This window comes from Ornithorhynchus anatinus, chromosome 14 (assembly GCF_004115215.2).
Source record: "Ornithorhynchus anatinus isolate Pmale09 chromosome 14, mOrnAna1.pri.v4, whole genome shotgun sequence".
NCBI lineage: Eukaryota > Metazoa > Chordata > Mammalia > Monotremata > Ornithorhynchidae > Ornithorhynchus > Ornithorhynchus anatinus.
In genome coordinates, this window is record NC_041741.1 from 31782581 (window position 1) to 31854669 (window position 72089).

At 44.7% G+C, this 72089-nt stretch overlaps 1 protein-coding gene across 2 annotated transcripts; it reads right to left on the reverse strand.

The window, feature by feature from the left end:
* Positions 1-5679: 5679 nt before the first annotated feature.
* Positions 5680-58382, reverse strand: POC1B (POC1 centriolar protein B). Of its 2 annotated transcripts, XM_029078846.2 has the most exons (12): positions 58294-58382; positions 53151-53235; positions 39805-39976; positions 38527-38706; positions 35012-35119; positions 34749-34864; positions 33332-33465; positions 31122-31190; positions 30307-30459; positions 27576-27662; positions 10477-10683; positions 5680-6840 (listed from the first exon to the last, which is right to left on the reverse strand). In XM_029078846.2, exons 1-12 carry the CDS (start codon positions 58306-58308, stop codon positions 6736-6738), a joined length of 1431 nt encoding a protein of 476 aa, XP_028934679.1. In that variant the 5' UTR covers positions 58309-58382; the 3' UTR covers positions 5680-6735. The 2 variants fall into 2 exon arrangements, with proteins under 2 accessions (XP_028934679.1, XP_028934680.1); XM_029078847.2 differs by lacking the exon at positions 53151-53235 and having other exon boundaries at positions 58294-58317.
* Positions 58383-72089: the final 13707 nt, after the last annotated feature.

Genomic DNA, 72089 nt, shown 5'->3' on the forward strand with positions numbered 1-72089 from the left:
CAATGAAGCCTTTCAAATGGACCCAGAGACATAGATCATCTCCCCCTTCCTCCCCAACCAAACCCCTTGACCCTGAAAGAAGCTGCCTCTGCTTCGTGATTAAATTGAGAGAGGATGGGGGGGGGGGGGGCGTCTCTCAAGAGTCATTTCCACAGAGGGAATCTTTCAGTCAAGGGCAACAGCCCCTGGGCCTCTTTCTCCAATAAATCTAAGAAACAAGAACAGAGAGCAATGGGGCACGGAGGTCAGAGGAATTGAATAGTTTGCCTTTTCTCTGGCATTTGTTCCAAATAAAAGCCTGCCTATATAAGTGCATCTTGGTTCAAAATGAGCAGATATGGAAGAGAAAACACCAGAGGCCATTTTTTGTTGGTGGCCGTTAAAGGCAAGATTGATCTTTTAGTACAGGAGCTAATAACCACATTAAAAGCTTAAACCCATACCAGTTTTTTTAATTTCAGTACACCTAAGTATGCTGTTGTAGATTTAGATTGGCTGTGTGCTAATTCCACTACTTGTTACTGTTTTTATGCCTGCCTCTCCCACTGAAGTGCCAACTTGTGGGAAGGAAACATACCAGGAAAACTTTAGTGTAAGGTATTGTACTCACTAGGCATTCCATAAATACCATTACTACTGCTGTCTTCGACTTTTGCAAATTACGGTAAAATGCCTCAGCCAAATAGGCGTTATCCAAATTTAGATCAAGGAAGGCTAATGCAAACTTACTTCTAGTGAACCTTAACTATTTCCATAATATTCAGGTTACAGCAGAGCAAGGGAAGGCTGATCATCTTTTTCAAATTTAAGGCTAAATGGTGTTCATTACACAAAAATAAGCTTCCAGTCCAGTAGTTTGACAATGAAATTTATAGCCTAAGCACCAGAAAAAGAAATATTGTAAATAACCACATCACATACTTTACCGAATAATCTTGCGCTCTTGTAACATTATGTCTCAAGCACTTTAAACTACCACTACATGCTCCTGTTCATTTTGAATTATAAAAGAGTTTTATTATCTCTTTAGGGGAACTCAGAGACCCTGTGTACCCTTCTCTTCTTTCTGGACTTCTACCTACAACTGTGGAGGCCGGAACCCTCTGCTTGGGGAAAGCTAAATACACATAAGTGCGTGAATGCTTAAACTTTAAAAGTTGGTCAGTTTACTCTTTATCGAATTAGAAGTGTCGGAAGTGGAGGTGAAAGAGGGACGATTGTGCTACTACTCCAAAGGCTATCCCTAGCCAATAATCAGAAGCCAGGAGAACGGATTTCTCATCCCAGTTCTGCTACTGGTCTGCCCTGTGGCTTTGAGTGGGTCACTTACTCTCTCTGTGCCTCAGTTTCCTAAACTGTCTGCTCTCTCTACCACTTAGATCATAAACCCTGGGTGGGACAGGGACTGTGTTTGATTTGATTCTACTCAATTCTGCCAAAATATGCATTTTCAAACCCATTTTTGCTTGACAATTGGTAGGGAATACTTGTCCAAGGAGGGCCTTTTTGGATACAGTGCGCTGTGATGGTGGAAGAAATGGCTTGTGTGCATAAGTAAAGCATCAAAACAAATCAGTCTAACAATTGTGTTTCCTACAGCGTGGAGTTTTGCGAGAGCACACATTATTACAGAAGCTTACCTTGCATTTACCTCAGTGCTTAGGACAGTGCACGGCATAAACCAAGTGCTTAATAAATACCATATCCAATTAATGAACTATAACCTGTAAAGTTGAACTACTGTATTCATATAGGTCTTTCCCCAGTGGTAAATTCTTTGAGAAATAGATTTGTTTGAATCAAGGATATAATTAGTATATTAAGTATAATTAAATGCAACCCACATCGCCCACAGATAGACATCTGCTTAGTTTTATGTTTTTAAGCAGCAGCATGGCATAGATAGAGCACGGGCCTGGGAGCCAGAAAGTCATGGATTCTAATTCCAGCTCTGCCACTTGTCTGCTGTGTGACCTTGGGCAAGTCACTTAACCTCTCTGGGCCTCAATTACCTCATCTGTAAAATGGGGACTGAGACTGTGAGCCCCTTGTGGGAAAGGGATTGTGTCCAACCCAATCTGCTTGTATCCACCCCAGCTTTTAGTAATAATAATAATAATGATGTTGGTATTTGTTAAGCGCTTACTATGTGCAGAGCACTATTCTAAGCGCTGGGGTAGATGCAGGGTAATCAGGCTGTCCAACGTGAGGCTCACAGTTAATCCCCATTTTACAGATGAGGGAACTGAGGCATAGAAAAGCTAAGTGACTTGCCCAGAGTCACACAGCTGACAAGTGGCAGAGCCGGGAGTCGAACCCATGACCTCTAACTCCCAAGGCCAGGCTCTTTCCACTGAGCCATGCTGCTTCCCTAGTACAGTGCCTGGCACATAGTAAGTGCTAAACAAATGCCACAACTATTAATATTATTATTAATAATTGCTCACATTTCTTCTAGTCTAGCCCTGAGCCATATGAGCCCTCTAGAGTGTAAGCATCTCCCAAGCACTTAGTAGGGTGCTCTTCACACAGTAGGAGTTCAATAAATAACACCGATTTGTACTTAGACATACTATGGAGGGTGAAAAGTGAAATGAAAGACAAAATCATGAAAGCATGAGACAAATGTTCTCATGAGGGAGAACTGCTACCTCAAACATTTGTTTTTTCTCCACTTGAGAACTGAATCTTTAACATTTCATTTTTGGAGATATGAAAGATCTCTCTGACATGAAACAGCAGGCCTTTTCTCAGGCCTATTCTGCCTTTTAGCTGGTCTAAGAGCAGCAGATAGAGGATAAAACAATTTTGAACTTTCACATAATTTTCTCTCATAGCTACTATTAGAGTATGAATAAACAATAGCCCTTTGCAAGCACACCCTTCTGCTAAATGATTCATCTTCCCACAGACCTTGATATTCAATACAGGTGTAGGAATAAACACTGTAAGCCCTCAGGTTCCATCACTAGGGCTTGGAAAGGCTTCAGTGAAATTCTATAGCAAAGGGACTAGTGGTTCCTGCTACTTTCTCTTTGTTCTAATGCTTTATCTCTCTGAAAAGCATAGGGATTTCCTCAGGGATTAAGAGGAGGAAACCATCTGAAATGGAGGTACTATTTCATCAGAAGAGAAAAGCACAAAGGGACCAAAACGTTGACTTTGAAACAGAAGGTCTGTTTCCTGACCCTATGCTGCTTCTCTTTTTTGCAACCAAGAAGTAGGACTTAGCTTTAATTGTTCCCCACGAGCCTACAAATCCCTTGGGCTTCCAAGGCTCTGGCTACTCGACTGCTCAGGACTTATGGAAAAGCAGAAATTGTTGAAGTCTTTTTGGGGAAAGTCAGGACCACACTGCACATCCTGAAGAACGTTTCTCATAATCTGTTAGTATAAAGAGGGCAAAAAACACACACTAGTTCGTGATTCAGCTTAAATTTTAAAAGAGATAAAATGAAGACTTTTCTAATAGTAGACTATTCTGATGTTCTCTATAGATTGTCTTTCAGTGGTATTTGTTAAGCACTGTTAACTAAGTGCTGGGGGAGGTTGGACACAGTCCCTGTCCTACATGGAGCTCACAGTCTAAGTAGGAGGGAGAACATTTCACAGTTGGGCAAAATGAGGCACAGTTGGGTAAAATAGAGAAGTGAAGTGACTTGCCCACGGTCACACAGCAGACAAGTGGAGGAAGCAAACAAGTGGAAGAGCTGGATTTAGAACCCAGGTCCTTCTGACTTCCAGGCCCATGTTCTCTCCGCTAGGTCACACTCCCTTGTATTTGAACAAGACACCACTCGCTGGAAAAATCATCTACTAGATACATCACACTTAATCCTATATAGGAAGCTGCTTCTACTGCAGGCAAAAGCATTATGGTAGAAGGGAAAGGATTTGTGACGAATGACAGCCAATAATACCAGCTATCATATTGCCTGACAACATTTAGATGAAAAAGATAACTCATTGCTTTCTAAAAAATATACAAGCCACTTCCACGTCTGGTGGTGAAATGTTATTTTTGGCTCTTTTATTACTTTGAGTCTTTTTGAAACCAACTTCTCCTTGATGTGCATTATGATGGAGAAGGGCATTTTCATTAATTCATTCGTATTTCCTGAGCACTTACTGAGTGCTAGACAAGGAGGCAGCCAGTTAGTTCTAGGGGTGACAGGACCATGATGGGTTATTACGGTGGAGAGGGATTTAAGGATGCTAGAAGACTCAAACCCTCTCAGGATAGCATCTGGAGAGTTTCCAATACTCCACCAGTCTCTACTACGATTGATTGATTACAATGCATTAAAGTTGGTAAACATGATCCCTGCCTGTAAGGGGCTTACAGTCTAGAGGGGAAGACTGACATTAAGCAAGGGGTCGCCAATAAAAGCAGAGGTGGATGGGCAACCATTGGGATTTCTAGGGAAACTGCTATGTTGCCTGTGGAAAAGAATCAAGAGCCTCATTTTTACATGGCAATCCATTTAGTATCTTCCACTCGTAAAATTACTGGCTAGAATCGAAATGATATATTTTCTATCTTCCAACTCTCACCCCATCCATAGGTTAATCCCCACTTTAGGACAAGAGACATATTTTCATTCTCTTCTTCAATATCGATGAAGATTCAAATGTTACTCAAAGCACAAATTGGAAGTGAATGGGACTCTTACAAGGCAGACCCTATATTTAGACACTGTAGTGAGGTATAGTGGAACAAGCACAGGCCTGGGAGTCAGAGGAACTGGCTTTTATTCCCGGCTCTGCCATGTCTGCGTGGTGACCTGGGACAAGTCACTTAACTTTTCTGTGTCTCAATTACTTTATCTGTAAAAAAGGAACTAAGACTTTGAGTCCCACCTGGGACATAGAATCTGTCCGATCTGATTATCTTTTACCTACTCCAGTGCTTAGTACAGTACCTGGCACATAGTAAGCATTTAACACATACCACAAAAACAATGTGAAGATGAATCAATTATTCACTAATTTTTCCATCTTCAACATTTTGCTGGTTCAAAAAACCTGCTTATATGGATCTGCTTTGCCGATGACAACATTAGCATTACCATAGCATGTCAGCCCAATACCTCCAACTTCACCACCCAAGACTTCTTGGATAATCAGTGGGCTGATTGTGTTCCTTACACCCAACCCCATGGTTACAGGTGAACCTTCTAACAACCCTATCTACCCTTCCACTCTAGTAACCCAGCTCATCCCTTCTCGAAAGCCTAAAGACCCTTCCTCTGAAAAGGGCCGGTGGGGGGGGAATGCTTAGAATGCACCTCTGGTATGCCCATTGTTTCATGGATTGAAGCTAGAGTTGCCTTTTGTCAACTGACTGATTCGCAGTTGGACACTGTAAAAAAATGGAATAGAAAGTGGATGGATGAGGAAATCTTCCTGAAGAAAACATCAGAACCCACAGTGAAAAGAGTGAACTGTAAAAAATTAAGTTCATTCTTTTGCCATCATTTATGTATTAATTGGAAAAACCAAGTCTGCTTCCAAGGATATACATACACCAATTTTAACTTTTGAAGATTATAGAAGTTAGAAAGCCTCATTTCCAGGCTAGCTAGTACAAATGTGAAAAATATACAAATGTGACCAAATAATGGAAGGAAATGGTTATTTTCTCAATAGGAGGGATACACAGAAATTATGTATTACCACTTAATCTTTGCATTCATAAACTTTTAATGATACTTTATAGAAAGCCACTTACACAGCTGCATGAGAAGTCAGTTGGTTGTACAATGGCCACACAGACGAGGAACTGTTAACGATATTTGTTTGTTGTTCCCAAACAAATGATTTCGATTTACTAATGTACCTGTGTCACTGTTACTACAACCTCATCCTTAGAATATGGATATCACACTAAGGTGATCTTTAACAACTCTTTATTACAAATTTCACTGCATTGGTGTGTTCGTATTTCAAAACTTTCAGGAAAAGAATACGCTTTAACAAGTATTCATTTTCTTTCATGGCATCTCCTTTTGGAAAGTGAACACACTCAGTGCGCAAAAGACAATGAAAATAAAAACCTATAGCTTCATCTGACATTTTCACATGTCTGATCATGTGTAACTAAAAATTGCTTACCCTTTAAAAATCTCAGCTAGCTATAGAAATTCTAAGTGACTCAGAGGTTATTTTTATTTTGTAACTGCACTAGGCAGTATTTGAAAAAGGAAGTTTTACTCAGCTAACCACTTGACTTGAGTGAAAAGAAATATGATGGACCAGATCCCTCCAGGTAGTCTAATTCCCTGGAGTTGAGAAGTGAGTGATATCTTTCAGGTCATCAAAAATTGCTCTTAAAAGAAAAACTCTATATTTTAGCCTATGGTCAGAGAACTCATTTATCTCCAGCAAATACCTAATTTACATCTCAAGAGTGGTTTACCCTCTTGGAAATAGCTAGACTGTAAAAGTAACAGGAAACAAAAGGGAAAAAAAAACACTGTACTCTAATTCCCCATATTCTAATACTTCAACATTATAAGCAGAGTTTCTAAACTTTAAATGGTTATATTGGCCTTTGAGTTTTAAAACGTATTGAATGTGTGATTGGTTGCACTTTTCTTTGTGCTCAAGCATTAAAGAAATTCCAAAATGTTAAGAGTACATAGATGTCATGACTAAGTTAAATAATCTTTTACTTCTTCCCCTGAGCATGTATAAATACTAATTCGAAAATCAGAACTCTTCTAAACATCTTCTTTACTCTTCTCCTTTGATCTCAAGTAAAAATTTTTGTTGGATTTCAAGGCAGTCCTTTAGCTTATCTTCAGTCAAAGTCAGTCGCTGCTCCAGGATTGAAACGGTCTGTAAGAAGGAGAGTAATGTTAGCTGCAAACTATTTGATGACCAGAATTACAAAACTGCAGGCACTCGAAAGATTTTTGATACCCCAGAGAAAAACTGAAAATGCTACCAACCATAATCCTCCTGAGTAAGGATCTCTTCCTCCGGCAATGTTTGGGGGTACACAGCGGACTGGCCCCTTCATGCCAAGTCTGCTCCAGCACTTGAACTTGGAAAGGGAGAAGGTGGTCATGCTTCTTTCATTCATTCATTCAATAGTATTTATTGAGCGCTTACTATGTGCAGAGCACTGTACTAAGCGCTTGGAATGAACAAGTCGGCAACAGATAGAGACAGTCCCTGCCGTTTGACGGGCTTACGGTCTAATCGGGGGAGATGGACAGACAAGAACAATGGCAATAAATAGAGTCGAGGGGAAGAACATCTCGTAAAAACAATGGCAACTAAATAGAATCGAGGCGATGTACAATTCATTAACAAAATAAATAGGGTAATGGAAATATATACAGTTGAGCGGACGAGTACAGTGCTGTGGGGATGGGAAGGGAGAGGTGGAGGAGCAGAGGGAAAGGGGGAAAAGAGGGTTTAGCTGCAGAGAGGTAAAGGGGGTTGGCAGAGGGAGTAGAGGGAGAAGAGGAGCTCAGTCTGGGAAGGCCTCTTGGAGGAGATGAGTTTTAAGTAGGGTTTTGAAGAGGAGAAGAGAATCAGTTTGGTGGAGGTGAGGAGGGAGGGCGTTCCGGGACCGCGGGAGGACGTGGCCCGGGGGTCGACGGCGGGATAGGCGAGACCGAGGGACGGCGAGGAGGTGGGCGGCAGAGGAGCGGAGCGTGCGGGGTGGGTGGTAGAAAGAGAGAAGGGAGGAGAGGCAGGAAGGGGCGAGGTGATGTAGAGCCTCGAAGCCTAGAGTGAGGAGTTTTTGTTTGGAGCGGAGGTTGATAGGCAACCACTGGAGTTGTTTAAGAAGGGGAGTGACATGCCCAGATCGTTTCTGCGGGAAGATGAGCCGGGCGGCGGAGTGAAGAATAGACCGGAGCGGGGCGAGAGAGGAGGAAGGGAGGTCAGAGAGAAGGCCGACACAGTAGTCTAGCCGGGATATGACGAGAGCCCGTAGCAGTAAGGTAGCCATTTGGGTGGAGAGGAAAGGGCGGATCTTGGCGATATCGTAGAGGTGAAACGGGCAGGTCTCGGTAACGGATAGGATGTGTGGGGTGAGCGAGAGAGACGAGTCAAGGATGACACCGAGATCGCGGGCCCGAGAGACGGGAAGGATGGTCGTGCCATCCACGGTGATAGAGAAGTCTGGGAGAGGACCGGGTTTGGGAGGGAAGATGAGGAGCTCAGTCTCGCTCATGTTGAGTTTTAGGTGGCGGGCCGACATCCAGGTGGAGACGTCCCAGAGGCGGGAGGAGATGCAAGCCCGAAGGGAGGGGGAGAGGACGGGGCGGAGATGTAGATCTGCGTGTCATCTGCGTAGAGATGGTAGTCAAAGCCGTGAGAGCGAATGAGTTCACCGAGGGAGTGAGTGTAAATGGAGAACAGAAGAGGGCCGAGAACTGACCCTTGAGAAACTCCAACAGTTAAAGGATGGGAGGGGGAGGAGGCGCCAGCGAAGGAGACCGAGAATGATCGGCCAGAGAGGTAAGAGGAGAACCAGGAGAGAACAGAGTCCGTGAAGCCAAGGTGAGATAAGGTATGGAGGAGGAGGGGATGGTCGACGGTGTCAAAGGCAGCAGGGAGGTCAAGGAGGATCAGAATGGAGTAGGAGCCAGTGGATTTGGCAAGAAGGAGGTCACGGGTGACCTTAGAGAGAGCAGTCTCGGTAGAGTGGAGGGGACGGAAGCCAGATCAGAGGGGGTCTAGGAGAGAATGGGAGTTAAGGAATTCTAAGCATCGATTGTAGACGACTCGTTCTAGGATTTTGGAAAGGAAGGGTAGTAGGGAGATAGGGTGATAACTGGAGGGGGAAGTGGGGTCAAGAGCGGGTTTTTTAGGATGGGGGAGACGTGGGCATGTTTGAAGGCAGTGGGGAAGGAGCCATTGGAGATTGAGTGGTTAAAAATAGAAGTTAAGGAAGGGAGGAGGGCAGGGGCGATGGTTTTAATAAGGTGAGAGGGAATGGGGTCCGAGGCGCAGGTGGAGGGGGTGGCACTTGCGAGGAGGGAGGAGATCTCCTCTGAGGATACTGCAGGGAAGGATGGGAAAGTAGGGGAGAGGGTTGGTGGGGGGGAGGGGAGAGGCGGAGGGGTGACTTTGGGGAGCTCAGACCTGATTGTGTTGATTTTCGTGAGGAAATAGGTGGCCAGATATACGTGATGATTTCAAACAGAAATAAAGTTCAAGCTCGCAAGAGATCTTGGGGTCAGAAGACAGTGCACTGTTCACTCTCTGAACACTTATTTTATCCTTAAATTAGCAATATCCTTATTGCCAGTTTTACAAATCTCATCTCTGAGCTCCTTTATATTTTTGCGTAAGTGAGCTTTTTTCTAAGTATCTGTCAACATATGAAATTTACTGAGCACCTACATTCCATGAACTGTGATAAGCACTGAGGAGAATATAAAAGTAGCAAGATACTTGTTCCCTACCCTCAGGGGCTGAGGAAGACAGACAAAAGTTATTCACAGATGGTGAAAGTCGAGGGAAGAAAAAGGATGAAGTAGTAGAACAGGCTCATCAATACGAATCAGCTGAATAACTGAACGTGCAAGTACATAAAATAGATGAAAGTATATCTATGCTTGGAGTGGTGCAACTGGGGTATTCCGAATTGAACTGGGGAAGGTGACTTGGAGAAGGTGGGATTTCAGGAGGGCCTTGAGGATGGAAAGAGTTGTGGTCTGGCAGATTTGGGGGTATGGAGTTCCAGGCTGGAGGGAATAGCGTGAGGGAGGGCATAAATCAAGAATGAAATTCAACTTGAGGTTAGTTAGGAAGGAGCCAAGAGTTTTAGCAGGCGAGTACGGGGGAATAGAGCCAACGTGGAGAGTAGTGAGGGTTGGTGGAGAGTGTAATGAATGATTTAAATGAATTTGTCTTGAATTATTGAAGTTGTTTTTCATCTGAATTTTCAAAGCTTATAATCTCACGGATTCAGAAGCCTTATCCATATAACCATAAGGAAACGCTCTCCTCAAATGACTTCTTGGGCTGGGAAGGAGTCAAAGGAGTGTGACTCTGTCTCCTTCCACTCACAAGGCTGCTCCAGGTTCTCCAGGGATGGGGGTAAGGTGGCACTCCAAAGTGGACCCACCCACAATGGCACTGGGCCCTTAAGGCCACTTTCCACTTTGACACAAGCCAGATTCATAATTTGGGGCAACTCTAGTTCAGTGGAAACAGCCTGGATCCATAGCAAGGCATTCACATGAACTGGAATGAGGCTCCTATTAGTCTAAATAGTCTATTAGTCATTAAAGCGGTATAACCACTGCAATGCATTTTACAGGGACATACCAAAAATAAATAAAAGATTATTTGGGGTAAAAGGCATATACATTCAAAGTATCAATAGTTAATGATTCATTTTTAGAAGCCCAAGAAAAATAACTTTTTACCACTTGGCACTTAGTAAGTCCTTAACAAGTACCATAATCATTATTTAAAAAGTATCTGCATCAGGAGCACACTACTCACCATTGTCAAAACATCTAGTTGTTCTAAAATTTGTTCCAAAGCACTGTTCAGAGCTGGTGGGATACCGTTCTGATTTTCCCCGGGGGCTAAAACTGGTTCAGGGTGGTCTTCTGCTTCTCTGGGTGAGATTACTGGGATCACAGGGTTCTGGAAATCTACACTGATGTCCTGAGATCCAACCGGTGAAGCCCCGTCACAAGTTGTCATCTTTAACATCAGAGAAAAAGGGTAAAACATTTTAGATATTCCAGAGTCGCTGGGAAATTCACCATCAGTAATGTTGAATAAAATTTTATTTGAATAAAAGTATAATAATAATCCTTCACATATCTGAAACACCGTAAAGTGACTCTTTAGCTTTCTTTTCTCCAGTTTCTCTTTTCTCAAGAATTCTATTTTCTAATCTTCAATCTACCACAAGTTCTATACTTTATTACTTATGAAGCTATTATCTTTTCAAACAATAAATTCTACAGGAAAGTGGCCTACGTTTTTAAAAGGTCGTGTGCTAATTAGACAACTAAGAGATGGATGCTTTTTTATAAGGAAGCCTACAAATTATCCTGTAGTTCATTTCCTCAATGCATCACAGCAACTTTTCTAAGATGACAACTTGATGGCAGGTTGAATTAAAGTGGCTTCTTCTACTTAGGAAACAAGGGCAGTCTTGACGGAATTCGTTTCTAGAGGGACAGAACTATACTTTCATGTTCTACCGAGTATCTAGTCCATCATGATTCCCAGTAAAAAGAAACTGCTTGATGATAACGATATTTATGAGAATGGCACTGCACCTTTCTAGAGCCTGTTTGCTTCTGGCCAGCCCCAAATATAGTGCATTCTTTCTATTAACCAGGTTACAGTCAACTCTTGATAATCAATTTCAATTACCCAGAAACTGGATAACTGATATTCACTGATAGTACAAATCCTCATTTGGCCAACAGGTATGGAACTGTACTCAAAACCTATAAACCAGAGTTACTGACAAATAGCCAAAATGTCTGAGTTTCAGCGGTTTGATTTTTCCCCTACTTATACCGTTGCAGATTCTAATGAGTGGTGAGATGGCTAAAAGGCAGGAAACCAGAAGAAGAAAGAGGAAATGAAAGAACCTGAAGATCTACACATTAATTAAAACCCTGAAATAACGGGATTTATTTATTGCAATTTGTTCAAGATTGCTCCTGAATGCCAAAGAACATTCACTTTTAAAAAAATGCTAAAAGACCAGATAGATTTCCTTTTGTTTTATTTTTTTCATTCTGAATCGAAGCTTTTACATACAAATCCCTTTATCACTGATTTTTCTATCAACAGACCCGAAAATACCAAGTAGTTATAAGTGGCTTTACTACAAATGATTTAATGTTTTTTGATCTTTTAAAAGGGCAGTGACCATATTTCCTCCAAGTTTGAGAATAACTCCCCCTTCTAGCATGGAGACATTTACTTTATTTGAAAAAACACACAAGAGCCTGGTGTGTGTGTGTACACACGTATATACTTAATGGTATTTGTTAAGCCCATACTTTGCACCAGACAATGTACTAAGTGTGGAGTAGATAATTGGGTCAGATGTGTCTGCTAATTCTGTTATTGTACATTTCCAAGTGTTCAGTACAGTGCTCTACACATAGTAAGTGCTCAATGTGACTGTCATAGTCCCTGTCCCATATAGGGCTCAAAGTCTTAATCCCCATTTTACAAATGAGGAAACTGAGGTACAGAGAAGTGAAATGTCTTGTCCAAGGTCACACAGAAGACAAGTATCAAAGTTGGGATTAGATCACAGATCCACTGACTCCCAAACCCATGCGCTTTCTACTAGGCTTCAAAACCTTCAAAACCATTTCTTTATTGATGCAACCATTCAGCAATTCAATTTTCGACATAGACCAATTAAAGTAAATACAGCATCTAAATGTTTAAAACTATTAAATATAGAGACTAGGTGTCAGAAACTATTTTATTCCGAGCAGGCAGAAGAAATACATTAAAAAGGCTGAAGAATAAGCTATCGGTACGATTGGCAAAAAGCTATTTAGAACATATCTGTTTTCATTTATAATTCTAAGTGGAAAGAAAGATTAGGCTAACATGGATTTAGATTATTTTTTAAATCAGCAAAATAGCACAGGAGAAAGAGGCAAGGGTCAAAGTCATTAAAGGCTCTGAATTTCCAAAAGGTGAGAAATTCCCCACCAAGCACCACTAAATATAACCACTCAGGAAGGATAACATTCAAACACTTTCATAAATTTCGAAAATACTTTCACAGACACCAACTGCTAAAAATAATAATATGAAAGAAAGGAATGCAATATAGGCCAGTGTTCAATTTATCTGAAAATAGCAGCAAGCAGGAAGCTCTTAAACAGAAGAGATGTCCGACACCACTAAAGTAACTCCCACTATTTACAATCACACAAACTTAGGGATAATTACTTTAGTCTCCATATGCACACATTAACTTCAAATACTCCAGAGTCATAGAATTGATATTGGATCAGGCCATTATTCCAGCGAGGACTCAGTCTTGATTTAAAAACTGTTAAACTTTATCCTGAAATGTACAAAGCAGTTTTCCAAAGTGAAATGATGAATGAGAAGAGAATAAATGAATGAGAAAAGATCAGTGGTCCAGTGAAGAGTGCCATATCGTGGCTGACCTTATTACAAAAGAAATGGAACTGGGTAGCTGGGTAGCTTGAGAAGCAGCATGGCTTAGTGGAAAGAGCACGGGCTTGGGAGTCAGAGGTCGTGGGTTCCAATCCCGGCTCCGCCACTTGTCAGCTGGGTGACTTCGGGCAAGTCACTTCTCTGTGCCTCAGTTATCTAATCTGCAAAAATGGGGATTATGACTGTAATCCTCACCTGGGACAACCTGATAACCTTGTATCCCCACCAGTTCTTAGGACAGTGCTTAGCACACATAGTAAGCGTTTAATAAATACCATCATTATTGTTATTATTATTAAGTCCCCCAATGGATCCATCCACTGAATTATTCCTGAATTCATTCAATTGTATTTATTGAACACTTACGATGTGCACAGCACCGTACTAAGCATGTGGGAGAGTACAATATAACAATAAACAGGCACATTCCCTGCTCACAACAAGCTTACAGCCTAGAGGATCTCCCCACCACCCAGATTTTTAGCTATTGCTTCTTGTGGTAGCAAGAAAGAGTCCTTCTTCACCAAGCCAGCTCCAAGGTATTCTGTTTCCCTCCCTCCCTCCCTCTACATATCTTAGTGGAGAGAACCCCATTCTATCAGAACAGGTTGGTGGTTGGGGGTGGAAGGGCAAGGCAATATTTTAGTTGCAGGGCCCCAACTCGCTTTGATATGACAGTTTAAAGCCACATACAAACTGTGATGAGGAAGGGCCTTGGGGTAGGAGGGTTTATTGGAACCCTAAATGCAGTTTTTCAGCCCAAGAGTTGTTTTTGTCAACAAAACCCTACAAAAACTTTTAATTTCACAGGCCAATCTCCACCCATCCTTCCCTGTAACATGTGACACTAATAAGAGGGGAAAAAAACAGGGGGAAGGTTTTTCCTTATCATAGAGAACTGTGGGAAGATCTCCCTCCTTTTTGCTTGCCTTAACTATCTGGTATACCACTCACCAGAGACCAAACCCTTTCGCTAAAGAAGATGTGCCTTTAGGTACTACGAATCTGCCCTTTCCCACTTGTATTTGCCGGTAACAGAAAGGAAGAGGAATGATTGTAAAACACACACAAAAATTCCTTGAGAGAAAACATTCAAACTCCAGGAAGACAGCAGTTCTGTTAGCCACACAAATCCTTTGCTAAGGTTAATATGATAACAAAAAAACTACTGCAGGAAGGCCAACAGATCCTGACAAATCAACATTAATTCTGTTGAGTAATCAGTGGTACTCAGTGAGTGCTTACAGTGTGCACCGCACTGTACTAGGCATTAGTGTGGCTTAGTTGAAAGAGCATGGGCCTGGCAGTCAGAGGACCTGGGTTCTAATCCTGCCTCTGCCACCTGTCTGTTGTGTGACTTCGGGCAAGTCACTTCACTTCTTTATGCCTCAGTTCCCTCAACTGTAAAATGGGGAGTCAATACCTGTCTCCCTCCTACTTGGACTGTGAGTTCTGTGAGGTACAGGGACTACGTCAGACCTGATTAACCTGTATCTACCCCAGCTTTTAGAACAGTTTCTAGCATGTAGCACTTAATAAATTCTATAATTATTGTTTTTACATACAGTAGAGTTGGCAGACACAAACCTGGGTCAAAAAGAGCTGGCCGGGGGGAGTTTTGGGAAGAAACAGCAAGGAGGACAAGTAGAGATTTTTACGGTCTATCATCAGTTCTCCTGGTTCTTCTTCTCTTGCTCTCAGATCACCTCTTTAACTAAACTCCCGCCTCTCCCTTTTCCTGTGCCCACCAGTGCAGTCCCCAGTCATTAGGCACAGTTCATAGACTGATAATTCTGGGCTAGTATAAAAACTGTGTTTATAAGAATTCAATTCTACTGTCATTTCCAGGGTTTTGCTTTTGTTTGTTTTTTTTAAGTTTGCTTTGACTTTCAAGCTTATTTCTTTAGTGTAAAACCCACTTTCAAGGAAAGCAAGGTTGGGAAACACAATACTAGGTGGTAAAAAGAAGGATAAACAAAACAGCAGCCCAAACACATGATAGAACTAGGGGCAGTTACAAACTTTCCAGCACAACTGCCTGGAAGAATATCAAAATGACTGAGGCTAAAACTAAAAGTAAATAATAATATGTACCTTGGGATCTGTATTTCATGCCTCTTATTTCCCTCAAATTATATATGTGTCTCTATCTATATGTATTTACATAAATTCAAAATATGTATTAGGAGTAAACAGCATTTCAAGATCTACCTAAAATATCCCATCCTAACAGTGAAAGTATTTTCTTGAGTTAAAAAAATAATTTGAAAAGAAAAATACCCCATTTTAATTGCTTTTAAGTGAATGTCAATAAAAAGATTTACTCTATTTCTAAATAAGACATGATTAATCTTTAATGACAAATTAGTCTTTTTAATGAATTCTCATTCATCAGAAATCTCTCTTGTGCTAAGGCATTGGTATCAGAAATGCTTGATGAGAAGCAAATGCGAAGCAGCATGGCTCATTGGAAAGAGCATGGGTTTTGGAGTCAGAGGTCATGGGCTGGAATCCCAGCTCTGCCACTTGTCAGCTGTGTGACTGTGGGCAAGTCACTTAACTTCTCCGTGCCTCAGTTACCTCATCTGTAAAATGGGGATTAAGACTGTAAGCCCCACGTGGGACAACCTAATTCCCCTGTGTCTACCCCAACGCTTAGAACAGTGCTCTGCACATAGTAAGCGCTTAACTAATACCAACATTATTATTTTATTATTGTCTTCCCTGACATCCCTATCGCTTTTCAAACAATGCCTTAGAAGAGGAAACGGCAGCATCAAGTCCTGACAAATACATGAAATTAAATAATAGATTTTTACCCAAACCTCCATTGTTTCATAGATGGATAATTTGTTCACTACGCTAATGGTTTTCCAGACTGAAAACCTGTTTCTCACTTTTAGTTTAAAACATGTTAATCTCCATAGAAGTAAACATCTAAAGCTAATAAATGCTCTCATGAAGTACTTCGATGCACAGAGTGCTTTACAGAAAAGAATTCAGAAGTCATCAATCAATGGTATTAATTGAGTGCTTACTGTGTGCAGAACACTGTACTTAAGTGCTTGGGAGAGAGAGTACAAGACAGTGGATAGACAGGTTCCCTGTCCCAAGGAGCTTACAGTCTAGAGCGGGAGACAGACATTAAAATAAATTACCAATAGGTACATAAATGCCAGGGGGCTCAGGGTGAGGTGAATAGCAGCGAGTGCTTATAGTAGGCTATGGTGTAGAAGTAGCGGAGAGGAACAAAGAATGTGAGCTAATGTGTGGTGGGTGAAGGGGGGAGCTGATGGAATTAAAAAAAAAAAAACCGGGGTGGAGAGGGAGTAATAATAGTATTTATTGAACATTTTACTGTGTGGAGAACACTGTACTAAGCATAGGGAGAATATACACAGGTGGAAATCAGACACAGTTCGCTGGCCCTTGTGGATGTCCTATTTTAACAGTATTATTGGGAGAGGGGACTGGAGACGGACATCAGGAATGATGAAATAAAACCCAGCACAGACAAATACACAGAGTAAATGAAATTTCTGACCAAATTTTTAATTGGTATACGCCAACAAAAACTGCTACACAATTTTAAGCTTTTGGCCCATCAAAATCTCACGAGAGAAGCAGTGTGTTATATTGGATAGAGCACGGGCCTGGGAGTCAGAAGGTCATGGGTTCTAATCCTGGCTCTGCCACCTGTCTACTGTGTGACCTTGGGCAAGTCATCTTACTTCTCAGGACCTCAGTCCCTCATCTGTAAAAAACTGGGGGGGTTAAGACTGTGAGCCCCATGTAGGACAGGAACTGTGTCCAACCTGATTTTCTGTACAGTGCTTAGTACAGTGCCTGGCACAGAGTAAGTGCTTAACAAATGCCACAGTTGTTATTATTATTATTATTACTGAGGGGTATCTACAGAGTCCCTAGATTCGTGACCTAACTGGTGTATCACATAAGGCTGCTTAGTTTCCATCTTTCTGAAAAACAATGAATGACTAGCATGTGTGTCCATCTCTTAAATCCAACCACTTCTAAAACAGTAGTTACAACAAAACTAAATGGTTTTCGCTGTCAAAGCCTGTTAGCCTCTGGCAGTAATTGAAAATATCACTGACAAATAAGCACAACATCAAGAACTGCATTGAGTAAACTATTTTCAGCATAAAGTATATTTCAGCCCAAGTAACAAAAGAGAAAGAAAACTCTGCTTAGGTATGAAAAGACATTCTTCTGCCCTAAACACTTGTTCTATACTTCTACACCCAATTCATGTTTTAAATTGTATTTTTTTCCAAAACAGCTCCTCAGTTAACATATTCTGCAACGTAGATGGTGATAGCATATAACATACTATACTAAAAACTGGCTTTCTCTGTGCTTGTAGAATGTGCCTCTGCCGTTAGCTAAAACTAACCAAGGGCAACATTTCACCCTTAACAGCTAGTCTCACTAAAACCATTGAACTTTTTTTCTCTCTCTGAGCTCTGCATTTCATTATCATAAAACCCAACGACCTCTCTGATAATTTACATTTTTCAAATGATAAAAACGTGCTTGCCACTACCACTTGATATAAATACTGCATGTCAAAGCTAAATATGAATAAAGCCCAACCAGCCCTTTTGCAGGCAGAATTAAAAAATTCAAAACAAGGTGGTTATAGATTTACAGAACTGCTGAATGGTAAGTTCTGTATTTTCCATGAAACTCAGTCACCCAGACGGCATTTAGATCGGCTGTAAATCACCTTGGGGTGAGCAGGAAACTCATTACGGGCTGACAGTCCAAGTGACAGAAGCACTTTTCTGTGAGTGCTCTAGGAGCAATTTCCTGTGTGAAAAGCTCACTGCTGTTTCTGCATTCCTTAGGGTACATTTCTTCTCCGCTCAGAGGATGTAGCTCTTCCACAGGAAGAGGAAGGAACCAGTTGTTCCTGGATGTGTGTGGGTTGAGAGCTGTCGGGCATTTTCTACATGCCTCAGTATCAGCTGTGAGAACTTTGGATACAGTTTAGATTCCCGATGCAATGACATTATGACTGCGGCAGACCCGGGGTCATAGTACAGTATCTCAGGAAGTCGAGAGGCTGAAATAACACCTGGAACTCCACACCCCCAGTTCCCAGAAATACTCTTTTTTTCCCTAAAGGAAACCCTCAAATGAAATTACTCCATCTGGCCCACAAGTTACAGGAATACGAATCCCATTCAGAAACTTGCTATATGTTTGAAAAAGTTTCAATATGAATCTGCATCTTTAGGCAACCCGAAGGAAGCAGTTTGCTGAAAAAAGATACTGCATTTGATTAATAGCAGTTTTTATTCAAAAACCTTTACAGTACTTTCTATACCAAGATCTTACTAAAATGCTTTGCAGCCAATAAGTGCTCAATATGACAAGTGAATCTGGAACAGAAGAGAAAGTGAAAGTTATAGTGATGTTAACGTCATAATGCCCACGAGGCATAGAAATACTACATATGGTCTCTATTAATTTTTAATTTGTTGCCCCCAAACCTACAATCTACACAAGTGCCACTTTAAATAGCAATTATGAGGCACAGCAGTATATTCTTATTCCTGGCCAAAGAATGGGTCATTTGGACTAAACTAATGTTTTCTTTATTGCTTGATTTCCCATTTTTCCCATATTCCTTTAGAATACCCAAGCTTTCTTTGGAGCAATAAGCAAACAATTTTTTAAAAATCTGCTGCAGGCCTCTTACCATGACTGGAAACATAGCATATGTCATTTTGTTATGACTTCAAGAGTTAAGATCTGGAAACTTTTCACATTTATACAACTCCAAATGACTATAGGCATTAAACTTAGAACCTTGTGAATATGAAAGGTGCGTATTCCCAAGAGAAAAGAAACTTGAATAAAATGCATTCTCTCTCCAATGCTTCCTAGATTTATTTCCTTAGCTCTCAGCTGGTTTTATTAGCATATTTACTCAGTTCAATTCTGGGCCCGGTAGATTTGGGGACAAACTAGTGTAACCGTCCCTCCTTGGCACTGGTAATGCCGCACCCATGAATATGGCTGCAAGTCTTGTTCTGACCAAGATGATTGTGAAATAACAGAATTAACACATTTCAAAGGGCAAATGAAGCATAACTTCTCTCTCCCAGTTGAACGCAACAAACAGTTCCCGGGACAAAGGGGAAGACTGAGCTGAATATGTATCGTTTCTTAACACAAATATTCTCAACCCATTGATTGGATAGTAAAATTAGCAGCTACATTCAGACTCTTTTGCATGTGGACTATCCCTTAAGAACTGGACTAGTGTAAATGTGAACTATAGTCAACAGCGTCACTAACATCAGGATGCGTCGTTCTTTCAAATCCTATTTACCTTAGCAAAGTCCTCAAATTAAGAGCGGTGTAAAAAAATAGCCCCACTATTTTTAATTCTATTGTCCTAAATCAACGACCACATAGCTTCCTATAGTTTAGGAGGTGAACACTTAACATGCAAACACACCCCAAGGAGAATGGGGAGCAAAGTTAGCCCATTTCCCAACGCCATTCACCGGGAAGGGTGCGAGCCCTATTAGCGGATTTCCCGTCTTCCCCGACCATCAACTGCTGATGATCACAAAGGACGCACGCCCGTGGGCCAGCCGAGGCTAGGTCAGTGGGCCCCAACCTCGGCCCAGCATTCCTCCAGATGATTCCTCAACGGTGCAGCCGTCCCTTTAACTAAGTGGTCGGCATAACTGACATTTTCTTTTGTTGCCCCACCGTGGACTTTTAAAGTGTGTGAGCCCCACGTGGGACAACCTGATGACCCTGTATCTCCCCCAGCGCTTAGAACAGTGCTCGGCACCTAGTAAGCGCTTAACAGATACCAACATTATTATGGAACCGTGGGGTGGGGGTAGGGAGGTGGACAAGGGGCACACTAGGCAATTAGCTCCGTTTTCTGCCAGGTGTGACAGACAACTGACATCCCTTTACTGAAGGGGAAATACGCAGGGCACTCGGACACCGCTCCAGATGTCTCCTAACAACAGAAACAGCTTCGCCTGGCTCAACCCCAAGGTGCGGTACTAGAATCACAACCAGGCCTCTCCCAGAAGCAAAATGGGGCTTTGAAGAAATCAATACAGGAAACTGGGAGAAGTGGGGGGTCCCAGAGGGAGGAGAAGGAGGAGCAGGAAATGGAGACCAGGGAGTGGGGGAGGGAGGGGAGAAGGGGCAGAGAGGGTCCGAGGCGGGTAGGAGTGAAGTGTCTTTGTATCAGCTCTTTCCACGAGCTGGATCTCAGGGTTTAGTGTGTCTCTCCTGTCTTACCCTCTACTTTTCTGCCTCCTACCTCTTAACAAATGTTCAAACTATTAGCCACATTCCTGGACTGGAAAGAACATTTGCGGACCTGCCCCATGGAGGCAATGCAGCCCCATCCAGTGCTCTCTTTCCACCTCCTGCCCCGCCTCCCAGTTTGCCTTCCCAGGGATAAGCAATAAAACAAGTTTGGGAACTTCTAATTTACTAAGTGGACATTGTGGTGAAGAGCACATCTACTTTCACACTTCCCAGAAATATTACTCACCCGACAAAAATGACAAACTGAACAGTACTATACAAATTATTTTTGTGAATGGTAGAAAGAACACACTGTACCGGTTTCTCCTTTAATGCGGGGGTTATGTTCTTGCAGAATCACGGGATAAGGAAAACTCACACTGTATTACCCACCGTGCCTGACACTGCACAATCCTATCTTCTGACACTGTATTGTGCTATAGCCAGAAAGGTGCGTTGTTAGAAGAACCTTCCCTAACTGTGGCGTTGCGTTCCGGCCAAATCAAAGAATGAAAAAGTGTGTTCTATCAGAATTGACTAAACGTCTAAATTGAGAGCCATTTTCTTCGGTGGCAAACGTGAAATTCTGACTTGCTTGCGTTCAGACTTGCAAATCAAATAACTTTGACTTTAATGGGAAAACAGTTACATGTGTGAGGGAAAGCTGGGAACATTTGAAGACATTAATGAGCAACAAAGCTTTCACATTTATTTTCAGGATTAGCTATCTTAGTTTAGGGACATTTCAGTTCCTAAACACTGTGTTCTTTCAATTAAATCTTTCCAAATCTCTGCTTACATAAGCAGTTGAGACCCAGGATAGTCCTGAATTAGTTACGCAATGTTGTCTAGTAACCAGGATATCCTGTTGCCACAACATCTACTCAAATATTCTCTTTGTATTTTCAAGTTTGCTTTTTTCTATAGATTTATTTTGTCAATAAATTAGAATTCCTTGGGTAATGCAACCACAGGAACAACTCGCTGAAAACAAGCTCTCTCTTCCCTACCAACAGAACGAGACTACATCTTTGCAAAATTAAGATCAACAGCAAATGGCTGGTATCTCAAAAAAAAATCTGAATACTATGTGCCAGTTTAGACAGCTTTAGTTCACGTTTTTCACCAGGGGAGAAAAAGGAACCATAAATTAGGATCTACTCTATCCATTCATAGCTAAGCACCCTCCAACCCTTCCCCAGATTATCTGGCATTGAGCTCAAACACACCGGACTATGGCTTGGCCTCTGCTGGTAGCCACGCAACTAGATGTGCAGCAGCTGGGAGATGAATCTAGGTCTGCAATACTTGGGAGCTTAGCTATACTAAGACCCAGAGCCCAAATCCAGAATCCAGCCTATCTTTTACTCTCTGGGGCTGTCACGTTCTAGAATCTGCTCCTGATTGTGCCGGCCGAGCCGGCGAGGCCCAGAACCTGCCACGACAAGCGGAGAGGCCGGCTGCTAAATTGGCAGGCTGCTCATTTGCCAACCCCGAGTGCCCAGTACAGCCCCGCAACACCTACGTCAGTACACTGCACGTGGAAGGCTCTCAAACATGCCCATCACGTGGCTCAGGGTCACTTCGGCGCACCCTACAGCGGTTTCCTTTTTTATCCAATAATAACCCACTGAGCAAACCCCACCCACTGTAGCACTCCCCAGCAGAGAATTCGGGAACTCTCTGTTTGGGCCGGATCCCTCCCAGTTCAGCAGCAGCCCGCAACTGCCTCTGAAACAGAGAAACAGGGGAATTCAGTTTGGGGCTTTCCGGGCTGGCTTTTGCTAACCTGATGCAGCTTTCGGACACCTCACAGAATAAGGGCAAGTCTGTTCTATGCAGGACTCTTCCATGGTGGAATAGCTATAGCTAGCCCTTCTTGGCTTTCCCATCCCGGTCTCGTGCCTTCTTAGCAGTAATAGATGTACTAAGCAGTAATAGACGTACTACAAGAAGCAGCATGGCCTAGTGGATACAGCAGTGGCCTGGGTGTCAAAAGGACCTGGGTTCTCATCCCGGCTCCGCCACGTACCTGCTGTGTGACCTTGGGCACTTCTCAGAGCCTCAATTACCTCACCGGTAAGATAGGAAATAAGACTGAGAGCCCCGTGTGGACTGATTAGCTTGTATTTACCCCAGCTCTGAATATGGTGCCCGGCACAAAAAAAGGATTTAGCAAATACCATTAGGAAACAATAGCCGAAGAGCACGTACTGGGCATCCAGCTGCTGGAGGTACACTGTAATAGTTGCTTATAAAGAACAGAATAACAGTGACCCACAGCCTTTATCTACAGGGATTTTACAATTTAATGGGAAAGACAAACTTAAAAATGCTATTCAAGTGGTTAAAATAAATGAGTTGTTAAGTCTTATATTGAGAAATTCATGAGCAAAGCAGCTACCGAGACAGTCTTTATCGTATTTAACATCCGAACCATCCATCTAACCATCTCACGCTGTTCTCCCTACAGTGTGGGCTAATGGAAAGAGCACAAGCCTAGGTGTTGGGGGACCGGAATTCTAATCCCGGTTTCATCCCTGTATGACCTTGGACAAGTCACTTTACTCCAGCTTTCTCATCTGCAGAGACGCAGCATGGGCCTGGGAGTCAGAAGGTCAGGGGCAATCCAAGCTCTGCCACTTGTCTGCTGTGTGACCTTGGGCAAGTCAGTTCACTTCTCTGGGCCTCAGTTACCTCATCTGTAAAATGGGGATTAAGACTGTGAGCCCCACGAGGGGCAACCTGACTACTTTGTATCTATCCCAGTGCTTAGAACAGTGCTTGGCACATAGCGCTTAACCAATACCATAATTATTATTAAAATGGGAATACCCGTTTGCTCTTTATCCCTCTTAGACTGTGAGCCCCAAGTAGGATAGGGATTATGTCCGATCGGACTACCTTGGGTTTTCCTCAGCACTTAGTAGAGTGCTTACGACAATTCTTATTCATTTGCATCTTCCACTTCTCCCTGCAAGAAAGCACTTACTGAAAATGAATGCCTGGCTTCATCTAGGTCCTGCCTTCTCTCCCACCTTTGACTACACCAGGAGAAATGTTACTTCTGGGCATGCTCAGCCTCTTCCATCACCACCCTAGAAAACTAGGGCACCTGCTGCCTTTCCTCCCACCACCTAGAATCCCTGATCTTGGCCGCTCCGGGTGCACCAGGCTGGAGATAGAAGCCACTCCCGAGCACTCGTGGACTCCTTCCATCACCACTGAGAAAAAGTGCCATGTAACCACCGCCCTCCCCGCCGTCACACCAAGGGTCCCTGCTCTCGGACTCCCCCCATCACTGCCGAGACTTGGACTCTATTTTGTCTATTTTGTGTTTTGTCGCTTCGTCACTCCTGTTGCGCCTGTCTCTAATCCCTTCGCCCTACTTCAATTTTTTTTTGACTGTGAGCCCCATGAGGGACAAGGATGTGTTTAACTGCCACCTGGGTATATTTTCCCAGGGCTCAGTACAGTACTCTGCATACAGTAAACACTTAATAAACATTATTACTACCTAGTACACGTCTCTTCTGTAGGATTCCAGCACAGCTTTCTAGAATTCTGCTCCAAATTCCAGCCCATGAAGGATTTTTTTCACTATATGTGCTTTTACATCATTAGCCCTCTATGTAGTTGTTGCTGACAAGATATTAGCTGTTTGAGATAACTCCTATTATTACTGATAATAAGCAGCTTGGTCTAGTGGACAGAGCACGGGTCTGGGAGTCAGAAGGGAAGAGAAGTTAAGAGAAGCAGCGTGGCGCAGTGGAAAGAGCACGGGCTTTGGAGTCAGGGCTCGTGAGTTCGAATCCCAGCTCTGCTACTTGTCAGCTGTGTGACTGTGGGCAAGTCACTTAACTTCTCTGTGCCTCAGTTCCCTCATCTGTAAAATGGGGATTAAGACTGTGAGCCCCACGTGGGACAACCTGATTCCCCTGTGTCTACCCCAGCGCTTAGAACAGTGCTCTGCACATAGTAAGCACTTAACAAATACCAACATTATTATTATTATTAAGGGTCTGGGTTCTAATCCTGGTTCCACCACTTCTGTGCTGTGTGACCTTGGGTGAGTCTCAACTTCTCTGTGCCTCAATTCCCTCATCTGTACAATGCAAATTAAAACCCTGAGCCCTCTGTAGGACAGGAACTGTTTCTAACCTGATTATCTTCTATCTACCCCCTTATGTAATAATAATAATAATATTGTGTTAAGCGCTGTCCGCCAAGTACTGACTAAGCTCTGGGGTAGATACAAGATAATCAGGTCCCATAAAGGGTTTACCGTCTATGTAGGAGGGAGTATATTGGAATATATTCACAATACACAATATTGTAAGTACTAAAATACTTGCATTTCTGTAGAGGCTTTTCACTCAAGAATTTCAAAATACTTTCATTTAGAAATATTTGGTCACTGGATTTAGAACCGATTTCAAATTGAAAGTCTCTGAAGATTAAAATTAACCAGTTCACTGTAGAGATTTAATATATAGCTCAACATATATTTCATTTACATATCATCCTTCATTTTATAGTTACTAAAATTAATTCTTCTCACATTAAATGATTCCATAGATCTCACTATTACAGTACTATAGGGTAGCTGGTCAATTAGTACCATTAACTGTTCTTGATGAAAATAGTTTTACTTTAGAGTTAAGAAATATAAACATACCTAAGGATGGTTCATTCTCATTTCGGGTAGTTCAAAAACTTATAGAAGAATTTGTAATTGAAAAGTTTTATCTAAAATCTAGTTGGACTTTTTGTCATTATTAATTCTAATAGGATAAAGGAGATTGCCACAGTTCCCCTGATCAGAGTCCAACCATAAGTAAGGAATGTCACCAGGAAAATATCAATTTTGTTTGGCTAAGTATGTTCACTGGATACATTTGGGTTACAGTGCAATGCATGTGAATAGGAAAATTGCTACAGTACGCTAATCATGCTACCAAATCCTAAAACTCAAGTATCGATTAGACTACCTTACCTAGTTCAATATTTTTGTCAACAGCTGTGAAAATACAGGGGGGAAAGCTGCTTAAACTAGTTGAGTGGTATTAGAAATTAAAAGGAAAAAAAATGCATGATAGCATGTTTCCACAAGATGTTATGTTAAAACAAAGTTTACTACAATACCACAATCAACCTGCTCAAATGAAACTGAGTAAATACATGAAATAAAGCTATTTTTGATACTCTGTCCTTGCTCTACAATCGTGAGTAAGGTTAAATGAGTTTGAGAAGACAATATTTTCAAAATATAAAATAGTACTTCTTTCTACCTCATTCACATATTGCCTTCCTTTAGAAAACAACTTCTTACAAAAGACTATCAGAACCAATTTTGAAGCAATGTCTTTTCCATTACAATGTTAAATACTAAAATTTTATGTTGTAACTTTTGGGATTAAAAAAAAGTTCTAAAAAAAATTCAGTCAACACCTCCTCACTCCTCAAGAATGTCCAGTGGTTACCCATCCACCTCCACATCAAACAGAAACTCCTTACCATTGGCTTAAAAGCACTCAGTTTGCCTCCTTCTACCTAATCTTGCTGCTCTCCTACTACAGCCCAGCCTACACATCTAGCTCTTCTACAGCCAGTTTGTTCACTGTTCCCCAGTCTCCTCTATCTATCTCACTGACAACCCCTTTCCCACATCCTTCCTCTGACTTGATACTCCCTCCCCTACCATATTCACCAGAACACTATTCTCCCCATCTTCAAAGCCTTGTTAAGCCCAACCACTTTATATGGTGCTCTGCCCTCAGTAAATGTTCAAAACACGCCACTGATTGGTTAATAAAGAGAATAGCAATCAAGTCAGCTTAGACAGAAAAGAGATAAGCCAGAAAAAAATAACCTGAAATAGTGCTAAACCAGGTCAAAGAGAAAATTAAATTGATTTCTTAGTCACCGTAGTACCGGGGACAAACTTTCATTCACCTGAGAGAAAAAAATCTAACAGAAATAAAGTTCTGAATGGCAATCCATTTTTACCTTACCTTGATGAAATCCATTTCTGAGCAAACCACTTTAGTTCTACAAAAAGCCATTTAAACACTGCCCTTTTTGGTCTCCCATATGGTTCTGTAATATCACCCAAAGTATCACATCCCATTTTTGATTACACAAAAAATACATTTTCCCTTAAAAGTGTCAAAAAGTGTTTACTAGGGAAGCAGAGAAAAGCTGCCTTTAAGAGGGAGGTGAAATAAGAAGCATGTTAGGCTACTAATAAACCTTGAAAGATTTCATTTTTATTATTTTCTCACTTATTAATAAAATATGCACTATGATCAATTAAAGTTGAAAAGCAAAGCAGCTCTGTCAACAAATACTGTAACTCTACTGGAGCACAGACATTTTCACGCACCTGGCCTTCCTAAAACCGGCTAATAGCATTCTTTACTCCTTATCTCACACAGATTATACAATTCCTGAGAAAGGTCAAGTAACTGTTTACGGGGCTGCTGTACGCCAGTGGTTGGTCTCAATTACGAATGGACAATTTGACTCAATCCCCACCCAGATTACGCTAAAAGGGTACAATTCAACAATCCCGTACACAGGTAGTTTATGATAAGCACGTGCACAGTGTCTCCATGTTTCCTTCAGGCAGTCTAATTGATTTGGAGCCCATATACATGCAATTTGTGACTGGAATGGCACCTAATGAAATGCTGTTTCCTCTCTTGGGATAGAAATAAAAGAAAAATGATTGATTGGGAACAAAGTGTCCCTAGAGTGGTTAGGGAGTAAACACAGATGAGGCAGGCACCTTCTAGAGGTCAGCAAATCAATAAAGTTGTATCAGAATAGTTGGTAATATGCCACAACGCTGGCATCTAAGCAGGCAGCAGTGAAGTATCCTGCACCTTAACTGTCATAAATATTAAAGGTGTTTAACAGTAATATTGCTCTCTCTAGTGGCTAAAAAGAAAAAGATGCGCTTCCCCCCTACTAACTTTCCAATAAAACTCTCTTCTAGGAAGGCTACAAATAATATCCCTTTCATAAAACTGGGTCGATATTTTGTGGTTTTTATTAAAAAAAAACTGTTTGGTAATATTCTCAAAACATAGTTAACTTACCACTGAACTAGAAGGTGCCACGGAGCAAATATTCACAATAGGCAGTTCAGTAGTGTGCAAATTTCTCACTTCAAGCTCTGGATCAATCTAAAAAAAATTAAAAAAGAAAAAATATCAATTTCAACGGGTAGGAGAAAAATCTACTGCGCTCATTTAGCAGGTTTTACAAAAACCAGGACATCCAGATAATGAAGTCCTACAAAGAAGCAGCAGGGCCTAGTGAATAGAGCAGGGGCCTGGGAGTCAGAGATGATCATGAGTTCTAATCCCAGCTCCTCCACTTGCCTGCTGAGTCACCTTGGGCAAATCACTTCATTTCTCCGTGCCTCAGTTCCCTCATCTGGAAAATGGGGATTGAGACTGTGAGCCTCGTGTGGAACAGGGACTCTGTCCAACCCGATTTGTTTGCATCCACCCCAGCGCTCAGAGCAGTGACTGGCACATAGTTAAGTACTTAACAGGATTATAAAGAGTCATTAATTTCCTGAAAACGAAGTTAAAGTATGTTGAGCATATATGTGTTACGGCAGAGCTGAGTATAGAATGAATACCCATCTAGAAATCACTGATTAATATAGTTACTCTGGAATTTTTTTTAAGTAGATGAAATATACTTATGGTTTTCTAAGCAATAAAAATATTTTCTAGATATCCGTCTCTACATAGGGATTTTCCCCCGTGTGGTGGCACAGTCCTGCTATGCTTGCCTAGAACTCTATCCTACTCGACCTAGCAGGGTCTAAGCGGGAATGTAATAACAATAATACTAAAGGTATTAGTTAAGTGGTTACTATGTGTCAAGCACCATACTAAGCACTGGAGTAGAAAAGACAATCATGACCCATCTGGGGCTTACAGTCTAAGTAAGAAGGAGAATAGGTAATAAAAATAATAATAATAACGTTGGTATTTGTTCAGTGCTTACTATGTGCCGAGCACTGTTCTAAGCACTGGGGTAGATACAGGCTAATCCGGTTGTCCCACGTGAGGCTCACAGTTTACAGATGAGGTAACTGAGGCACTGAGAAGTTAAGTGACTTGCCCAAAGTCACACAGCTGACTGGTGGGAGAGCCGGGATTAGAACCCATGACCTCTGACTCCTAAGCCCATGCTTTTTCCACTGAGCCACTTGAATCGCCATTTTGCAGATGAGGGAACTGAGACACAGAGAAGCTAAGTGACTTGCTCAAGGTCACACAGTGGGTAAGCGACAGAGCCGAGGTCAGAACCCAGGTCCTCTGGTATGTGGGGGTCAGTCCACGCCAGCTTCTCCGTTCCAAGATCTAAAATGACCAGACCGGCAAGCGGGGTTGGGCTTGAAACCTAAGAATCAGGCTTAGTGGGGGTGGGCCGGGGGGAGGGGGGTCTTCTTTCTCCTCTCCCTTAGTATTCAGAGCATCTGCCTTTTCAGTCAGGTCAGAAGGTGGGGACTGGAGGAAAGGCAGAAAGTGGAAGGCAGGTCATCTCTCCTCAGAGATGGGAATCATTGTCCTGTTTCTATAGGGGAGATAGTGAGCAGGCACCATTTCATTCTCTTTTATCTACTGCCACCTAGTGCAGATCAGGACCCAGGCTTCAAATTACACTGAAACCTACCATTGTTTTGCATATTTGAATAACAAATGTATTTTTTTATATAGAAACCACCACTACGTGAAGTAAAACATAATTTCCCCTAACAGCGTTTGGTACAGTGCTTGGCACACAGTAAGCGCTCGATAAATACGATTGAATAATAGGACTGGGCCAACGAAACACTGGTACGTTTTTAAATTGCTAGTCCAGCTTTTTATTTGTTTTTTTTTTAAAAAAAAGAGTTTCCAAAGACAGTGTCTTTTGGAAAAAAAAAATGGAAGTGTTTTGAACTGCTAAGAGTTCTAGGGGGCTGCTCTGATATTAATTCAAATAGTGGCTACAACATAACAGTAATAACTGAATAAATTCAGTTTACAATATTTGTAATTTTGTAATCTATGAAGAAATAATTAACTGATACATAAAAACCAGAAACACAAACTCCATAACAAGAACTATGGTGAAATTACACTCAGTTCTCCGAGAACACGTCTTTTCATTATGAATTTTGGCTAGAACGTGATGGCAAGATCACGGAACGTACTTCCACACACGGAAGTTTGCCTGGATTCGGTACAGTGACAAACGAGACGGATGTGTGAAGAGCAATGGACACCGTAAGTACAACAATGAGAGTCTTTCTTAAAGTGGAGTTCTGCAAGGATATAACTGCTGTCATAGAACAACATTTGTGTAAATTGTTTTCTCTCCGTAGGAATAAAATGTTCTCCCTTCCGTGTCATCCATACACTTGGATATCTAGGTATCTGATATCCACTTCACCCGAAGCTCCGCAGCACTTGGGTACACATCTTTATATCAGGATAATTACCATCTGTCTCCCCCTCTAGAGTGTAAGATCATTGTGGGCATGAACGGTGCTTGCTAACTCTGTTGTATTTCACTCTCCCAAGCACTTAGGACACTGCTCTACGCAGTAAACAATAAATGCCATTCAGTGATTGACTGATCTTTATACACATCTTTATATCAGGATAATTACCATCTGTCTCCCCCTCTAGAGTGTAAGATCATTGTGGGCATGAACGGTGCTTGCTAACTCTGTTGTATTTCACTCTCCCAAGCACTTAGGACACTGCTCTACGCAGTAAACAATAAATGCCATTCAGTGATTGACTGATCTTTAGCACTTACCTCAATTGATTGTGGTTTCCCATCATGGAGATGAGGAACTCTGGGGTAAATGTCAAGAAGGTGAGGTGGGTCATCCAACGTCATTCGTGCAATGTGCTTTTTAAGAAGGTCTTTATAATTATATGCATCAAAATTTGTCTTCCACAAGAGAACCTGCCAAAATAATCACACTGCTATAAGAGAAACTGTTGAAGAAATAAACAAATTCCATAAAAAGCAGAATCACAAGTCAATTGTTTTTCACGCAGAAGATGAGACTGCTTTTCAAAATATGAGCCATGCTTTTTCACTGCAAAAAAAGCATGGGCCTAAAGTGTGACACATATTCAGTTTGCTATTCTATTCCACCCAGCTGGGGTCACTTTAGGCCCTGGCAACATTAAAGTCTAAGATAAACCTTTTACACAACAGAATAAGTAGTTTCAATTATCACTATAGGTAATTTCAAAACTAACCAAAGAAATCACAAGGAAAAAAAAACAGCATAATCACCTCCATCAAAAGTTTGCTTTGACCTTTTTAAAATATAATGCCAGTTTCATCCAATTTAAAAAAGTTTAAAAACTGATACTAATGAGTCTGGACCCACAGGATTGGACATCCACCTCTTGGGGATGAGTCTGCAGGACCATAGGGTGACAAGAAGTTTTAGGCCCATTTTTTCCCAAGGAAAAACAAATACCCACTGCCCCCACCCCACTTCACACACACACACACACACAAACACACACACACACGCTACTGTATTTATCGAATCACAAGATGGTGTCTTTTTTACATACATACCAAAGAAGGAGTAAGGACATACGACTAACCTGGGCATCAGCACCACCGGAAGCAAACTGTTCTCCACCTTTCGAAAAGGAAACAGCGAGAACTGGGCCCTTTAAAAAACAAAAATAGTGAAAACGTTTAGTGATTCCTTAGGTTGATTTCCATGTGTTTCGTATTTTGCGTAAAATAATCACAAAATTTAACAATCACGCACAACACCAGTTTACTTTTTATCCTTCATATATTACCCTTGCACTAAAATAATTTCTATACTGTTAGAGTAAAATCAAACCATCACACAAAAGTCATAAGAAACCCATGGTTTATCCCTCTAACTGTCAATTAGTCTTAAAGCTACCCTAAGACCTTAGGTGGGTTTCTAGTATTTAGTATTAACGTTATTTCCATTCATCTCCCAGTTTTCATTTTATTTTTCCCATAGTTAAAGGAGCTAAACTACCATAACCTACTGGAAAGAGTATGGAGGTGGGATTCAGAAGACCTGGGTTCTAAGCCCAGCTCTGCCACCGGCTTGCTGTGTGATCCTGGGCGCTTAATATCCCCCTCGGTCTCAACTTCCTTGTCTCTAAAATGTGGGTAAGAGACTAGTGAGTCCCATTGGGAACAACGATTGTGTCTGCTTTGACAAACTGAATAATAATAATAATAATGATAATGATAGTAATTAAGGTATTTGTTGAGTGCTTACTATGTGCCAGGCACTGTTCTAAGTGCTGGGGTAGATCTGAGATAATCGGGTTGGACACAGTCCAACTTTGATCTGTTTCATGAAATAATTATTTATATACTCATCACATAGTACCAATACTTGCTTTCCTTACCCCAAAGACTATGACCTCCATGTGAGACAGGGGCCGTGTCTGATTGCATTGCCTCTTCCCCAGCATTTAGCACAGTGTTTAACACATGGTAAGCATTTCACAAATACTGTTACCCTTTTTTAGGGTAAGTCGTTCAAAAGTGTCATGATTATTCCTAAACTCTTGATGATGATCATCTAGTTAAATTAAAAACTCACCTTATTATAGAAGTCCAAATGGCCACTCCCTTTACAAAAGTAATCTGATGTAAAAAAATACCTTCTAGACTTTCCACTGCATTTTAATGCAGTTTCTAATTTGGAAAAAATGAGAAAGGTCCAACAAGTTCACTTTGAATGGTATTTTTTTTTTCCCCAAAAGAATCTTGTTTCTGTCCAGGCAGAGTGCCTGGCGCTTTAACTAGGCACTGAAGTGGGATCCACCCTGATCTCTAAACTGCAGCACAGTGAGGGCATAGATGTAGGCCAACCCCTCCCCTCCCTCTCGATATCAGAACCCTCCTGTTCACTCCACCTTGGCAGTGTGGCAGTCTGCTGCCTTCTGAACTCTTAGAATATTGCCACTGTGGCTATTTTGACTGGTGGACTCTGAACACCCCTAGTTGGGCAGTGAGGAGCATGGAACCACAGCTCCAGGTTGTTAGGGGCAGGAAACGTGTCAACCAACGCTGCTATATTGTGCTCTCCCAAGAGGGTCTCTGCATACGGTAAGTGCTCAGCCAATATCATGGATTGACAGATGGAGGAGTAAATTAGGTCCTATGGGAGGCAGAGTGGTGAAGGGGAGAGACTGTGGGTCTGGAAGTTCAAAGACCCAAATTCAAATACTATATCTGCCACTGGGCTGCTGAGTGACTTCGAGCAAACCTCTTACTTCTTTTCACCTCAGTTTCCTCATCTAAAATGGGGACAGGAATATCTGATTCTTTCTACCTCACAGGGATATTGTGAGGAGAAAAAGTGAAATGAGTAACGTGAAAACAGTCTGGCAATAAAAGCACCATAATGCATCACTTTTCTCATCCTCACTTCTTTCCCCTTTATATTGTTTCACCGGACCTCCCCCTTACCCTTAGACTATGAGGACCAGTGTTTGGTACGGTCATGCCCACAGTACGCACTTAATTATTATTATTTATTCATTCAATCGTATTTATTGAGTGCTTACTTACTGCAGCTAACCACTGATCATTTCAAGATGACTATTTCTTATATCTGTGAAGTCAAATACTGAGGGTTGTTTCCATTAGGAATGATGTCCAGAGTATAGAATTTTGTTTTCTCTGATATCCGCGCCACACCCACACACACCCACACCCACACACCCCCCCCCCAAACCATGATTAAAAATATGAGTCATTTTTACTAAATATGTACTTGAGAAAAAATTTTTAACTGTTACTACCCTACCGTATGTCCATGAAGTGTGTATATGAGTCTTCCTTCTAAGAGATCCAAAATCTTAAGGGTACCATCAGAGGAAGCAGTGATGAGATAGTTACCAGAAGGATGAAAGGATATACAATTAACTGCACCACTGTGAACTGATTTACAAAAAATAAAGATATAATTTAGAAACCAATCTTAAATTTGGAAAATTTACAGAACTATTTTAGAATTCTAAAATAGAACACCTATACCGTTAATAAAGAGCAGAGAAGAAGAGGAGGGAAGATGAAGTTACTTTGTTCCAAAGAGGAGCAGAAACAGTAGCAACAAACCATACTGATTTCCTTCAAGAGACTTTTTCTGATTAATCCTACTGTCAAGCTAAGTCATTCCCATCCTCCTCTTCAATATTCAAGTTTTACCTGTTCGTTTATTTGTACCTACTCGTAACTATTATATTTTCTTACCCCTACCTGTATATAGCCATAAAATTTATGCCTACTTCTCCCTGCTTTAACTGCAAGTTCTTTTATTTTTTTTTATCTAATCCTCAAATGTCTAGTACAGTGCCCTCCCCACATTAGGCCCTCGATCAATATTAACGTGACTGATACAGAGGAAGCTTGATTACATGGCAGAGCACTACACTCTCACCGAGCTTTACAGTTGATATAATAGGAAGGAAGAAACCAACACAATCTACTATCTGCCTTCCTGAATGTTACTCTCCAAATCATTAAAAAAAATACACACAAATCAGACACTAACAGTTTATACACAGTGCAGGTTGCATATAAAGAAGAAAATAGAACAATGTTCTACGTCTATCTCAAGTTAGAAGTAATACCCCAAAAGTAATGTGGATTGAGTTCAGAATTTGAAGGTCCAAAACTCTGGACTCTACCCTAACCACTGTCTTTCACTGTGGCCTTGTCACTGACATTATTTCAGTAAACCTTATTTTATTCATACATAAAGCAGAATCAGAAATAAGTGGAAACTAAGGTGTCAGCCATTCTCCCTCTATGCCCCCATAGCTTCCATCATACTTAACAGTACCAAAGCTTACCAGCTCGCCCCGATCTTTGTGAGCCAATAAGGAAACAAGAGTATACTCTTAGAGAACACAGCTGAAAAGGATATAAGCATTCGTATTTACACTGAATACATCTGTATTTACAGATTTACATCTGCATTCCTATCCCTTTTTGTCACTTAGTTTCAGTAGGATGTTGTAAGGATCAACAAGAAAAAAAGTGTTTGACGCCCCTCAAGGAAGTTGTTTTTAAGCTAGTGCTTAGTTTGCTCCAACAGACAGGAGCATTGTCATCACAGCTCATTAAAAGGACTTAGAGACACAATTAGAGGTGGTTAGTGGGGAGAGGGGAAGTGGGAGAAACTATAAACCACTGGGTTATAATACCGAAGACAACCTCACCTTGGTAATGCTGAAGTAACTTATTCGTTCTTAAATCCCAGAGTCTTACTGTATGATCAGACCCCGCCGAAGCTACATATGTGCCATTAGGGTTAAAAGAAACATAGTTGGCAAACCTAAAAGAAATAATGGAAAAATGCTATGACATTTCAACTTATTTTAGAAAACTTCGCGCCTTGATAATACATAATCCACTTGTGAAACCCCCCTCCCCTAGGAAACATTCAAAAAGGGAGCCATCCATTGGTTTTACTGAGCCTTACCCTTCATAATCTGTAAAATTGTTAACACACAGTTTAGTAGTTGTGTCCCAAATTTTAACTGTTTTATCATCACTGCAGGACGCTATTAGTCTTCCATCCGGTGAAAATCTGGAAAGTACAAAAGAGGAATTCTAATAAAAGTATCTGTGAAAACACAATGAAGCCATTTCAATTAAGAGCAGGGCCCATAACATCAGTATTTATGTATCAAACTGTGAATAGATATTTTGAGCCCACAGGTTTCTAATTAAAAACCGCACTCGGGGAAAAGAATCGCCAGAATTTGTCAGATAAGATCATCCTTTCTACATCCCAATTACCTGGGGATAAATACCATAGAGGTGAAGCAAAAGATTGAGATTGGGATTTCAGATTGCCTATGCTTCTTACTCATTCTTCCTTACCTAAGGCCATCACTAGGAAGTTTTCTATTCAGTGTATGGATTTCAGTTAGAAAGTTCCTGGATGAAAACTTTGATTTTAGAACGCCATGATTGAAACGGTCAATTTGGGAGCAGGTGTTCAAGGGAAGATATGCCAAAACCCACATTAATTAGATCCTGCCTTATGTGCTACCTTTTTTTTTTTTTAAACCGTGTCCCAGTTCTGTGCTACCTTATGCCAAATTCAGACACTCTCCCTCGACCACTCTGCTTAAGAGGGGATCGATTGTGTGAGTCCCTGTTTTAAAGCCTGGGGAGTTGGGGTGAGGGGTGGGGGTCGGGGGATGACGACACAAACTTAAAAATAAATATATAAATAAATAATGGATATCATTCCACCTAAACACAATTACTCACTAATCCTTGGAGAATTTCTGTATATGTCTTTATACTCTGTTGCTCGCTTATTATTTTAAGTATTAATTTAATGACTTTATTTAAGTGCTATGTGTCAAGTGCTGCTCTAAGCGCTAGGGTACAGACAAGTTATTGTACAATACAACAGAGTTGGTAGACATTCCCTGCCCAAGAGGAGCTTAGAGTCTAGAAGGAGCTTAAAGTGCTCTGCACACAGAAGATGCTCAATAAATACAATTGACAGATTGACTGAATACTAAAAAAAACACAACCTTTCCAAGCCCTGAGCCTTCGTAATTACCCTGATGCATCACTCTGCCACAGAAGGATACTAGGTTACTCCTGCTGGGATTAGAACCCATGACTCTCCCAATTGCTTAGTACAGTGCTCTGCACACAATGAGCACTCAGTAAATATGATTGCCTGCGCTTTGCCGATTATTGCCTCGTACAGTCAGTCCCACCACAGTACAGGTTCCATTAAGCATTCTGGATCGACTGTGAAGCAAAAATGAGAATCATTCTTCCGACGATGCACCTCTGCTGAAATACAACGCAACACGTGTCAGAGGGAAGAGTTCTGTGGTATCGGACGCCACGGGAGTATTACAGCATAAGTTTTCTGTCAATCATTCAATCGGTGGTATTTATTGTGGGCTTACTGAGCGCAGAGTTATGTACAGTTGCTCAGTGTTAGGGAGAGCACTATACAACAGATTTGGTGGATATGTCCCCTGCCCACATTGAGTTTACCGTAGAACGGTTATACGAAATTGAGTACGTATCTGATTTGATCGTTTTCAGTTCAAGTGTGTATTAGATGTAGATGCAGTTATGGGGTCTTCACATAGCCACGTTTTAATCTCACAATATTTAGGCTTATTGTTCATTTCAATTTATTAAATCATTGACTTTAAGATAGTTAAAACTCTAGAGCTGAATTCAGAGTAATTGCAGCTGCAAAACTGGGAGAGATGACCAAATCCAGACCAGTTGCTGGTGATGCGTTTAGAATGGAGTCGGTCAATCTGCTCTCGTTAATTGACGATCAGATCTTCTCCCCCGATTAGACTGTGAGCCCATCACTGGGCAGGGATTGTCTCTATCTGTTGCCGAATTGTACAGTCCAAGTGCTTAGTACAGTGTTCTGCACATAGTAAGCGCTCAATAAATACTACTGAATGAATTAATGAATGAATGAAACTGTGAAACTGGCTGTTGTTTTGGGCAGGGAACAGATCCCCCAACTCTGTTGTAATGTACTTACCCAAGTGCATAGTACAATGCTCTGCACACAGTAAACTCTCAGTAAATGCCACTGTGTGCCTGACAACTCTATTTTGATAAGTTCATGTACAAAGGCCACTTATTGGGTAAAAAAGGATGAAAGAATAAGATAATTAGAAAACGACTCATAGGCGGAAAATTCACAAATTGTTTTTTTCCTGGCGTTCCCCCAAATTGAAGGGCAGATGGTCCTTCCTCACAGGGTTCCAGAAGAAGACACCTTCCACACCTGCTGAGTACCAGAGAAATGGTAGCCGCATCCTGCTCCGCATCCTCCTCCTGCCACCAGGCAGCACAATGACAGCTCCACCTGGACTTTGCAAATAGTTCTTACCCAAATCCAACGCTGTGTGACTTCCACAACGTGGCCTCCCTTGTATTAACATGAGGTGAGCAAAAGGGCCTTCTCATTTATGTACAGCTCCTAGACACTTTGCCACATCCTTCATTCAACGTATATCAACCCCAGCCCGCATCGCAAGTAGGCAAAATTTAGGGGCAGGACATTATCTACAAAAATCACCCTAAACTTTTGAGATGTTCGGGGAAGTGAGGCAGTGAATGACTGCGACGTCACCGATGCCTGAGCAATTTTCAACTTGACCTGGGCACAATAAGCTTATGCCAGTAGAGAATACGGGCAGAAGGAAGAGAAATAGTTTCTTCTCTGGTGTGTGATTTGTTAGGCCAACTGGACCATCAATCATAGGTAATTACTGAGGACTCACTCTGTACAGAGGACTGTACTCACTGCCTGGGAGGGTATAATACAGTTGACAGACACTGCCTACAAGGAGCGTACAATCTAGTGGGGGAGACAGACGATAGAATGACTGTAGACACTTACGTGTTTTTGGCAGGAGGAGGGCAGGGGCGCCGGGGGAGATAGCAAAGTGCTAGGATATACGAATGGAAATGCACAGGGGGTAGAGGAGAGAGAATACGGTGGGGAGATGAGAGGTTGGTCAGGGAAGGTTTCTTGGAGGAGGTACGATTTTAGTAGGGCTTTGAAGATGAAGAGAGCGGTGATCTGTTGGATATGAAGGGGCAGGGAGTTCCAGGCATGGAGGAGGGCGTGAGCAAGGAGTTGATAGCAAGAGGCCCAGTAAGTAGATTAGTGTTAGAGGAGAGGAGGGTGAGCTGGATTGTAGTGGGAGATGAGCAAGGATAGGCAGGAGGAAGTTCAACTCCTAATTGAACTGACGCCTCTGGTTTGTTTTAGGCACTTCACCTTACCAACTGCTTGGAAACTTCAAAAACCGAGATCTACATTCCTTTAATCTCCAAAATATGGCGTAGATTACCAAATGCTTTTCCTTTCATTTTTGCCTTTCATACAAAACTCCGTTTTGAAAAGCTCCAAATGTACAAAACATGCTGAAGCAGCAGACAGGTAGAAATCTACTGATGCAAATCTTTCGAACTCACTTGGCACAGCGAACCCAGTTGGTGTGCTGAAACAAGGAATATAAAAAGCGCTGGCGATGCATACTCCATACTTTGATCGATTTGTCTTCAGAGGCCGTGGCTAGAAACTGGCCGTCGTTCGAAAAGTTCACGCTGCGAACAGGGGCGGTGTGAGTTTTGAATTCGGAAAATTTTCCTTTCCTGTGGGTAAACGTCACAAGGTTAAAAGGGGTGAGGATTATACATTCAACCTAAAAATATGACAAATATAATTAGTACTCTAAAACAACTGTTTGGGAAAATAATAGAATTTCATGTTTTTCTACACTACCACGGACACTTGGCATTCCAAATTAAATTTCCAACATAAGGAACCATAGGCAGCAAAAGAGAGCATCTAAATTTGTAGTAATAAGTCTTCAGTTTTACAGTCAAGTGGTGAAAATAACATTTTGAAGGACATCGGCTACTTTTTTTGGATGCTTGCAGTTTCCATTAGGCAAAAAAGCAGAGCAAGTCTTACCAAGGTGTTAAAAGTGTCAATGAATTAATTGTAGTTCTGTGATCTTCCCCAACACAGTCACACTTAACAAATTTAAGTTTGTTAAGTCAATTTTCCATTCAAACATTGAGATAAGCCCACCTGTTTCATTTGGGAGAATCAGATATTGACCATAATCTCAGGTGGAAAAGGCAAGCAGATCAAATTTATTCCACACAGCACAGCAGCCTCAAAATTTTGATGCTTGTAAGATTCAACATTTTTTTTTTTGAAAAATCAGAACTGAGGTACTGCTGAAACCTAATTTTACTCTGTGAGACTTTGTGAACATTATATTTTCTGCTCTTGGCATTGTTTTCAACTATACAAAAGAGGCAAATATCCTGCTGAGGCAACAGGGCTAGTCTGCAATTTCTATGCACATAGTTTATCTGTCCTTCAAAAGAGATCAAAAGATCTGGAATACGTTTTTATTTAAAGCTCGGCATACAGGCAAGGATGCAAAATTTCAAGAAAAACTGAACTCGAAGTACCATATTGTTTTGTAATTGATTGTTTTTAGACAGAGTTTGAAGGGATCTCATTCTCCCCTGTGAATGAGGGCTTTTATCCCAGGATTTAGTACTCAGAACTACTGGGTTCCTGGGCCTCAACAGAGAAGCAAAAACTCGGGCCTAGCCCCGGCCCCATAGAGAATCCCCAGTTTGCACCAAGTCCAAGTTGGGGCCTAGGGATGGAGGAATAACCACCATCAGACTTGAAATACCTTCTTCTCCCAAAGCCCCTAGACTACTTACATTTTAGGTATCCAAAGTCTAACCGTTCTGTCACGTGAAGCAGATGCTACCATGTTTCCAATGGGTGAAAAGTGTACGCTGGTCAGGGCATCCCTGTGACCACCGTATCTGAATGCTCTAGCCTGAGGCTTAAAATTCCATATCATGAGAAAGGTGTCACATGAAGCTGAGGCTAGCAGAAACAAACAAAAAACAGCTATTAAGACTCAGTGTAGATGGCCACCCCCCCACACTAAGTTACTTCCCCATTAGGAATGTTGTCAGTTGAAGAGATCAGAGGGTCAATACTGGGAATGCAGGCAGGGTCAGAGCAGCTGCGATTTGCAAGTACAGCCCCCATCCTAACATACAAGCTGTGTCTGGCCCTGCTTCAAGAATTAAAGTATTTACATTTAAATTTTGTATACAGAGAACTAAAAGAAATACCCATCTTTTCCTGGGCTGCCTCTCTTCCTCCTGGGTCACACGTGACACTTCCCCTCTTCCCTCGGCCACAAAGATATACAGTACTTAGCCATAAGTACACACTAAAGGGGCCTTGACTGGAATACCACAGTACTAAGACCACAGCATCCCTTATCACCAAAAGAAGTCAGGTGAAACACAGCTGCTGGCTCACTGGTATCGCTACCACCTTCAGGGAGGGTCCTTCAGGTATTCAGTCAGTCAGCAGGAAAGGCCCAGGCAAGCTCTGGATTCTGCAGTAGAATCCTTAGCACAATAGGTGCTAAATTTTAGACTGTGAGCCCTCTGGGGGACAGGGACTGGGCCTAATTTCCTCTCTGTGCTTTTTTTTTTTTTCTCCAGAATTTGGTACAGTGCTCTGCACACAGCAAACGCTTAATAAATACTACTAAATAATACTCCTAAAGAGGAGCTACCCCAACGCCCCCCTTTCCTCCCCCCACAAACACACAGTTGTCAGGCCAAGGTCCTGACGGCTACAAGATATTCATTGGAATTGCAGTCCACCCAGTAGCTATAGCCAAAGAACCAACTGCCTGAAACCTTATTTTCTCCTGCCACTAAGGCATCTGGGATCTCCCTGCAGATACATTTTTATACCTCTGCAACTGGGTTAAGAAAATATTTAACTCGGTTGGGGGAATTGAGTGAAAGGTGGGGGGAAAAAAAGGGAGTTGGCACAGTTTATAGTCAGCAAACAGAAAGGGGAAGACCTACTTTGACATCTACCCACCCTCCCCAAAACACAGCAGCCTCTTGCCACTGGGAGTCGTTTTTTCTTCTTTATAGTATGTATTAATTTATTCATATTTATGAGCACTTACTGTGTGGTGAGCACTGTACTTAGTGCTTGGGAGAGTACACCATAACAATAAACGAACACATCCCCTGCCCACAATGAGCTTACCGTCTAGAGGGGGAGGAAGACATTAATATAAATACAGTACAGATAGACAGTAATATAAATTAGATAGGTTCATAAGTGCCAAGGAAGAGGTGAATAAAGGGAGCAAGGTGATTGAGTGCTTTAAAGTCTCTGGTAGGGATTTTCTGTTTGATGCAGAGGTGAAGTGGGCAACCAATGGAGGTTCTTGAGGAGTGGAGAAACAAACATGACCTGAATGCTTTTGTTAAAAAAAAACAAAACCATCATCTGGGCAGCAGAGTGAAGTACGGACTTGAGTGGGGAGAGACAGGAGATGGGGAGGTCAGCAAGGAGACTGATGCAGTAATCACGGCGGGATAGGATAAGTGCCTGGATTAACCAGGGAGTAGTTTGAAAAGAAACTGTAACTTGTCAATGCTATAATTAGAACCCAGGTCCTTCTGACTTCCAGGCCCGCGTTCTATCCAATTGGCCACGCTGCTTCTCCTTGTTCCATCCAATTTGAGGCTTGAGGATTTGGGGTCAATCCAGACAACACCCTTTCCCCTGTTTAAAAACAAACTGTTTTGTGTCATTGAAAAAGAACAGAAGTGCCTTCAAATTCCAATGTCATGCCTACATTTAAAATTTCCACTTTACAACTCCAACTGCAGATTTAGCCAAGGTCTCTAAATCTGCAAACCAAATCAGAACTAACTGCAGAATAAGAGATTTTTTTTTAAAAAAAAAAGTCATTACCTCAGAAAGATGCTAATTTAAGAAAAGATACATAACTATTCATCATTTATTTTCAAATTTATATAAAGACCACAATAGACAGTTCATGCTGTAGTCTCACAGAGCTAAATTGAAAAAAGAATGTTTCAATGTAGTAGACACTGCCTTTGTGCCTTTCTTGCACATCTTCCCAAATGCGGTGAAAAGAGGAGAAAATTAAGAGGGTGGGGCAGATCCATTTAATAGATTTACCATCCCTTTTAATTGCTAAGAGCTGTGAAACATCAGTGTCTTATTTCCTGACCCTATGCTACCCCAAACCCTCCCGTACTTAAAATAAAAGTTATTTCATTACTAATGGCCTGAAAGAACTGTGCCAACGTGGAATTTGCTTTCAGTATTTACTTTCCAAAACACACCCAAGACAAACACCGGCACATAATTAAGAAATGCCAAAGTTACATGTAATTCATCACCTTACTTATCCGTTTGGAAAGGTAAGGTGAAGTGGAAAAATTCGAAAGCCAAGTTGACTAGTCTGCCTTGAGAAAATTCATTTTTACACTAGTAGAGGGTGAGTTACCAAAGAAACTTGACCTTTTAAAATTCCTCTGGTGATTAAGAAAAAGGTTTCAAGGCACTAAAATAGTCCAGGCCAAGTCTTTTCAGATGCATTAGTTTCTCTCTCAGGTCTCTTCCTACTTTCAGCCTACGAAAAACGACGCTGTTAATCTTAACTCATTTTTACACGCTGAAGAGAGACATCGGTCTGCAATATTTGAGTCAAGTCCCATTTATTAAGTGGTGACCTATTTTCCATCTAGTAAGCACGAAAACTAGCTTTCTAATTCAATTTAGGGTCTCTGCAGCAACTGGGTTATTTGATCATGCCAACGACCTGCAGAAAAAGTGCCGGTACAATCATTATTCCCCAGGGATGGACCTAAACATTTCTTACCACTCATTGCCCAGGGCCCAGGTCATCCTAATTCCCCATGTATTCATTATTGTTTTCTCTGAAGACAGATTTTTAGGTTTTGATGCAAGTACCTCATATATATATATATATTAAATGAATATATAATTCATTTAAGAACATATTCATTTAAGAACATATCGAAGAAACTGTACTATTTTCAACCTAATGAGAATATTGTGAGGAGAAAATGAAATAATTGCAACTTTACTCTGGAAAATAAAATCTCAATACGCTATTCAATACCGGATTAGAACTCTCCAAATATGCAAGTTTTGGGGTTTTTTTAAGGGGTGGGAGCAAAAAGGAACAGCAACATTGGCAGTCAAAAAGAGTCGTTACTAGATCCCACTCCCTTATTTTTGCCTCAGTAGCCAGCGCTGACAAAGTCTATGAATCAAAACATTCCCAAGCTGTGGGACTCCGGATTTCTGGGTCGCCTCCATCGGTTGCTTATTTTAAGAGGAAGTTGGGGATTTGGAATACACACCGACACATATACCCAGGGCTCGCCCCTCTCCATTCCTACCCTTCGCTTCCAGAACCCCACCTAACTGGGTCTTGGGGCTGCTTTCCCTATTACTCCTACCACCCACACCTGTCACCACCCAGATACGTGGCACACGAGAGTGTGAGCTTTTAAGTGCTTGAATGAGAGTTCCAATTTGTGGATTATCTGTGATTCGGTTCCCCTTGACGAATGCGGACATGGGCAGCAGCTGTCTGTATTGCATCACGAGCAGGACTAGCAAAACCAGTTGGAAGGTTTTGCTGTTTGAGAGAAGAGGCTGATTTCCTCTCTTTAGAACCAGTAGTTCTAGTGAATGCGTGAACTCCGGGAGAGGGTTTTAACAGGAACCACAGGCAAAGACACACCAATTGTACATTTTTATTATGCTTCATAGCCGAACACAATTTAAGAATAACACATCTTATTGTAATTTTACTGATGGCGCTCTAGATAAGGCACAGTGAACATGTGTTTCTCCTTCCCCCAACTCCTTAAAAAAAAAAAAAATCCATTCAGCCAGCTGTATACTTAAAGAATTCAATTAGTCTCAACTAACTCTCTTCCCCTCTTCAAAGCCCTACTGAGAGCTCACCTCCTCCAAGAGGCCTTCCCAGACTGAGCTTTCCCTTTTCCCTCTGCTTCCTCTCTGCTCCCCCTTCACCTCCCCTCAGCTAAGTCCCCTTTCCCCCCTTTCCCTCTGCTCCTCCCCCTCTCCTTTCCCCTCAGCACTGTGCTCATTTGTATATATTTTTATTGCCCAATTTTTTTTTGTCAGTGAGGTGTACATCCCCTTGATTTTCTTTATCGTGATTAAGTTGTCTCGTTTCTTTGTCTGTCTGTCTCCCCCGATTAGACTGTAAGCACGTCAATGGGCTGGGGTCGTCTCTATCTGTTGCAGAATTGTACATTCCAAGTGGTTAGTACAACGCTCGGCACATAGTAAGCGCTCAATAAATACTACTGAATGAATGAACGAATCAGTCATTTATTGGGCGCTGACTGTGTGCCGAACACTGTACTAAGTGCTCCAATTCACTCAGAAGGTAAAGGTTCTTTCCTTCCTTAGCCCATCGTTTAGAAGACATCTACTATCCCAGGGGTCTTCAAATTGAGGTCTAGTCGAGTTTTGGATGCCTCATCCTCCCACCCTCACTCATCTTTATCCTGCAGTGAGATGATTTTTCATGAATGACAGAGGATTGGTACAACTCCAGAAAAGGCAAAAAAGGCAGACAAGAAAGTATCACCTCAAGGGTAACAAAATTCAATTTTAGCTGTGAAGGCCAACACAAATGCATTCAAAATCCAGTTTTGCATACATTTACATGAGGACATCATGTATCTGAGCAGCATTAGCCTTGAGCTGTCCGGAGGGTTATTTTCAAATCTCAGTTGGAGCACTCATCCACTCTTGGACTCGGGCAGGTCACTTGGCTGTGTTCCCTTACAACGAGAATAATAGCACCTGCCCCTCCCAAACTCAGGATAATCTGAGGATGAACTACAGTGTCAAGTGGGATTTGGAAAATGAAAAAAGCCCAATAATTATATTTCCAGCAGAAAATCCTGATGGAAACCACTGCAGTATTTCGTTTTGTGGTCCGTCTCCCCCTTCTAGACTGTGAGCCCGTTGTTGGGTAGGGATTGTCTCTGTTGCCGAATTGGATTTTCCAAGCACTTAGTACAGTGCTGTGCACACAGTGAGAGCTCAATAAATGCGATTGAATGAATGAATCTTCATGCAACAGTGGAATCTCTTGAGTAAGATGTAGGACTAGAACCCGATGAGAGCGATTGGCCATCGTACTGTCCAGGAAGAATCAAAGAGGTTGCCGGGCACATGCCCTTTAGAAGCAGACCAAGAAACGTCAGAGCACAGTGCCTATTAGCCAGGTGTCCTGAGTAAAAGGGCACCCCTTTCAAGCCACTAATTTCAGTTCAGCCTCTGGAAACTATTTCTCATAATAATGAGGGCATTTATTAAGTGCTTACTACAGGCCAAACACTATGCACTATGCCCAACTCTTTGATAAGGGATTCTCATGAGTCCCACCCGAGGGGAAATTTGAGAACAGCAATCTTGTGGGGAGAGAAATCAATAGACATAGGTCATTAGAGGCTTGGGGGGGGGGGGGGGTTGGGGTTTCTGTGTGCCCCAAAATGCTAAGTAATTTGGTGAATAACGACATCCCTTGAAGGAAAGGCAGGCCCAGTAGGTGGGAAGTAGGTGGTGTATGTGCATTCTCTTCCCGGCCCTGCCAATATCCATGTCCTGTGTCTTCTGGCCCTCCCTCTGGACGGGAAGCAAGTCCCTTTTGCCAGAGTGGTGACCAAGGGGTTATACAGTCTTGAACCTTCCCTGGCCCTGACTCTGGTCTCCCCTTCCAGGGACACACGTTTTCAAGGATAACAAAAGAGGAAGGTAGATTGAACCTTTCAAAGAGAAGCAAGCATCTGTCCTTCCCTTCTTGGCTTCTGAGCCGCTCCTCTAGCTCCCCGATGAATTCCTTCGTGCTGTCAGCCGCAAATAAAAGGAATCTGTTAAAGCAGAGTTGCCAATCTATGCCCCTGCCAATTTGCCATGGTGACGGAGGAAGCCAGAGCCCTTTTGTGGCATTTCTTCCTTAGCCAAATGGACCTCAATTAATCAATGGTAATAATAATAATAATGTTGGTATTGGTTAAGCGCACTATGTGCAGAGCACTGTTCTAAGCCCTGGGGGAGATACAGGGTCATCAGGTTGTCCCACGTGAGGCTCAGTCTTCATCCCCATTTTACAGATGAGGTAACCGAAGACCAGAAAAGTGAAGTGACTTGCCCACAGTCACACAGCTGACAAGTGGCAGAGCCGGGATTCAAACCCATGACCTCTGACTCCCAAGCCCGTGCTCTTTCCACTGAGCCATTACTGAGCACTTCCTGGGTGTACAGCCTGCGCTAAGCACTGGGCACTCGGGACGGGAATGACAGTGAGAGAGAGTAAAGTGAGGGAGTGAGTTTTAAGAAGGGGTGGGGAACGACGGGCAGTTTTACTCCGGGTAGGAGGAAAAACTGGCCTCGCTTTCACCTACCTACTTAAGAGAAGAGAAGAAACACAGCAAAAGGGTTAAAACAAAGTCAGAGACCTTGACTGGCAGAATTGGAGAGGAAAGTTATCTACAGAGGCAGAGACTGTGATCCCCAAATGGCAAGGAGACTGTGTCCGATCTCATTATCTGGTTTCTAAGCCCAGTGCTTGGCTGAACACCGTCATCATTAGAAACTGGAGGTCAAGGACACAGAGAGGATTGGAGAAGAGAACAAAAGAGGCCAGCCGACCAAAGAGAAAAGGAGAGTGACAGGAGAGGGCAAGGATGATGGAAAGATTTCCAAGAAGAGGGAAAGGGGGAAGAGAGGGAGAGAAGGGTAAAGACAACGTATGCTTATTAACGACTGCCTAAATAATCTTTCAGTCATCTGCACAACCACCTCAGGATTTTTCGGGGCTAGCTTTCCAGAAAGCCTATGGCAAGGATTTCCCCCTTCTCTTTCCCGCCAGTTTTAAAGTGAGGCAAGTTGGAATGAAAACCATGAAATAATCAGCTTGGTACGAAAAACACCCCCCCTTCTCATTGGAAATATTTTTCCATCCTACAAAGTTTTTTTCACTAGACTCTCACCAATTGGAATGAGACATTCAATGAGACGGGAAATGGATAAAGCACAGGCCTGGGAGCCAGAGGGCCTGGGTTCTAGTCCCGACTCTGCCATTTGTCTACTGTGTGACCTTGGGCAAGTCACTTAACTGATCTGTGCCTCAGTTTCTTTGATGGCAAGATGGGGATTCAATCCCTGTTCTCCTTCCTACTTGGACTGTGAGCCCCATGATGAACAGGAACGGTAACCAGAGTATCTTGTACCTAACCCGGCACTTCGAACAGCGTTTGACGCCTAGTAAGCGCTTAGCGGCTACCGTAATAATAATAATAATAATAATAATAATAAAAAAAGACCCCACTATGAGTGGTCGGGATAAGTTTTCAGGTTTTTGGGAAACAAAGGATCTACTTCTTTTAGATCCAATCTAAGAGACCCTAACGAGTACGACTGTCCACTAGGTTCCCTATGGAACAAATCGATTGTCCACTAGGTTCCCTATGGATCATATCGCTCCTTTCCGAAAGACTTCTCAATAGTAAATGTAAACCAGTATCTCGGAATTTCTCAGACATACTTTTTATACCTGCTGGCTTTTTCAACCTTTAGGGTGAACAATTAGTGTTATGGTTGTTTCAAATGAATTACCAATCCAAGAACTGGAGACCCACTTCATTCAAGAATCAATTTGCCCATTTGTTAAAGTCTACGCGTAGCAACCAAACGCGCTCAGAAAAAGGTAGTTCTTCAACAGTAGATAAAAATATCTGAATTAGGAAAAAGCAGGTGGATTTATTTTGTTTTTCCTCCCACAAAAATCAGTAACAGAAACGATCCTCATCTGGGGAATACAAAAGACCTTCAGTGCACAAAGTAGACAGAATTCCAGCCCTGCAGTACACTTAAGTCAGTATTCCAGAGGACTCCGAAAACCAAAATTAAAGTTTCATGAATTGCAACTGAGCCCAAGCAAGCTCTGCCAGTTGAGAAACGTGGGTCTGTCGGTTTATGATATGCCCCTACGAGCCCTCTTATCCGAGGGCTAACGCTGTAATCAATCAATGGTATTTATTGAGCGCTTACTGTGCGCAGGGCACTGTACCGAGCACTTGGGAGAGTACAACCCCACAGGATTGGAAGACACGTTCCCCACCCAGAAGGAACTTTTAATAACCCAGGGCATTTACTGAGTTCTTCTTGTTGGCAGAGCACTGTTCCCAGCACCCCAGCGAGTATGGTGGAAGGAGAGGCGACCCCACGTCCTCTGGGATTTCACAACCTGGCAGAGCCAGGAACAGGAGGAATAATGAAAATTCACAGAAAACTCCAAAATTTTAAGAACTCTGTTTCAACCATACCGCCCGCTAACCCTGTTATCAAAGCTATGAATGAGCAGAAAAATCCTCCTGAGCTTCACCTTATTCTACCCTGGCAAACAATTAGTACGACGGCCAAAAGGGCAAGGCAGCAAGAGGGAAATAGCAGCAAGATCCTTGGATAGTCTGCAACTGATCCATCGGACCCTGACTAACACAGGATCAGTGGTAGGTCAAAAATAACCGCCAAAGATACCATGTCGTTCAGCAGGTAGAAGCTGCATTTATAAGCAGATCGTATTGTTAGCCAGTCTGCAGAAACGGACAACTCTCGTTTTTTTTTATTTCAAGAGGCAGAAAACAAAATAATCAACTGACTTTTTTCTTGTAAAGTTTTGTCAGTTTTCTCACATCAGTAATTTGCCATCCTTATAATCTCCCTCCCCTCCCCCATTAATTAGTATTAGAGTAAACTTTAAATATACATTTCATGAGTTAATTTTTCAGCATCTGATTTTCCACGTGTCTATGTAAAGTAACCAAGAACAACTTTTACTCTGACTTTAACTTTAGACTATGAGTAAAACTGGATTTGTACATGAGTCAACTGTTAAAAGCCATCTTCAACCAGCTGTTACCAATCAATTTTATTTTGGATAAAATTTCTTGGTCATAACCCAAAAGGTTCATTCAGGTACAATTTGCAAAAAAACGCTCCCCCTCAAAAAAACCCACTAAACTAAAAACCTAAAAAAAAGTCCATTATCAACTGTCAAGCCACGTGAGTCAAAAACCCAACTAAATCCTATGCTGTCCCAAGTTAAACTCACGTATTTAACTGAGCTCAGCTCACAGTGGAAAAGAAAAAAAATACAGGAAAAAACCCCTCAGCAAACACACATACGTGAGCGCCCTCACACACTCCCTTTCATTTTCATTTTCAACATGGCTGGCTTGTATGCTGTTCAACAACAGTGCTACCTAGGCCAGGCTGAAAAATTATTTAAAATTACATAGTGCACGAAACATACTTCATTTTCCTAAATGATCACACCGCCCTTTGGCTGAAGCTGGGCGGGCCTTGAAATTCACAGTCTGGAAGTAAATGCACCTGGGACAAACTTTCTCCCCGACTCCACCGTGTCCACTTCAGATGACTGAGCATCCCATCTTCAGACAGACCAACGCTACTCGACACCATCAGCGAAAGTATCTACTGAGCGCCTGAGTGCTGGGCAATGCATTAAGGCCCTCGAGGACAGACATTAAGGACGGGTAATGAGGAAATGGTGCCGCTGGAAATTTAGGCACTACAATAAAATCTAGGATTTTCTTCCCTATCGAAACGCCAACCTGCATTTAAGAGCATAAAGACCTCCGTTCGACCGACGTCTTAACGAACAATTTCGAGACCCACTAACTCAAAGCGTTGGTATATTTTTCCAACTCTCTGATCCTTAGATTGCACATTAAAAACAAAAAATTCCATAACAGTATCAAAAGTGTTTTCCCAGTGATTATAATTCAACTAGCGTCCGACGATAATAAACGGCCTACCTAGCCAGTTCGGGATTTCAGTCTACTTCTCCAAACTCACCTGATTTCCTTATTTTATTTAAAAAGGTAAAATATAAAATGCTTAGAAAATATAAGAACTCATATTATCATATAAATGCGCCGTTCTCGAATGCGCGCTTCTGAGTAGGAGCTGAAGGACCTTAATTCTTGCATTTCAACGTTTACGCATCTTCAGGATAGGTAGACGGATTTTTCAGACAGGGTCGGAGGAAGACACGGGGGGTGCAATCGACCACGAGGTCAGACCTCTTACGAAAATAAAACTTCAGTCAGTTCCTAAGGCACTGTTAAAAGGTGGTACAGGTCTCCCCCCCCCCCCCCCCGCCCCGTTTCGGTGGAAAGAGGTGACCGAACGCAGCATTTGAGAGATACTTCAGTTGAAATCCGGTCTTAAAGATCCGTCAGATGTCAGAGGGGACAAGGGGAGGGCATAAGGGTGATCGGCAGCGACGAAGAGAGGAAAGGAACCGCGGTGGTGACCGGCCGTGGGTGAGAGATAACCAGAGAGCGCGGGTCAGGGGGCCATCGGGCTACGAGTGATCCAGTCACTCGAAAGGAACCGGCTCCGCCGGCCTCTGCCCCGTCATAGACTTGCTGTTCCTCGTGCCCTTTGCCAGCCTTCTCCCCCTTACCATTCTGCTCCTGGATGGGGAGGGGCGAGGAAGGCGAGGGGGTGGGGTGGGGGGGATAGGGTAAAGCGAGGCAGCGGGGGGGGGGGGGGGGGGGGGGAGGAGGCGAGGAGGAAGACAGCGGAGGCTGCTGAACGGTGACCGGACAGAAGTCACTGGGTCAGACTCCCAGCTCAGTCGCCCGAGTTTCCGACGATCCACCTCCCGGCCGCAGGAGGTGTCCACGGAACAGCCGGAGCTTGTCGGGGGACGTGGCCCCGCGGTCCTTCGGGTCGCCGTCCACCTACAAGAGGCAAACTACTTTTCGAACTTCCAGATTTGGTTCTTATCCGCGGAGTCGCAGGTCCTCATCTGTACGTCCGCCCGGCCCTCGGCCGTCCGGTAAGCGCCGAGGCACAGTCCCGAATGCGGATGGTAGACAGTTCCGTCCTCTTTAAAATGCCAAACGATACTCTCCGGGACGGAGGACCCGTCTTTGGGACAGGCCTTCATCCCGACGAAGGTCTTCTGCCGGGGGACCTCGGCACACAACTCGGTCACGGAATTGAACCTAATCTCCCTGTTGGACGTGTACTCGAAGAACTGGTTGCCCCCTTGCCCGTGGCACCCGAACAGGGACAGGCGAGCCCCGGTGGGATTGTGCTCGGGGGCATTGTAATCTAAGCACTCCGACGAGATCCCCGCGCTGCGGACGGCCCCGTGCCAGCCGGGCCGATCCTCCGGGACGTGCAAACCGGGGAAGACGTTCTTCAGGTACCAGTCGAAACTCCGGCAGTTGAGCTTCTCCCGCAGCGACTTCCTCTCCGACAGATCCCCGTAGGACTCCTTCCTGGCCGGGGGGTTCCGGTTGTAGAAGTGCTCCTTGTACCCGTCCATCCACACCTCGGCCGCGCGGGCGGTGTTCCGCAGGAAGCTCGGCCTGGCGTACGGGGCCCGCTTCGGAAAGACGTGCCCGACGTGGGAGCAGGGGAGGATCTCCAGCGTGCCCCCGCACTGCCACACCCGGAAGGACAGCTCTAGGTTTTCGCCCCCCCACACTTCCATCCCCATGTCGTAGGTCCCGAGGTACTCGAAGTACTTCTTCCCGACGGCGAAGAGCCCTCCGGCCATGGTCGGGGAGGGGATGGGGTCGATCCTCGACCGCCGGCGTCTCCGCTCCCGCTCGGGGACGGTCTGCCACTGGAAGGTCAGGCGCCAGTCGAATCCCCCGATCATGGGCTCCCCCGTCTGCATGTAGAACTCGAAGGTGTTCCAATCGATGGTGTCGATGACGGGGCAGACCACGGCCGTCTCGTTCCGGCCGATCCTCTCCAGGAGCGGCTCCAGCCACCCGGGGCCGCACTCGCAGTGGCAGTCCAGGAAGGTGAGCACCTCCCCGGTGGCGAAGGTGGCGCCGATCAGGCGGGCCCGGACCAGGCCCTCCCGCCGGTTGGTCCTGACGAGGCGGACCCTCTGCAGGGCGCTGACGTACTTCTCCAGTTCGGCCTTCAGGTAGGGTCTGTCGCTCAGGTCGTCCACGAGGATGACCTCCTTCAACAGGACGGCCGGGGAGGTCTCCAGCACGCTGTGGACGGTCCGCAGCAGCGTCGACCAGGCCTCGTTGTAGAAGGCGATGACCACCGAGGTGGTGGGCAGCCGCCGGTAGTCGTAGGTCACGGCCCGGCACTCGGGCATCCTCCGGTCTCGGATGCGGCGGTGCAGGGAGATGCGGTCGCTCAGGTGGATGTTGATGGCGTACTTCTCCACCAGCTCCTCTTCTCGCTTCTTGGCGTCGCCTCGGAGCTGCAGGCGGGTGGCCTCGCCCCACTCGCCCGGGGCCCGGGGCTCGGGGGGGCCCTTCTGGTAGAGGGGGCGGGACAGGTCCTCGTCCTTCTCCCCCGTGGGGGTCGGGGGCCTCGCCCACCTTCGACGGGCGACCCCCAGCCCCGACGGGGCGCGCAGGGCCGACCCCGACAGCTCCAGCACGGCGTAGGCCGCCAGCAGACAGCCGAGCAGGAGGCAGCCCCTGCCCACCCAGGTCCACCTGACGGCCGGACGCATCCTCATGGCCGGGGCGGGGAGCCGAGCGCTTAGGGCAGGGCAGGGCAGGGCAGAGGCAGGGCAGGGCAGGGCAGGCAGGGCAGGGCAGGGCAGGGCAGGGCGATGGGTCGGGGCGCAGTTCCGGACTCGCGGGGTGGAGGAGGGACGGGGCTGCGGCGGCCAACAAACTTTGGCGGGGCCCTGGCCGGTCCTGCTTCCGATCCCGTCTCTATCCTGGTCCCGTCCTGCTCCCGATCCCTTCCTTGTCCTTGTCCGGGTCCCGGCCGGTCCCGGCGGTGCAGCCCCCGCTCCCCCTCTGAGCGCTTCCTCCTCCGGCGCGCTTTAACAACTTTTTTCCCCGCTCCCCTCTCACAGACACACTCAGACACACCCCCACACACCCGCACGGAGACACTCCCCCGGCGGCCCCCAAGCCAAGCTCCGCCCCGGCCTGCCGGGCCTCCGCTCCCCAACGAGGGGCCGGGGAGGGGGAGGGGGCGGGGCGGCCTGGGGAGGGACCCCCCCCAAAACCCCTCCACGCCCCCCGACACCCCTCCACCTCCCCCAACACCCCTCCGTGCACCCCCCACCCCCCGGGACCCTGCCACTCACCGAGCTGCTTGGAGTTGGGGTGGAAGTCCACGCTGCAAACGGCCTTGGTGTGGCCCTTGAACCGCCTCCCCAACAAGGGGTCCTCCTGGGCAGGAGACCGGGTTTTTAAGCCACCCACCCCTCCCGCCTCCATCCCATCCTGCTCATCCTAATGGTGGGATGGGGTGAGCGCTTACCATCTGCCAAGCACTGGCCTAAGCGCTGGGGGGGGGGGGGATACAGGGTCACCAGCTGGCCCCCCGTGGGGCTCACTGTTGTGAATCCCCATTTTACAGGCGAGGTCACAGAGGCGCACAGAATAAATCATAATAATGTTGGTGTTTGGTAAGCGCTTACTATGCGCAGAGCGCTGGCCTAAGCGCTGGGGGTGGATACAGGGTCACCAGGTGGCCCCCCCGTGGGGCTCACTGTTGTGAATCCCCATTTTACAGGCGAGGTCACTGAGGCGCAGAGAATAAATCATAATAATGTTGGTGTTTGGTAAGCGCTTACTATGCGCAGAGCGCTGGCCTAAGCGCTGGGGGGGGGGATCCAGGGTCATCAGGTTGTCCCACGTGAGGCTCACGGTTAATCCCCATTTTACAGGTGAGGCCCCCGAGAAGTGAAGTGACTTGCCCACAGTCCCACAGCTGCCAAGGGACAGAGCCGGGATTCGAACCCATGACTTCTGACTCCCAAGCCCGGGCTCTTCCCACTGAGCCACGCTGCTTCTCTAAAAGTGAAGTGACTTGCCCACAGTCACACAGCTACCAGGGGGCAGAGCCGGCATTCGAACCCATGACCCCTGACTCCCAAGCCCGGGCTCTTTCCGCCGAGCTGCTTCTCTAAAAGTGAAGTGACTTGCCCAAAGCCACACAGCTGGCACTCAATAATAATGTTGGTATTTGTTAAGCGCTTACTAGGTGCAGAGCACTGTTCTGAGCGCTGGGGCAGATCCAGGGTCATCAGGTTGCCCCACGGGAGGCTCACGGTCTTCATCCCCATTTTACAGATGAGGGAACTGAGTGAGGCCCAGGGAAGTGAAGTGACTTGCCCCCAGTCACACAGCTAAGTGGCGGGGCCGGCATTCGAACCCATGACCTCTCCCAAGCCCGGGCTCTTTCCACTGAGCCACGTAATGCCGGGAGGGTGGGGAGTTTTATTGCCAACGGGCTGCGCCCCAAAGAAACAAGAAAGAAAAAAGGCCTCCCTACTTCGACAAGAGACTCCCAGCCCGGGGGAGGGGGGGGCCCCCCTCTTTTAATGTCACCAGAGTTGCAGCTGTCGGGGAGGATTCTGCCCCGGGGTTGAAAGGGGGCCTGAAGGAACGGGGTGGGATGGGTGGTGGTGCTTTATTTTCCCCGCCCGCCCTTGGATCTGTGTCCTTTGGGGGCTCACCTCCTCCAGGAGGCCTTCCCAGACTGAGCCGCCCCTTCCCTCTGCTTCCCCCTCCACCCTCTGCTCTTCCCCCTTCCCCTCCGCCCTGTGCTCATTTCTCTATATTATTTATCACCCTCTTTATTTTGTGAATAATAATAATAATAATGTCGGTATTTGTTAAGCGCTTACTATGTGCCGAGCGCTGTTCTAAGCGCTGGGGTAGCCACAGGGGAATCAGGTTGTCCCCCCTGGGGCTCAGAGTCTTCATCCCCATTTTTTCCAGATGAGGGAACTGAGGCACTGAGAAGTGAAGCGACTTGCCCAAAGTCACACAGCTGACAAGTGGCCGAGCCCAAATTCGAACCCATGACCTCTGACTCCCAAGCCCGGGCTCTTTCCACGGAGCCACGCTGCTTGTTCTTGAGGTATACAACCCCCCCCCCCTTCTTGATTCTCTTTATTCCAAGCGCTTAGTACAGTGCTCTGCACATAGTAAGCGCTCAATAAATCCTATTGAATTGCATTTCATCTCCGATGATGTTGTCTTGTTTTTCTTTTGCTCTGCCGCCCGTCTCCCCCGCTTTAGGCTGGGAGCCCGTTATTAGGCAGGGATGGTCTCTCTCCGTTGCCCACTTGTACATTCCAAGCGCTTAGTACAGTGCTCTGCACATAGAGGAGCCGCGGGGCTCAGTGGAAAGAGCCCGGGCTTGGGAATCTGAGGTCGTGGGTTCGAATCCTGGACTCTGCCGCCTGTCAGCTGGGTGACGGTGGGCAAGTCACTTCACTGCTCTGGGCCTCCGTTACCTCATCTGTAAAATGGGGATTAACTGTGAGCCTCGTGTGGGACAACCTGATGACCCTGTATCCACCCCAGCGCTTAGAACAGTGCTCTGCACGTAGTAAGCGCTTAAACAGCAACATTATGATGATTTATTCTCTGTGCCTCAGTGACCTCGCCTCGCCTGTTAAGCGCTTAGCAAATACCAACCTTATTAGTAGTAGGCGCTCAATAAATACCACTTGCCAGCTGTGTGATTTGGGGCAAGTCACTTCACTTCTCGGTGCCTCAGTTCCCTCATCTGTAAAATGGGGATGAAGACTGTGAGCCCCACGTGGGACAACCTGATTTCCCTGTGTCTACCCCAGCGCTTAGAACAGTGCTCGGCACATAGTAAGCGCTTAACAAATACCAACATTATTATTATTATTATTATTACTGAATGAATGATGTCCGCCCCGCCATGATTACAGATTAACAGATGCCATGATTAAATTAAAGTCATTGATTGATTGATTCCCCTCAGGCTGGCAGGCTCCTGGGCAGTGTTGGCAGAAGGCGGGGCGGAGGGCGCCACCAGGGCATCCTTGAGAGGCGCTGGCTTGTGCGGGTGCCACGCGGGCATCCGCGACTCGGTCCGGCGGGCAGGTGGGTGGAGGGAGGAGAGGGAAGATCAGAGGAGACTAGAGGTGTGGCCTAGTGGAGAGTGCAAGGACCTGGGAGTCAGCAGGTCATGGGTTCTAATCCTGGATCTGCCACTTACTTGTCTGCTGTGTGACCTCAAGCCAGTCACTGAACTTCTCTGGGCCTCAGTTCCCTCATCTGGAAAATGGGGATCGAGACTGTGTGCCCCCTGTGGGACAGGGACCGTGTCCAACCTGATTTGTGCCTGCCCCGGCGCTTAGTACGTGCCTGGCACAGAGTAGGTGCTTAACAGCGTGGCGCAGTGGAAAGAGCACGGGCTTTGGAGTCGGGGTTCATGAGTTCGAATCCCAGCTCTGCCACTTGTCGGCTGTGTGACTGTGGGCGAGTCATTTAACTGTGCCTCAGTTCCCTCATCTGTAAAATGGGGATTAAGACTGTGAGCCCCACGTGGGACAATCTGATTCCCCTGTGTCTATCCCAGCGCTTAGAACACTGCTCTGCACATAGTAAGCGCTTAACAAATAGCAACATTATTATTATCATTAACAAATACCATTATTATTATCGCACAGAAAAAGTGCTTAACAAATACCCTTATTATGATTTATTGCTACTGTTCATGTCTGTCTTCCCCGATTAGACTGTAAGCCCATCAAAGGGCAGGGACTGTCTCTATCTGTTACCGATTGGTACATTCCAGGCGCTTAGTACAGTGCTCTGCACGTAGTAAGCGCTCAGTAAATACTATTGAATGAATGAATTGCACAGAGTAAGCGCTTAACACATAGGATTATTATTACCATACAGAGTTAGCGCTTAACACATAGCATTATTATTACGACCGAGTAAGCGCTTAACACATAGCAGTATTACCGCACAGAGTAAGTGCTTAACAAATAGCATTATTATTATTACTGCACAGAGTAAGCACTTAACACATAGCATTATTACTGCACAGAGTAAGCGCTTAACACATAGCATTATTACCGCACAGAGTAAGTGCTTAACACATAGGTATATTACCGCACAGAGTAAGCGCTTAACAAATAGCATTATTATTATTACTGCACAGAGTAAGCGCTTAATAAATGCCACTATTATTACTGCACAGAGTAAGTGCTTAACAAGTAGCATTATTATTATTACTGCAGAGTAAGCGCTTAACAAATGCCCCTATATTTATTACTGCACAGAGTAAGCACTTAAATACCCTTATTATTATTGCACAGTGTAAGCGCTTAAGAAATACCATCATTATTATCGCTGCACAGAGCAAGCGCTTAACAAATACTGTCAGACCAGCGTGGCTCAGTGGAAAGAGCCCGGGCTTGGGAGTCAGAGGTCATGGGTTCGAATCCCAGTTGTGCCCCTTGTCAGCTGTGTGACTGTGGGTAAGTCCCTTCACTCCTCTGGGCCTCAGTTCCCTCATCTGTAAAATGGGGATGAAGACTGAGAGCCTCACGTGGGACAACCTCGTTTCCCTGTATCTCCCCCAGCGCTTAGAACAGTGCTCTGCACCTAGTAAGCGCTTAACAAATACCAACATTATTATTATTATCCCGGCCCTGCCACTTGTCGGCTGTGTGACTGTGGACAAGTCACTTCACTGGGCCTCAGTTCCCTCATCTGCAAAATGGGGATGAAGACTGTGAGCCTCATGTGGAACAACCTTATGACCCCGTATCTCCCCCAGCGCTTAGAACAGTGCTCTGCACATCGTAAGCGCTTAACAAATACCAACATTATTATTACTGTGGGCAAGTCACTGCACTTCTCTGGGCCTCAGTGACCTCATCTGCAAAATGGGGATGAAGGCTGTGAGCCTCACGTGGGACAACCTCATTCCCCTGTATCTCCCCCAGCGCTTAGAACAGTGCTCTGCACATCGTAAGCGCTTAACAAATACCAACATTATTATTACTGTGGGCAAGTCACTGCACTTCTCTGGGCCTCAGTGACCTCATCTGTAAAATGGGGATTAACTGGGAGCCTCCCGTGGGACCACCTGATGACCCTTCTCCCCCAGCGCTTAGAACAGTGCTCTGCACATAGTAAGCGCTGAACAAATACCAACATCATCATCATCATTATTATTATTATTAAAAGGGGTGGAGGGAGAAGAGACAGGACGGTCCCGCCTGGGCTGCAGTTCGTCGGCTGGCCGGGGGAGGGCGCCCCAGCGCCACCTCCCGGGCCCCGACGGGGCGGCCGCCGCGTTGTCATGGCAACGGGCCGACGGGTCGAGCTTGGTCGAAGCGATGCCGAGCCCTGCAGGGGCTGCGGCCGCCGTCGGCCCCCGCCTCCCGCTCCTTCCCACACAAACAGCCCCCCGCTCCGGTCCGGCCCGGCTCCCTTCCTTACCGGGGCGAAAGCCATGGCGTCGAAACCGCCGCCAACGAACTTTCCCGGGCCTCGACGGGCCGCGGCGCCGCCGCCCAATCAAACGCCCCGCGCTCCAGGCGCCCCCAGCCGAGCCCCGAGCGGACCCGGAAGTGGGGCCGCCACCGCCCCCCCTCGGAACCGTTAGGGCCGTTGATCGATTCAATCGGGGCTCCATTTCTCCTTAAAGCGACCGCCGCCCTTTCCAGCCACCAGGGGGGACGCGGGTTACGGCGTCCGGGGAGGGACAATCTTCTCCGTCTCCGCCAGTGCGAACGGAAAAAGGGGGGGGGAGAGGAAGGGAGGAGACCAGGCAGAGTCATAATAATGATAATGTTGGTATTTGTTAAGCGCGCACTAGGTGCAGAGCACTGCTCTAAGCGCTGGGGCAGATACAGGGGCATCAGGTTGTCCCACGTGAGGCTCACAGTCTTCATCCCCATTTTAGTAATAATGATAATGTTGGTATTTAAGTGCTTACTATGTGCAGAGCACTGCTCTAAGCGCTGGGGCAGATACAGGGGCATCAGGACTATGTGCAGAGCACTGTTCTGAGCGCTGGGGCAGATACAGGGGCATCAGGGCCATGTGCAGAGCACTGCTCTAAGCGCTGGGGCAGATACAGGGGCATCAGGACCATGTGCAGAGCACTGTTCTAAGCGCTGGGGCAGATACAGGGGCATCAGGACCATGTGCAGAGCACTGCTCTAAGCGCTGGGGCAGATACAGGGGCATCAGGACCATGTGCAGAGCACTGTTCTGAGCGCTGGGGCAGATACAGGGGCATCAGGACCATGTGCAGAGCACTGCTCTAAGCGCTGGGGCAGATACAGGGGCATCAGGACCATGTGCAGAGCACTGCTCTAAGCGCTGGGGCAGATACAGGGGCATCAGGACTATGTGCAGAGCACTGTTCTGAGCGCTGGGGCAGATACAGGGGCATCAGGGCCATGTGCAGAGCACTGCTCTAAGTGCTGGGGCAGATACAGGGGCATCAGGACCATGTGCAGAGCACTGCTCTAAGCGCTGGGGCAGATACAGGGGCATCAGGACCATGTGCAGAGCACTGTTCTAAGCGCTGGGACAGATACAGGGGCATCAGGGCCATGTGCAGAGCACTGCTCTAAGCGCTGGGGCAGATACAGGGGCATCAGGTTGTCCCACGTGAGGCTCACAGTCTTCATCCCCATTTTAACAATAATAATAATGTTGGTATTTGTTAAGCGCTTACTATGTGCAGTGCACTGTTCTAAGCGCTGGGGTAGATACAGGCGCATCAGGTTGTCTCAGGTGAGGCTCCCAGTCTTTATCCCCATTTTCCAGATGAGGTCGCTGAGGCCCAGAGAAGTGAAGCGACTTGCCCACAGTCACACAGCTGACAAGGGGCAGAGTGGGGATTCGAACCCATGACCTCTGACTCCCAAGCCCGGGCCCTTTCCACTGAGCCACGCTGCTTTTCTGTCATCAGCATAATAGATTGTACCGATTAGACTGTAAACCCGTCAAAGGGCAGGGACTGTCTCTTTCTGTTGCCGATGTGTATATTCCAAGCGCTTAGTACAGTGCTCTGCACATAGTAAACGCTCAATAAATACTATTGAATGAATCATAATAATAGTAATAGCATTTACTACTTACTATGCGCCTGACTACTTGTTTTCTTTTGTTGTCTGTCTCCCCGTTTTAATAATAATAATGATGTTGGTATTTGTTAAGCGCTTACTATGTGCCGAGCACTGTTCTAAGCGCCGGGGTAGATACAGGTTAATCAGGTTGTCCCACGTAGGACTCGCAGTCTTCATCTCCATTTTCCAGATGAGGTAATTGAGACCCAGAGAAGTTAAATGACTTGCCCAAGGCCACAGAGCTGACAAGCTGCAGAGGCAGGATTAGAATCCATGACCTCTGACTCTCAAGCCCAGGCTCTTTCCACTGAGCCACACATGCTGCTTTTATGTGCGCCCGTTGTTGTGCAGGGATTGTCTCTGTCTGTTGCCGAATCGTACCTTCCAGAAGCGCTTAGTACAGTGCTCTGCACACAGTAAGCGCTCAATAAATACGATGGGATGAATGAATGTGCCAGGCCCAGAGCAGCGTGGCCTAGTGGGTAGAGCACGGGTTCGGGAGTCAGAGGTCGTGGGTTCTAATCCCGGCTCCGCCACTTTAGAGAAGCAGGGTGGCTCAGTGGAAAGAGCCCGGGCTTGGGGGTCAGAGGTTATGGGTTCGAATCCCCGCCCTGCCACTTGTCAGCTGTGCGACTGTGGGCAAGTCGCTTCACTTCTCTGGGCCTCAGTTCCCTCATCTGGTAAATGGGGATTAAAAAATGGGAGCCCCACCTGGGACAACCTGATGACCCTGTATCTCTCCCAGCGCTTAGAACAGTGCTCTGCACATAGTAAGCGCTTAACAAACAAATACCATAATTATTATATTACATACCACTGCTTGATTGATTAGTTGATAGAGCATAAACCTGGAAGTCAGGCGACTTGGGTGCTAATCCCACCTTCGCAACTTGCCTGCTGGGTGATTGGGGATAAGGCAGTTAATTTATCCGGACCTCAGTTTCCTCATCTGTAACATGGGGATTCGACACCTGTTCTCCCTCCTACTGGGACTGTGAGTTTTGTGGAAACCAGTCCCTAACCAGCCTCACTCCATTTTGTTTTCGCTCTCCATTTTGCGCGAGTCGGCCTTGTTTTCCTAAAACATACTTCAGCCGCACCCTTCGCCGGGGTCAGTTTGAGCCCCACCCTGCAGCCACACTGGATGGGATCCTATTGGTGGTGTGAAGGAACTCCACACCCGCCACAGATTAGAACTCGCTACCCCTCCCGCCTTTCGGTGATGAGGTTGAACCCACGTTTAGGACAACAGACTCTGTCCTCACCCATACTGTTGTGGATCAGAATTGCAATAATAAACCCCTTGTGCTATGTTACTGTGACTTGATTCTTTTGTCGAACCGGACATCCCCATGTGGGACAACCTGGTCTGATTATCTTCTATCTACCCCAGTGCACGTATATTATCTAGATATACATATAAATTCCTTCATTCAATAGTATTTATTGAGCGCTTACTATGTGCAGAGCACTGTACTACTACTACTAATAATGTTGGTACTTGTTAAGCACTTACTATGTGCCAGGCACTGTACTAAGTGCTGGGGGAGATACAGGGTCATCAGGTTGTCCCACGTGAGGCTCACTGTCTTAATCCCCATTTTACAGATGAGGGAACTGAGGCACCGAGAAGCGAAGTGACTTGCCCAAAGTCACACAGCTGACAGGTGGCGGGCTAGGATTAGAACCCATGACCTCTGACTCCTAAACCCGTGCTCTTTCCACTGAGCCAAACTGCTTCTCTATTAAGCGCTTGGAATGTACAATTCGATACAAATGTACCATCGTTAGTTCAGAAATGGGAGTTGGAGAAGAGGGGCAGGTGAGACAATACAAGGCACTGGAGAAAAAGTGAGACGATCTGCTTCAAAGGTCCTGGTGTCTTGAGAGAAAATAAATCGACTGTATTTATTAAGCGCCTACCGTGTGCCAAGCACTGTACTGAATGCTTGGGAGAGTACGGTAGACACATATACACACACCTAGATTGAACGGATTCATATTCAATCGATGGTATTTAAGTGCTTATGCTGTGCAGAGGGCTGTTCTATGTGGCAAGGAGAGTTCAACAGAATTAACAGACATGTTCCCTCAATAGTATTTATTTAGCGCTTACTATGTGCAGAGCACTGCACTAAGCACTTGGAATGTACAATTCGATAAATATGTACCGCCGTTAGTTCAGAAATGGGATTTGGAGAAGAGGGGCTGGTGAGATAATACAAGGCACTGGAGAAAAAGTGAGACGTTCTCCTTCAAAGGTCCTGGTGTCTTGAGAGAGAATAAATCGAATGTACTTGTTAAGCACCTACCGTGTGCCAAGCACTGTACTGAATGCTTGGGAGAGTACGGTAGACACATATACATGCACCCAGATTGAACGGATTCATATTCAATCGATGGTATTTAAGTGCTTACTCTGTGCAGAGGGCTGTTCTATGCGGCGGGGAGAGTGCAAAAGAAATAACAGACATGTTCCCTGCCCGTAACGAGCTTATGTTTAAGAAAGTATCAGATACTGCAAGGAGAAGAGGTCCCCGACAAGGTCCTGGAGCCCGATACCTTCGTGACCCGGCCCCGTTCGGCTCAGATAACCTGTGGGCCCGAAAACTACAAACTGAACGTGCTCCAGCCGCCACCACTTATTCCACGCTGGCTCGTTAGGGCTAAAGGGAAAGATATTCTAAAGCCCAATCAACCAACAATAATTCGTAATAATAATAATAATGGCATTTGTTAAGCGCTTACTATGTGCAAATCACTGTTCTAAGCGCCGGGGTGGGATACAAGGTGATCAGGTGTCCCACACGGGGCTCACAGTCTCAATCCCCATTTTACAGATGAGGGAACTGAGGCCCAGAGAAGCTAAGTGACTTGCTCAGAGTCACAAGGCTGACAAGTGGCGGAGTCGGAATTAGAACCCATGACCTCTGACTCCCAAGCCCGTGCTCTTTCCACTGAGCCACGCTGCTTTCCATTTAAGTTCTAAACTAATGAAGCAATAATAATTTTCATTAGTTGAAGAATACAAATTGCACACGAATGTTGGTAATTAACAACTACGATCGTGCTATTTTTAAAAGCGCAGCGTGGCTCAGTGGAAAGAGCCCGGCCTTGGGAGTCAGAGGTCATGGGTTCGAATCCCCACTCTGCCCCTTGTCAGATGGGTGACTGTGGGCAAGTCACTTCACTTCTCTGGGCCTCAGTTCCCTCATCTGTAAAACGGGGATGAAGACTGTGAGCCTCACGTGGGGCAACCTGATGACCCTGGATCTACCCCAGCGCTTAGAACAGTGCTCTGCAAGTAGTAAGCGCTTAACAAATACCAACATTATTATTTTAAAAAACCCCAACTTCATCATCAGTTAATATCCACAGGGTAACAGGCGCTAATTTAATGAGTTACTTTATCTACCAAACTAAAAGAAGAATGATCTCTTAGGCAGTTTAATTAACCAGTCGACTTTAACAATACAATAAACACAGCAGTGCTTGGCTCAGTGGAAAGAGCCCGGGCTTGGGAGTCAGAGGTCATGGGTTCGAATCTCAGCTCTGCCACTTATCAGCTGTGGGACCGGGGGCAAGTCACTTCACTTCTCTGGGCCTCAGTTACCTCATCTGTAAAATGGGGATGAACGGTGAGCCTCACGTGGGACGACCCGATGACCCTGTATCTACCCCAGCGCTTAGAACAGTGCTCTGCACATAGTAAGCGCTTAACAAATACCAACATTATTACTTGTAAAAATTGGAAAATGAAATAATGGTGCTAGACCGCCATCTGCTGTTGCAAAAGGCTTCGAGGCCTTCAAAGTGCCAAGTGGTGGGAAATGCCCACCGTGGACAGCACATGGCTTTCCCCTCTAATATTTCAAAAACTTATTCTGCATAAAGAGGGGAAAAAAAGATGAATTTTTATGAGTCGACACTAAACTCTCCTCTGTGATGTGACGATCTGAAGCTTGAACCCCAAATGTGGTCGGAAACCTGAACGGAAAGTCATTTTCTAGTTTTGCTTCTTAATATTACTTCAGTTAGCCTAGCTATAGTGAAATGCACCGCAGTTTGGAGCTTTTGGATTCTACGTTTGCCCGAGAATAGCAATCAGTCAGTCCCAACCCGATGGAAGGGGACAGATCCTCGAAAACACTTTAATCCGCTAAACACTTAAAACATTTTAATCCCGCTCAACTGTAAACTCCTTGTGGGCGGGGAACACGTCTGCTAATCCCGGCTCCACTGCTTGCCAGCTGTGTGACTTTGGGTAAGTCACTTAACTTCTCTGTGCCTCAGTTACCTCATCTGAAAAATGGGGATTAAAACTGTGAGCCCACCTGGGCCAACTTGATCACCTTGTATCCCCCAGCATTTAGAACAGTGTTTTGCACACAGTAAGCACTTAACAAATATACCACCATTTAATTCTGTTGCATTGTGCTCTCCCAAGTGCTGCCCCACGTAGTAAGTGCTCAATAAATGCAACTGATTGAAAGCTTGCTTGAATTAATGGGCATCATTAAAAATGTAGCCCCTTTCGGTCAATCTCCAACTTTAATACTATGTGCCAGGCACCGTACTGAGCGCTGGGATTTGGCATTTGCTAAATTAATGGGAAACGGTATAATGAGAGGCGGTCTGTGCAGGCGATCCAGGGCCGTGGGTCGGGGGGATGAGATCAGCGAAGGGATAGGGGAGCGAGAGAATTGAGGTCAGGAGAGAGGGTGGAGTTGAGAGAGTCACTTTGGTCATCAAGGGAATGTAGTTTGGGTAGGGAGGCTACACATGGGGCGTGATGACTTGAGAAAACTGGATGGGGTCAAAGGATGGGAGGTCTCTGTGGGGGAATAGCGCAGATTTGAGGGAAGGAAGTATGTAGAAGAGAAGACAGGTGAGGAGGTGGTGGTCAGACTGAGGGGTAAACTCAGCAGGGATGTGGTCCGATCGAGAGATGAACTCGAGAGAGGAACTCCAGGCCACATTCAAACGTGTACTTCGAAGAAACAGCGAGGCCCAGTAATAATTATTATTATGGTATCTGTTAAGAGCTTAACTATGTGCCACACACTGTACTAAGCGTTGGGGTGGATACAAGAAGATTGGGTTGGACACAGTCCCTTTCCCACGTCTCAATCCTCATTTTACAGGTGAGGTAACTGAGGCCCAGAGAAGTTAAGTGACTTGCCTAAAGTCACACAGCTGACAAGTGGTGGAGACGGGATTAGAACCCATGACCTCTGACACCCAAGCCTGGGCCCTTTCCACTGAGCCACTCTGCATCAGCTTGGGAGTCAGAAGGACCTGGGTTCTAATCAGGTTCTGCCACTGTCTGCTGCGTGACCAGAGGCCGGTCACTTTGCTTCTCTATGGCTCAGTTCTCTCACCTGTAAAATGGGCAGAGCGGTGCCCATTGGATCTCCAGACCCTAATAATAATAATAATAATAATAATTGTGGTATTTGTTAAGCACTTACTGTGTGTCAGGCACTGTACTAAACGCTGGGATGGATACAAGCCAATCGGGTTGGACGCATCCCTGTCCCACATGGGGCTCCCAGTCTCGATCCCCATTTTAGAGATGAGGTAACTGAGGCACAGAGAAGTGAAGTGACTTGCCCAAGGCCACGCAGCAGACAAGTGGGGGAGCCAGGATTAGAACTCAAGACCTTCTGACTCCCAAGCCCATGCTCTAATCACTAGGCCATCTTGGCGGAGGCATTCTGGTTATCAGGATGGAACCTGAGCATCAGGTTTATTGAAATGTGATTAATCCCGAAATTTTTACTGAAGAGTTCTGTTGGGAATAATAATAATCCTGAATTGAAACGTGTTTGATCTAGAAATTTTTACTGTAGAGTTCTGTTGGGAATAATAATAATCCTGAATTGAAATGTGTTTAATCCTGAAATTTTTACTGAAGAGTTCTGTTGGGAATAATAATAATAATCCTGAATTGAAATGTGATTAATCCCGAAATTTTTACTGAAGAGTTCTGTTGGGAATAATAATAACCCTGAATTGAAATGTGATTAATCCAGAATTTTTTAGTGAAGAGTTCTGTTGGGAATAATAATAATTATCACTATGGTATTTGTTAAGTAGTCACTGTGTGTCAAGCACTGGGGTAGAGACAAGTTAATCAGGGCAGATACAGTCCCTGTCCCACATGGGGCTCATAGCCTCAGTAGGCAAGAGAAAAGGCATTGAATCCTCATGATACAAATGAGGAAACCGAGGCCCTGGGAAGTTAACCGATCTGCCCACGATCACACAGCAGGCAAGTAGCAGAAGTGGAATTAGAACCCAGATCCTCTGACTCCCAGGCCTGTGCTCTTTCCAGTAGGCCACTGCTCCTGTTCATTTTCTAGCGAATATGGAGTAGTATATAACCGAAATGATTCAAAGTTAAAAGTTTGTTCTGGATAATCCTGAGCGTGGCTCAGTGGAAGGATCCCGGGCTTAGGAGTCAGAGGTCATGGGTTCGAATTCCGCCTCTGCCACTTGGCAGCTGTGTGACCGTGGGCAAGTCACTTCACTTCTCGGTGCCTCAGTTACCTCGTGTGTAAAATGGGGATTCAGACTGTGAGCCTCACGTGGGACAACCTGATGACCCTGTATCTACCCCAGCGCTTAGAGCAGTGCTTAACAAATACCCACATTATTATTATTATCTAGGGCTTGGGGCTTCCAGGAGCAGCATGGCCTAGTGGGAAAGAGTCAGAGGACCTGAATTCTAATTCGGACACTGCCACTGGTCTGGTAGGTGACCTCCCTCAGTTACCTCATCAGTAAAATGGAGATTAAAAAAGTTTCCCTCCCAGTTCAACTGTGAGCCCTTGTTAGTCAGGGACTGTGTCCAAACTGCTTATGTTATGTCTTCCCCACATCTTAGTTCATCCTTATCATATAATAAGTGCTTAACAAATACCACATTCATTATTGTGATCATTATCAAGATTATCATCTCCTCAGTGCTAGGCCCATCAGTCGGGCCCTCTGTACCTCTAGGAAAAAAAAAAGATCAAGAACAGCCTGCTGCCTCACCAGTTGTTCTGAGAAGTCACTAATAAGGTGCACAAGCCAAGTTCCACTAAGTGTTAACCAAAATAACCGCCCGGAGGCAATTTCCAAGCCACCGTAAAGATTTTCTTTCCAGAAGTCAGCTGTTAGCCTTAAATGGTGCTAACTAGCAGAGCTGAATGACTTCTTGTAATTACATTCCCCTTCCAAGGAAGTGACTGTAACATCAGGGTTTCTCCTGATGTCCTTAAAGACAATTTTATTTTAATTTTAATAGCATTTGTTAAGTGGTTACTATGTGCCAGGCACTGTACTAAATGCTGTGGTAGATACAAACTAATCAGGTTGGATAGAATCCCTGTTCCACTTGGGGCTCATCGTCTTAATCCCCAGTTGACAGATGAGGGAACTGAGGCGCAGAGAAGTTAAGTGACTTGCACAAGGTCACACAGCAGATAACTGGTGAGGCTGGGATTAGAACCCAGGTCCTTCTCACTCCCAAACTCATACTTTATCCACTAGGTCATGCTACTTCTCTAATCCCACCTCCATCATTTGTCTGTTGTGTGAATTCAGCCAAGTCACTTCACTTCTCTGTGCCTCAGTGACCTCATCTGTAAAATGGGGATTAACTGTGAGCCTCACGTGGGACAAACTGATTACCCTGTATCTACCACGGTGCTCTGCACGTAGTAAGCACTTAACCAATACCAGCATTATCTGTGCTCATTATAATAATAATGTTGGTATTTGTTAAGCGCTTACTATGTGCAGAGCACTGTTCTAAGCGCTGGGGAGATACAGGGTCATCGGGTTGTCCCACGTGAGGCTCCATTTTACAGATGAGGTAACTGAGGCCCAGAGAAGTGAAGTGACTTGCCCACAGTCACACAGCTGCCAAGTGGCAGAGCCGGAATTTGAACCCATGACCTCTGACTCCCCAACCCGGGCTCTTTCCACTGAGCCACATGGCACTGGTGTCCTGCTGTAGACTGTAAACTGGTTGTGGGCAGGGAATGTGTCTGTTTATTGTTCTGTTGTACTCTCCCAAGCACTTAGTAGAGTGTTCTGCACACAGTAAGCACTCAGTAAATACAACTGAATGAATTTCATGACGATTCTCACTTTTTAAAACAACACACCCTTTAGACGGTAAGGTCACTGTGGACAGGGAACGTTTCTACCAACTATTTTGTAGTCTCCTAAGTGCTTAGTACAGAGCTCTGCACACAGTAAGTGCTCAGTAAATGCAACTGATTAATTTATCATATTACAAGGACTTTAACAGCAGACCATCATTTCAAAGTTTGTGCATCTGTTTTAACTGAATCTTCAACCTTTCTTAAATGAACACAAAAGGCCTGGAATAATAATAATAAAAATCAAGCTCTTAGCACACACCGCAGCTCTAGACAAACCAGTTTAGCAGAATGCTACTCTGTGCAGGAGAAACTCTGTTCTGTGATTTAATGCTATTAAGTATGTTGAAATGTGAGATCAGAAAATGGAGACAGAATTACATATGGGCAAAAGGTTAAAGAAAATTAGAAAGGGGAGGCAGCAGCGAAAAGTCGAAGGAGAAGATAAGCAAAAACGAGAGCAAGCTTTTAAAATATCAGAGTAGGAGCCTCTGTTCGTGGGTAGATTTTGTTTCCGTCTCAAGGGTAGGCTTTCGTGAACCCAAATTTTAGCTTTTTGCGGTGGGCTCATGAGCCTGGTAAATGGAAAAATTCAGATTCCTGGCCGAGAATTAGCCTGGATATAAGACAAATACTGTGAATTTCCTCATTTTCAAAATCCCTCTGAACTTGCCCAGTAAAACTTTCTTTAGCCCTTCATGACATCTAAAGTGTTTTTTTTTTTTAATCTGCCTTTCACTTTTTATTGCACGCACTACAGATGGTTTAGGGTAAAACATAAGTCTGTAAAACTGAGACTTTAAGGTTTTTTTCTTTCTTTCTTCCTTTTTTCTGGCCTTTTAAAATATTTCACATGATTCCAGGATAGCCTCACATTATCCACCCACTCTTACTTTTTTTCTTCCTCCTGGCATTAATGGGGCCTAACATTTGGTGAGATAGGAAATCTGGAATAAGGAACTGCATCCCTCCAGTCCCCTGCATGCTATGGGATTAATTTTTTTAAAAAAAGAGAAAATAAATTAATCAGGACAGCCCACCCCCAAAAAATAACCAAGTGTAGCTGTTTACTTGACTCTTCTCAATTTACCTGGGGTAGCAAGCGGCTAAGTCATTGTACTGTACTATTTAATGCTACATTTGTTTATTATGAACCCTCAGGAAACCTGAGTCACTTTACCGCTCTGAATAGATAACTGAGTGGGTAAGACAGACTATCAGGAAGTTAATGGTTTAGACCCAACTTTATTGTTTGAGCAAACAAGGAGGACATTCAAACCTTATTGGTGGCAATTCAGTCAGCAAGACAAAGGACACATGCTATATTTTTAATCAGCTTGCCTGCATCATATTCCAACTCCAAACTCCTTCCCTAAAAGCTATTTACTCCTGCCTGCCCCTAGCTGAATGACCTTACTGAACAGAACCTTGCTATCCGATAATAATAATAATAATAGTTGTGATACTTGTTAAGCGTTTACAAGAAATATGGTTGATTGATATATGCCAAGCACCATTCTAAGCGCTGTGATAGATACATGATAATCAGGTCCCACAAGGGGCTCACAGTCGAAGTAGGAGGGAGAACAGGTATTGAATTCCCATTTTACAGATGCAGAAACTGAGGAGGCACAGAGAAGTTAAGTTACTTGCCTAAGGTCACACAGCAGAAATCCACCTGTTGCTCCTCAGCCTGTTGGGAGCCGGATGCCCCATTTCTGTAGGTTTCAATGGTGAATTTGGGTTCTCTTTGAAGGTCAGCCAAAGGTAGGGGTCAGAAAGACAGGTGGCGAAAAGGATACACTAAGATAAATTTTGTCTCCCAACTATTGCAACTGTCTTGTATATATATATATATATATATATATATATATATATATATATATATATATAAAGAGACACTGGCCTTTCGCCCCAAAGCAAAATACTCATGTATCGTATTGGGTCCCAGAAGTTCTAACTCCAAGTATGTAAGCACTCTCAGTCAACTGCAAGACGTTAAAACAAACAAACAAGGCACATGAAATATATAACTTTTTCAACCAATCATGTAATCGCACTCATAAATAGGAGCAGGAGTATGTTCATTCATTCATTTATTCAGTCATATTTGTTGAGCACTTACTGTGTGCAGAGCACTTACTGTGTGCAGAGCAATATAATAATGATAATAATGTTGGTATTTGTTAAGCGCTTACTATGTGCAGAGCACTGTTCTAAGCACTGGGGTAGATACAGGGTAATCAGATTGTCCCACATGAAGCTCTCAGTCTTAATCCCCATTTTACAGATGAGGGAACAGAGGCCCAGAGAAGTGAAGTGACTTGCCCACTGCCACACAGCGGACAGGTGGCAGAGCGGGGATTCGAACCCATGACCTCTGACTCCCAAGTCTAAGCTCTTTCACTGAGTCATTTTACTAAGGGCTTGTGTTGATTTGGCACTTACTGTGCGGAGAGCTCTGTGCTAAGCCCTGGGCAAGAATTCCCAAGTGGGAATCAGACATGGTGCCCGTTCCTCAGGGTGGGGCTCACAATCTAAAAATAAAAAAGGGGAGAGGAGACTGGTGACAGACACATGAGGAGAGACTTGTAAATGCACTCTGCCTTCTTACCCTTTCCTGTCTCAGAGACTGCCACAGCAACCTGGTTAGATACTCAAGTCGTTTGATAGCAAAACAAGATATCATGTCCCCTCCAAGGGCCTGACTCATTTTGTGGCCTATATAGAGGCTGTGGCATTGAAGGGGAACAACAACAACAGAAAAAGAGTCATTGGAAAGAAGTCTACAACAGTTCCCCTCTGTTTCGTCCTGCCCCCTCTCTCCTCCGGACCTAGATCCCAAGGGACCAAGTAAATGTCTGCCCCCTTGTTCTCTTTGCCTTCTCAATCTTATTCTCAACGCAGATCAAGTTCAGACCTGGTTTTGATCCCACTGTTCTTAGTCGGCTCACGTCAGTGCCCGCTTTCCTGCTACAGAATTGAAATCGAGGTCCTAGCAGTGTGGCAGGAGAGTTCGGGGCTCCGGACCGTGAGCTCTGTTACGTTGTACTCTCCGAAGAGCTTAATACGGGGCTGGGCGCGCAGTAAGGGTTCGGCATAGAGAAGCGACGTGGCTCAGTGGAAAGATCACGGGCTTAGGAGTCAGAAGTCATGGGTTCTAATCCCTGCTCCGCCCCTTGTCAGCTGTGTGACCGTGGGCAAGTCACTTCATTTCTCGGTGCCTCAGTACCCTCATCTGCAAAATGGGGATGAAGACTGTGAGCCTCACGTGGGACAACTTGATTACCCTGTATCTACCCCAGTGCTTAGAACAGTGCTCGGCACATAGTAAGCGCTTAACAAACACCAACGTCATCGTCATCATTATATATAATGCTGATTATAAGGAGGTGGCTGCTTAGAGGACCTAGCGACTGAAGAGATTTCTCCGAAGTGGATTGACCTGGTGTTTGGCCAGGGGTTGACGGTCCAGCTACAAGGGCTGGAGGAAGACCCTTGGTCAAGAGTGGGGGATCCCTGCCTCTAGACTGTAAGCTCACTGTGGGCAGGGAATGTTTCTGCTATATTGTTATATTGTACTCTCTCAAGTAGGTGGTACAGTGCTCTGCACATAGTAAACGCTCAGTAAATACGATTGACTGACTGCCAAACTAGATTAATAAGGGGATTTGGGGGCTAGGAGTCCAAGGCTAAAAGGGGAAGAAGACTAGACCGAAAATGCATTATGGGCAAAGAGCCTGTCCTCTAACTCTCTTGTACTGTCCTCTACTTAGCCTTTCGTACAGTGCTTCGCACAGTGCTCGGTAAACACCCCTGATTGATTGAAGGGACATTCTGAGCACCCACAGGGAGTCAGAAATGGGCTCTTCCTGCTTGCCACAGTTTGAATCTGCCTCCCTCCGATCCTTAAGGGGTGGGAGCCCCGGTACTACCTGCCAGTGCCCCAGTGCTGGTAGGCCAGAGCTGGGGCACTTCCACGGGCGGGCGGCAGTGC

Excerpts from the sequence above, each read along its gene's own strand:
- POC1B (XM_029078846.2), bottom strand. Across the intron at positions 31,191-33,331 it reads ACACACTTCATGGACATACG|GGCCCAGTTCTCGCTGTTTC; the intron begins GTAGGGTAGTAA and ends TGTTTTTTAAAG. Across the intron at positions 30,460-31,121 it reads CCGGTGGTGCTGATGCCCAG|GTTCTCTTGTGGAAGACAAA; the intron begins GTTAGTCGTATG and ends TTATTTTGGCAG.